The 72089-nt window shown below is 47.5% G+C and overlaps 1 long non-coding RNA gene across 13 annotated transcripts; it reads right to left on the reverse strand.

Annotated features, from left to right (window-relative positions):
- Nucleotides 1-27239: 27239 nt before the first annotated feature.
- LOC123044346 (uncharacterized) lies at nt 27240-32211 on the reverse strand. 13 transcript variants are annotated; one of them, XR_006420017.1, is made up of 7 exons: nt 31757-32208; nt 31573-31691; nt 31256-31390; nt 31053-31152; nt 29670-30556; nt 29173-29318; nt 27240-29069 (listed from the first exon to the last, which is right to left on the reverse strand). It is a non-coding gene; the product is annotated as an uncharacterized lncRNA (long non-coding RNA). The 13 variants fall into 13 exon arrangements; XR_006420019.1 differs by having other exon boundaries at nt 27240-30018; nt 30356-30556; nt 31757-32211; XR_006420020.1 differs by having other exon boundaries at nt 27240-28620; nt 28717-30556; nt 31757-32210.
- Nucleotides 32212-72089: the final 39878 nt, after the last annotated feature.

Genomic DNA, 72089 nt, shown 5'->3' on the forward strand with positions numbered 1-72089 from the left:
ATCATATGAATTGTTGTTAAATCACCTGTTATTGCTATGCAGGCCCCAGGAGCACCAACCTCAATCAAGACATGCTGGTGAAGCTGAAGGCGGTTTACACGCTTGTGGAACAACTTTACACTAGAGCTCAACGTGCTTTAGCTACAGTTGCCCTATCAACTGAAGCCCCCACACTCCTGGTTGATGTGCTGAAGAAGCTCTCTGTGCTGCCCCAGTAGTTCAATGAATTAAATTGGTCATCTGTGAGAGCCGGAGCCGTATATGCCTTAAGCCGGGCCAAAGCATGGCTGCCGGAATTAGACCCGGCCAACATCGCCATTGGGTACCCCAGCCTTAAGGTGGATGGCACTCTGTTTGAACAGACAGACTTTGCTGCTTGCGTGAAGGAGATACGTCCCATGGCCAACATGATTTCTAATGAGACAGACCTTACCAAGTATCATCCGGCTTACAACGCAGCAAATCAGAGGCAGCCAGCCCCGACTTATAAAGTGACAAGCCTGATCCCTCCAATCCGTAAGCACACCTTTACCCCTGAAGTTGACCCGGCCGGGTTAATTGATGATGAAGCTGAATTTGAAGCTTTGAACAGCATTGACTGGTCATCATCAACCTTCCAGGATGCCGGATAGTACAAAGATGCGGAGAGGGTTGACCCGGAAGCATCAGGCCAACAAGAGAATTGATCCGTCGGGCGGCTCATATTAGCAGCCTTCTGAAAAAATAGTTCAACCATTTGGACTCGGGGAGTCATGTAATAGGGTAGAAATGACTTTGATCTGTCATGCCATCGTGCATGTTTTTGGTGCTCAATACTGTTAACTCGCCTCATTTATGTTCACCCTTCTTATACTTATCATCTATGTTCCTTGTGCAAAAGAAAATCCTTAAAATATCCTGCACACAGAGATAGATCACAAGAACCCTTGGCGGTTTACCACAGGGCGGGTCATAATATCCCACATATAATCACTAATGTGTACAAAGGAGTCACAGATAAGCCTTTGTTTATGAATCATATCTTTGAAATATAATTATAATAATATCATACCTTTGATATTGAATTGTCACTGTCGGTTTATGTGACCTGTGCAGTAAGGGTGATAACCCAATCTTTAGAAGTCAAGACTTCCAAATGTTTGATGATTGTCACATGCTGGCGACTTACTATCCAAAGTTAAGCTGGGTTAAATAGAAACCACACATATATATGTCTCAGATATGAACAAAAAAGTCTCAAGATAAACCCAAAAGATTTTTTCAAAGAACTTAAGCCAAACAAAGAGAAAAACGAGGCTTCTACTTCGAATACGATCAGTAAGCCGGACCAAAAGGGGTTAAGCTATGATTCGAATACGATTAGTAAGACCCCTAGTGAGTTTGGCATTGCGCTGATCAAGAGGGTACCGACAGCTATGTTCTCTTTGGTTCGAATACAACCTATGTTTGAACAAGAAGCCCCCAAATGACCTTGAGACTTTTTTAACAACTCTGATTCGAATACGATCAAAGTCGAACCCAAAAGGGGTTAAGCTATGATTCTAATACAATCAAGAAGCCCCCTAGTTGGGCTTTGGCATTGCACCGATCAAGAGGGTACCGACAGCTATGTTCTCTTTGGTTCGAATACAACCTATGTTTGAACAGGAAGCCCCCAAATGACCTTTAGACTTTTTTAACGACTCTGATTCGAATACGATCAGAGTCGGATCAAAAGGGGTTAAGCTAGATTCAAATGCGATCAGCCCCCATTTGGTCTTTAGAGTTATTATGATGAAGACACATGATCATTGAAGATAAAAAGGACAGAGGTCCTGCTTTATTACTTATCATAATATATACATCGTCAAAAGTATGTACATCATAAGAGCCAGTGGCTCAAGTGTAGTAAGGCCGAAGATGAGTGATATTCCACGGCCAGCGGGTCTCCTCCTCCGACTTACGTGAGTCTTTGTGCTCTCGAACATCGATAAGGTAGTATGACCCGTTGTTCAAGTTCTTGCTGACCACAAAGGGCCCTTCTCAAGGTGGGGATAACTTGTGTGCATCAGTTTGATCCTGGATGAGCCGGAGCACCAAATCACCCTCTTGAAATGTTCTGCACTTAACCCGGCGGCTGTGATAACGGCGCAAGTCCTGTTGGTAAATCACCGAACAGGCTGCTGCCAAGTCACGCTTCTCATCTAACAGGTCAAGTGAGTCCTGACGCGTTTGCTCATTATCAGCTTCAATGTAAGCCGCCACACGGGGCGCGTCATGACGGATGTCACTAGGAAGAACCGCCTCTGCTCCATAAACCATGAAGAAAGGGGTGTAACCCGTAGATCTGTTGGGGGTAGTATTGATGCTCCATAACACTGATGGTAACTCCTCCACTCAACAACCCGGCGTCCGTTGCAAGGGAACCAGAAGCCGGGGCTTGATGCCTTTCAAAATTTCCTGATTGGCTCTTTCGGCTTGACCATTGGATTGGGGGTGAGATACTGATGAAACGTCAAGCCGGATATGCTCACATTGACAAAATTCCTCCATGGCGCCCTTGGACAAAGTGCCATTATCAGTTATGATACTATGGGGAAAGCCAAAATAGAAAATCACCTTTTTCATGAATTGAACCACCGTTGCCACATCACACTTACTGACTGGCTCTACTTCAACCCACTTTGTGAATTTTTCAACCGCCACCAAGAGGTGGGTGTTTTTATCCTTAGACCTTTTAAAAGGCCCAACCATGTCAAGTCCCCACACTACAAATGGACAAGTAATTGGAATCATTCTCAATTCTTGAGCCGGCACGTGAGCTTGCAGTGAGAATTTCTGACAACCATCACATTTACTGACCAGATCATCTGCATCAGCGTGAGCCGTCAGCCAATAAAACCCATGACGAAAGGCTTTGGCCACAAGGGACTTTGAACCGGCATGATGGCCACAATCTCCTTCATGTATCTCACTAAGAATCTCTTGATCTTCCTCAGGAGAGACACAATGCTGAAACGCCCTAGTGACACTGTGATGATGCAACTCGCCATTGGCAATTGTCATTGACTTAGACCGCTGGGTTATCTGCCTAGCCAAGGTTTCATCCTCAAGCAACTCACCCCGGGTCATATAAGCCAAGTATGGCACTGTCCAATCTAGGATGACGTGAAGAGCCACCACCAACTGTGCTTTTGGGTTAGGAACAGCCAAGTCTTCCTCTGTAGGCAACTTAACAGAAGGATTATGCAGAATATCCAAGAAATTAAGTGTTCGGTGGCACCGGCTTACACTGAGATCCCAGCCGGCTTAAAGCATCAGCTGCCTCATTGTTTCTGCGATCAATGTGCTCCACTTGATAACCCTTGAAGCGTCCAGCAACAGCATCAACCTCTCGGCGATAAGCCGCCATGAGGGGATCCTTGGAATCCCATTTGCCTCAGACTTGTTGAGCTACCAAATCTAAGTCGCCAAAGCACCTTACCCGGCTTAAGCTCATCTCTTTAGCTATCTGAAGACCATCACTACAAAAAAAAATACACTTCCGTGATGATACGTGTTTGTCCCAGTAGGTCGTGTTTTCTGTCATGCATGTACATCCATGACGATTTTATGACAGAATCAAGATAGTCATACTTGTGCTGTCGTAGAAGTGTTCCATGACATTACCAAAATTATCATCACGGAAGTGTCCGCTTCCATGACGATAAATCGCGTGTCATAGAAGTACTTTCGTCAAGGGTGACCGACACGTGGCATCCACCGTAACGGAACGCCGTTAAGCTCTCTCATCGGGTTTTGGATCCGATAACCCGTTAACAGCCCCGACCAATGGGGATTTTCCATGTGTAAAATCATCATTGGCTGGAGGAAACACGTGTCGGCTCATCGTTGGGACAGATGTCATCCACTCATTGGACAGAAGGCGCCTATGATACGTCGACACATGGCACGGCCCAACAGTGGCCCATTCCTGTGAAAAGCCCGGCCAGTTTGACTTGGTCAAAAGGTGGTGGACCGGCCCATGGAAAGCCTGTTAATGGCATGTTCGCATATAGCCCATTTACAGCCCGCTAACCCAAGGCCCGTTATGCCCTATCCGAATTAGGCCCAGTAGCGTCATCTGGGCCATCCAATATGATTCCACCCCGTTTTCACTTTTAGCCCATATATGGCCCATGACGTCTTTCGGCCCATATGAGTCCCTTTGTAACTCTTGGCCCATTAACGGTCTGTGGTGAAACTGGCTAGTAATGAACAGTGTATCACTTTACACCCATTAACGGCCCGTCGTGAAACTGGCCCGTAATGAATAATGTATCACTTTATACCCGTTAACGGCCCGTTATTCCATTGGGCCGTTTCCAGCCCAATTTATCTTTCGGCCTTCTGAGGGCCAATTTATTCTTGGGTTCATTTCAGCATTCGGTTACTTACGGCCCGTTACTGTCATTTTCTACTTGTGGGCCAAATTCAGCCCGTCGTTACAGTCGGCCTGTTTGTGGACCATTAATTTGTTGGGCCATTTTCATAGCATCACCAAATACAGCCAATTAACGGCCCGTTATGGTCAGCCCATAAAACGTACGATTTCCATTAAAGGCCCGTCTACGGCCCAGTAAAGGCCCGTACAATACCCATAAATGAGTCGGCCCTTACAAGGCCCATGGATCCTATGAGACGTAGAAGGCCCATGGATCCTATGAGACGTAGAAGGCCCATGGATCCTACAAGATGTAGAAGGCTCATAGATCCGATGGCCCTTTGGAGGCCCATGGATCTGACGGCCCATACATGACCCATGGATCGTACGGCCCGTGAAGGGCCATTGTCGGTGTCAAGACCGGCGGATGTCGGGTAGGGGGTCCCGAACTGTGCGTCTAGGCGGATGGTAACAGGAGACAAGGGACACGATGTTTTTACCCAGGTTCGGGCCCTCTCGATGGAGGTAAAACCCTACTCCTGCTTGATTAATATTGATGATATCGGTAGTACAAGAGTAGATCTACCACGAGATTAGAGAGGCTAAACCCTAGAAGCTAGCCTATGGTATGATTGTTGTTCGTCCTACGGACTAAAACCCTCTGGTTTATATAGACACTGGAGAGGGTTAGGGTTACACAGAGTCGGTTACAATGGGAGGAGATCTACATATCGTATCGCCAAGCTTGCCTTCCACGCAAAGGAAAGTCCTATCCGGACACGGGATGAAGTCTTCAATCTTGTATCTTCATAGTCCGGGAGTCCGGCCAAAGGTCATAGTCCGGCCATCCGGACACCCCCTAATCCAGGACTCCCTCAGTAGCCCCTGAACCAGGCTTCAATGACGATGAGTCCGGCGTGCAAATTGTCTTCGGCATTGCAAGGCGGGTTCCGCCTCCGAATACTTCATAGAAGATGTTGAACACAAGGATAGTGTCCGGCTCTGCAAAATAAGTTCCACATACTATTGTAGAGAGAATAATAAACACAAATCTAATCTGCTGACGTATTTTGTAGTGTGACATCAAGCCAAGGCCAAGCCTTTATTCGAATCATTTTACCGTCCCACCTCAGCGCGTTTAGCGAGGCGGTTTCCTTGGCACGTCTTGTCAAAGCAGAGATCGTGTCCCCTTATTCCGGGATTCTCATCAATACGGGCGTGGGTAACCCAACCGCGCCATTAATCGCGGCGCTTGGGAGATAAGCGAGTTTTACTAGGCTGGTGGGGGCACATAGTTTCGGCCGCCCATATAAGGGGATAAGGATCCGTCCTTTCAATCTACGCCTTCTTGCTCCTTTGCTTATCCATTTCCGCACACTCGAGCTCCAGCGCCCAAGTCTGCACTTCCCACCTCAACCTTCTCCAATCATGTCCGGAGCGGGAGGTAGATGGATGGCCTCCACCGTCACGGAGGGGCACATCAAAAAGTTGAGGAAAGTTGGATACTTGTCTGACGACATCGCGCACCGGCTCCCCGACGAGGGGCAACTCATCCCCACCCCTAGGCCCCATGAGAGGGTGGTGTTTCTCACCGGTTTCCTCCGCGGACTAGGCTTCCCACTTCACCCATTTCTCCGGGGGCTCATGTTCTACTACGGCCTGGATTTCCATGATCTGGCCCCGAACTTCATCATCAACATCTCGGCGTTTATCATCGTGTGCGAGGCCTTCCTCCACATCAAGCCTCACTTCGGCCTATGGCTGAAGATCTTCAGCGTCAAGCCGAAGGTCGTGGGCGGCCGGCAAGTGGAGTGCGGAGGCGCCATGGTGGGCAAGATGCCCAATGTCACATGGCTCGAGGGCTCCTTCGTGGAAACCATCAAAGGGTGGCAATCGGGGTGGTTCTACATCACCGAGGCACGTGACCCTGAGTGGGCAGCGGCCCCCGAATTCCGATCTGGCATCCCCACACGGCTCACATCTTGGAAAGAGACAGGCCTGTTGTGGGGTAATCCGGAAGAGGTGACCGGACTCCAAACCTGCATCCAAGACCTGGTGAACAAGAAGGTTAAACTTATCAACGTAGTCCAGGCCATGCTCTTCCGCCGGATCCTCCCGTGTCAACGACGAGCCTTCAACTTGTGGGAGTTTGACCCGGCCCAGCTCCAGACTTTGTCCAGGCTCTTCGACACAAAGCACGAGGACGCCTGGAAGGTGCTATTCAAGAGCTCCGAGGTCTCCCCTCCCGTCACCGAGGATCGCGGATTCTGCGCCAAGCGGCAAGCCACCGAAGTAAGCTTGTTTTTATCCTTTACAGGACACTTGATTTTCATAGTTTGACTCTATGCAGGATCTAAACTCCCGTTCCTTTAACAGGACTAGAAGAGGACGTCCGAACAGTTTGACTGTCCGGCCCCTTTGCCCGAAGTGTTGGAAATATGCCCTAGAGGCAATAATAAAAGCATTATTATTATATTTCCTTGTTCATGATAATTGTCTTTATTCATGCTATAATTGTGTTATCCGGAAATCGTAATACATGTGTGAATAACAGACACCAACATGTCCCTAGTGAGCCTCTAGTTGACTAGCTCGTTGATCAACAGATAGTCATGGTTTCCTGACTATGGACACTGGATGTCATTGATAACGAGATCACATCATTGGGAGAATGATGTGATGGACAAGACCCAATCCTAAACATAGCACAAGATCGTATAGTTCGTTTGCTAGAGTTTTTGAATGTCAAAGTATCTTTTCCTTAGACCATGAGATCGTGTAACTCCCAGATACCATAGGAGTGCTTTGGGTATGCCAAACGTCACAACGTAACTGGGTGACTATAAAGGTAGACTACGGGTATCTCCGAAAGTGTCTGTTGGGTGACATGGATCAAGACTGGGATTTGTCACTCCGTATGACGGAGAGGTATCACTGGGCCCACTCGGTAATGCATCATCATAATGAGCTCAGAGTGACCAAGTGTCTGGTCACGGGATCATGCATTACGGTACGAGTAAAGTGACTTGCCGGTAACGAGATTGAACGAGGTATTGGGATACCGACGATCGAATCTCGGGCAAGTAACATATCGATAGACAAAGGGAATAGCGTACGGGGTTGATAGAATCCTCGACATCGTGGTTCATCCGATGAGATCATCGTGGAGCATGTGGGAGCCAACATGGGTATCCAGATCCCGCTGTTGGTTATTGACCGGAGAGTCATCTCGGTCATGTCTGCTTGTCTCCCGAACCCGTAGGGTCTACACACTTAAGGTTCAGTTACGCTAGGGTTGTAGGGATATGTATATGCAGTAACCCGAATGTTGTTCGGAGTCCCGGATGAGATCCCGGACGTCACGAGGAGTTCCGGAATGGTCCGGAGGTAAAGATTTATATATGGGAAGTCCTGTTTCGGGCATCGGGACAAGTTTCAGGGTTATCGGTATTGTACCGGGGCCACCGGAAGGGTCCCGGGGGTCCACCGGGTGGGTCCACCTGTCCCGGGGGGCCACATGGGCTGTAAGGGGGTGCGCCTTGGCCTAATGGGCCAAGGGCACCAGCCCCACATAGGCCCATGCGCCTAGGGTTTGAGGGGGGAAGAGTCCTAGGAGGGGAAGGCACCTCCTAGGTGCCTTGGGGGGGAGGGAAACCCCCTTGGCCGCCGCACCCCCTAGGAGATTGGATCTCCTAGGGCCGGCCACCCCCCCTTGGCCCTCCTATATATAGTGGGGGAGAGGAGGGACTTCATACCTGAACGCCTTGGCCTTTGGTTGCCTCCTTCTCCCTCCCCAACACCTCCTCCTCCTCCATAGTGCTTAGCGAAGCTCTGCCGGAGTACTGCAGCTCCATCAACACCACGCCGTCGTGCTGCTGCTGGTGCCATCTCCCTCAACCTCTCCTCCCTCCCTTGCTGGATCAAGAAGGAGGAGACGTGGCTGTTCCGTACGTGTGTTGAACGCGGAGGTGTCGTCCGTTCGGCGCTGGTCATCGGTGATTTGGATCACGTCGAGTACGACTACATCATCACCGTTCTTTTGAACACTTCCGTGCGCGATCTACAAGGTACGTAGATGCATCCAATGACTCGTTGCTAGATGAACTCCTAGATGATCTTGGTGAAACGAGTAGGAAAATTTTTGTTTTCTGCAACGTTCCCCAATAGTGGCATCATGAGCTAGGTCTATGCGTAGTTCTTCTTGCGCGAGTAGAACACAATTTGTTGTGGGCGTAGATTTGTCAACTATCTTGCTGTTACTAGTCTTTTCTTGCTTCAGCGGTATTGTGGGATGAAGCGGCCCGGACCAACCTTACACGTACGCTTACGTGAGACCGGTTCCACCGACTAACATGCACTAGTTGCATAAGGTGGCTGGCGGGTGTCTGTCTCTCCTACTTTAGTTGGAGCGGAATCGATGAACAGGGTCCTTATGAAGGGTAAATAGAAGTTGACAAATCATGTTGTGGCTTTAACGTAGGTAAGAAAACGTTCTTGCTAGAACCCTAATTCTGCCACGTAAAACTTGCAACAACAATTAGAGGACGTCTAACTTGTTTTGCAGCAAGTGGTTTGTGATATGATATGGCCAAAGTTGTGATGAATGATGAATGATCTATATGTGATGTATGAGATGATCATGCTATTGTAATAGGATTCACGACTTGCATGTCGATGAGTATGACAACCGGCAGGAGCCATAGGAGTTGTCTCTATTCTTTTATATGACCTGCGTGTCATCAAGAAACGCCATGTAAATTACTTTACTTTATTGCTAAACGCGTTAGCCATAGTAGTAGAAGTAATAGTTGGCGAGCAACTTCATGGAGACACGATGATGGAGATCATGATGATGGAGATCATGGTGTCAAGCCGGTGACAAGATGATCATGGAGCCCCAAGATGGAGATCAAAGGAGCTATGTGATATTGGCCATATCATGTCACGTATATTATTTGATTGCATGTGATGTTTATCATGTTTTGCATCTTGTTTACTTAGAACGACGGTAGTAAATAAGATGATCCCTCACAATAATTTCAAGAAGTGTTCCCCCTAACTGTGCACCGTTGCGACAGTTCGCTGTTTCAAAACATCACGTGATGATCGGGTGTTTTATTCAGACATTCACATACAACGGGTGTAAGACAGATTTACACATGCAAACACTTAGGTTGACTTGACGAGCCTAGCATGTACAGACATGGCCTCGGAACACAGAAGGCCGAAAGGTCGAGCATGAGTCGTATAGAAGATACGATCAATATGAAGATGTTCACCGATGTTGACTAGTCCGTCTCACGTGATGATCGGACACGGTCTAGTTTAACTCGGATCATGTAATACTTAGATGACTAGAGGGATGTCTAATCTAAGTGGGAGTTCACTAATAATTTGATTAGTTGAACTTAATTATCATGAACTTAGTCTAAATATTTTACAATATGTCTTGTAGATCAAATGGCCAACGTAGTCCTCAACTTCAACGCGTTCCTAGAGAAAACTAAGCTGAAAGACGATGGCAGCAACTATACGGACTGGGTCCGGAACCTGAGGATCATCCTCATAGCTGCCAAGAAAGATTATGTCCTACAAGCACCGCTTGGTGATGCACCCGTTCTCCCTGCAGAACAAGATGTTATGAATGCTTGGCAGGCACGTTTCGATGACTACTCCCTCGTTCAGTGCGGCATGCTTTACAGCCTAGAGCCGGGGCTCCAAAAGCGTTTTGAGAGACATGGAGCATATGAGATGTTCGAAGAGCTGAAAATGGTTTTCCAAGCTCATGCCCGGGTCGAGAGATATGAAGTCTCCGACAAATTCTTCAGCTGTAAGATGGAGGAAAACAGTTCTGTCAGTGAGCACATACTCACTATGTCTGGGTTGCATAACCGCTTGACTCAGCTGGGAGTTAATCTCCCGGATGATGCGGTCATTGACAGAATCCTCCAGTCGCTTCCACCAAGCTACAAGAGCTTTGTGATGAACTTCAATATGCAGGGGATGGAAAAGACCATTCCTGAAGTATTTGCTATGCTGAAATCAGCGGAGGTAGAAGTCAGGAAGGAACATCAAGTGTTGATGGTCAATAAAACCACTAAGTTCAAGAAAGGCAAGGGTGAAAAGAACTTCAAGAAGGACGGCAAGGAGGTTGCCGCGCCCGGCAAGCAAGCTGCCGGGAAGAAGCCAAAGAATGGACCCAAGCCCGAGACTGAGTGCTTTTATTGCAAGGGAAGCGGTCACTGGAAGCGGAACTGCCCTAAGTACTTAGCGGATAAGAAGGCCGGCAAAACAAAAGGTATATGTGATATACATGTAATTGATGTGTACCTTACTAGTGCCCGTAGTAGCTCCTGGGTATTTGATACCAGTGCAGTTGCTCACATTTGTAACTCAAAGCAGGGGCTGCGGAATAAGCGGAAACTGGCAAAGGACGAGGTGACGATGCGCGTCGGGAATGGTTCCAAGGTCAATGTGATCGCCGTCGGCACGCTACCTCTGCATCTCCCTTCAGGATTAGTTTTAAACCTTAATAATTGTTATTTAGTGCCAGCTTTGAGCATGAACATTGTATCGGGATCTCGTTTAATTCGAGATGGCTACTCTTTTAAATCTGAGAATAATGGTTGTTCCATTTTTATGAGAGATATGTTTTATGGTCATGCTCCTATGGTGAATGGTTTATTCCTTATGAATCTCGAACGTGATGCTACACATATTCATAATGTGAGTACCAAAAGAAGTAAGGTTAATAATGATAGTCCCACATACCTGTGGCACTGCCGCCTTGGTCACATAGGTGTCAAACGCATGAAGAAGCTCCATGCTGATGGACTTTTAGAGTCTCTTGATTATGAATCATTTGACACATGCGAACCATGCCTTATGGGTAAAATGACCAAGACTCCGTTCTCAGGAACAATGGAGCGAGCAACCGACTTATTGGAAATCATACATACTGATGTGTGCGGTCCAATGAGTGTTGAGGCTCGCGGTGGCTATCGTTATGTTCTCACCCTCACTGATGATTTAAGTAGGTATGGGTATATCTACTTAATGAAACACAAGTCTGAAACCTTTGAAAAGTTCAAGGAATTTCAGAGTGAGGTTGAAAATCAACGTGACAGGAAAATCAAGTTTCTACGATCAGATCGTGGAGGAGAATACTTGAGTCACGAGTTTGGGGCACACTTAAGAAAATGTGGAATAGTTTCACAACTCACGCCGCCTGGAACACCTCAGCGTAATGGTGTGTCCGAACGTCGTAATCGCACTCTGTTAGATATGGTGCGATCTATGATGTCTCTTACCGATTTACCGCTTTCCTTTTGGGGCTATGCTTTAGAGACTGCCGCATTCACTTTAAATAGGGCTCCGTCGAAATCCGTTGAGATGACACCGTATGAATTATGGTTTGGGAAGAAACCTAAGCTGTCGTTTCTAAAAGTTTGGGGATGCGATGCTTATGTCAAGAAACTTCAACCTGAAAAGCTCGAACCCAAATCGGAAAAATGCGTCTTCATAGGGTACCCAAAAGAAATATTGGGTACACCTTCTACCTCAGATCCGAAGGCAAGATCTTTGTTGCCAAGAATGGGTCCTTTCTGGAGAAAGAGTTTCTCTCGAAAGAAGTAAGTGGGAGGAAAGTAGAGCTTGATGAAGTATTACCTCTTGAACCGGAAAATGGTGCAACTCAAGAAAATGTTCCTGAGGTGCCAGCACCGACTAGAGAGGAAGTTAATGATAATGATCAAGATACTTCTGATCAAGCTCCTACTGAAATTCGAAGGTCCACAAGGACACGTTCCGCACCAGAGTGGTACGGCAACCCTGTCTTGGAAATCATGTTGTTAGACAACGGTGAACCTTTGAACTATGAAGAAGCGATGGCGGGACCGGATTCCGACAAATGGCTAGAAGCCATGAAATCCGAGATAGGATCCATGTATGAAAACGAAGTATGGACTTTGACTGACTTGCCCGTTGAACGGCGAGCCATAGAAAATAAATGGATCTTTAAGAAGAAGACAGACGCGGATGGTAATGTGACCATCTATAAAGCTCGGCTTGTCGCTAAGGGTTATCGACAAGTTCAAGGGGTTGACTACGATGAGACTTTCTCACCGGTAGCGAAGCTGAAGTCCGTCCGAATCATGTTAGCAATTGCCGCATTCTATGATTATGAAATATGGCAAATGGACGTCAAAACGGCATTCCTTAATGGTTTCCTTAAGGAAGAATTGTATATGATGCAGCCGGAAGGTTTTGTCGATCCTAAGAATGCTGACAAAGTGTGCAAGCTCCAACGCTCGATTTATGGGCTGGTGCAAGCATCTCGGAGTTGGAACATTCGCTTTGATGAGATGATCAAAGCGTTTGGGTTTACACAGACTTATGGAGAAGCTTGCGTTTACAAGAAAGTGAGTGGGAGCACTGTAGCATTTCTCATATTATATGTAGATGACATACTTTTGATGGGAAATGATATAGAACTCTTGGACAGCATCAAGGCCTACTTGAATAAAAGTTTTTCAATGAAGGACCTTGGAGAAGCTGCTTATATATTAGGCATCAAAATCTATAGAGATAGATCGAGACGCCTCATAGGTCTTTCACTAAGCACATACCTTGATAAGATATTGAAGAAGTTCAATATGGATCAATCCAAGAAGGGGTTCTTGCCTGTGTTACAAGGTGTGAAATTGAGCTCAGCTCAATGTCCGACCACGGCAGAAGATATAGAAGAGATGAGCGTCATCCCCTATGCCTCAGCCATAGGTTCTATTATGTATGCCATGTTGTGTACCAGACCTGATGTAAACCTTGCCGTCAGTTTGGTAGGAAGGTACCAAAGTAATCCCGGCAAGGAACACTGGACAGCGGTCAAGAATATCCTGAAGTACCTGAAAAGGACTAAGGAAATGTTTCTCGTTTATGGAGGTGACGAAGAGCTCGTCGTAAAGGGTTACGTCGACGCTAGCTTCAACACAGATCTGGATGACTCTAAGTCACAAACCGGATACGTGTATATTTTGAATGGTGGGGCAGTAAGCTGGTGCAGTTGCAAGCAAAGCGTCGTGGCGGGATCTACATGTGAAGCGGAGTACATGGCAGCCTCGGAGGCAGCACATGAAGCAATATGGGTGAAGGAGTTCATCACCGACCTAGGAGTCATACCCAATGCGTCGGGGCCGATCAAGCTCTTCTGTGACAACACTGGAGCTATTGCACTTGCCAAGGAGCCCAGGTTTCACAAGAAGACAAGGCACATCAAGCGTCGCTTCAACTCCATTCGTGAAAATGTTCAAGATGGAGACATAGAGATTTGTAAAGTACATACGGACCTGAATGTAGCAGATCCGTTGACTAAACCTCTCCCTAGAGCAAAACATGATCAACACCAGAATTCCATGGGTGTTCGATTCATTACAATGTAACTAGATTATTGACTCTAGTGCAAGTGGGAGACTGTTGGAAATATGCCCTAGAGGCAATAATAAAAGCATTATTATTATATTTCCTTGTTCATGATAATTGTCTTTATTCATGCTATAATTGTGTTATCCGGAAATCGTAATACATGTGTGAATAACAGACACCAACATGTCCCTAGTGAGCCTCTAGTTGACTAGCTCGTTGATCAACAGATAGTCATGGTTTCCTGACTATGGACACTGGATGTCATTGATAACGAGATCACATCATTGGGAGAATGATGTGATGGACAAGACCCAATCCTAAACATAGCACAAGATCGTATAGTTCGTTTGCTAGAGTTTTTGAATGTCAAAGTATCTTTTCCTTAGACCATGAGATCGTGTAACTCCCGGATACCGTAGGAGTGCTTTGGGTATGCCAAACGTCACAACGTAACTGGGTGACTATAAAGGTAGACTACGGGTATCTCCGAAAGTGTCTGTTGGGTGACATGGATCAAGACTGGGATTTGTCACTCCGTATGACAGAGAGGTATCACTGGGCCCACTCGGTAATGCATCATCATAATGAGCTCAGAGTGACCAAGTGTCTGGTCACGGGATCATGCATTACGGTACGAGTAAAGTGACTTGCCGGTAACGAGATTGAATGAGGTATTGGGATACCGACGATCGAATCTCGGGCAAGTAACATATCGATAGACAAAGGGAATAGCGTACGGGGTTGATAGAATCCTCGACATCGTGGTTCATCCGATGAGATCATCGTGGAGCATGTGGTAGCCAACATGGGTATCCAGATCCCGTTGTTGGTTATTGACCGGAGAGTCATCTCGGTCATGTCTGCTTGTCTCCCGAACCCGTAGGGTCTACACACTTAAGGTTCAGTTACGCTAGGGTTGTAGGAATATGTATATGCAGTAACCCGAATGTTGTTCGGAGTCCCGGATGAGATCCCGGACGTCACGAGGAGTTCCGGAATGGTCCGGAGGTAAAGATTTATATATGGGAAGTCCTGTTTCGGGCATCGGGACAAGTTTCGGGGTTATCGGTATTGTACCGGGGCCACTGGAAGGGTCCCGGGGGTCCACCGGGTGGGTCCACCTGTCCCGGGGGGCCACATGGGCTGTAAGGGGGTGCGCCTTGGCCTAATGGGCCAAGGGCACCAGCCCCACATAGGCCCATGCGCCTAGGGTTTGAGGGGGGAAGAGTCCTAGGAGGGGAAGGCACCTCCGAGGTGCCTTGGGGGGGAGGGAAACCCCCTTGGCCGCTGCACCCCCTAGGAGATTGGATCTCCTAGGGCCGTCCACCCCCCCTTGGCCCTCCTATATATAGTGGGGGAGAGGAGGGACTTCATACCTGAACGCCTTGGCCTTTGGTTGCCTCCTTCTCCCTCCCCAACACCTCCTCCTCCTCCATAGTGCTTAGCGAAGCTCTGCCGGAGTACTGCAGCTCCATCAACACCACGCCGTCGTGCTGCTGCTGGTGCCATCTCCCTCAACCTCTCCTCCCTCCCTTGCTGGATCAAGAAGGAGGAGACGTGGCTGTTCCGTACGTGTGTTGAACGCGGAGGTGCCGTCCGTTCGGCGCTGGTCATCGGTGATTTGGATCACGTCGAGTACGACTACATCATCACCATTCTTTTGAACGCTTCCGTGCGCGATCTACAAGGTACGTAGATGCATCCAATGACTCGTTGCTAGATGAACTCCTAGATGATCTTGGTGAAATGAGTAGGAAAATTTTTGTTTTCTGCAACGTTCCCCAACACGAAGGCCCAGCAGATGCACGCTTGACGAACCTGCTGGTTCCGGCACCTCATGTGGTGCAAGAGAAGAAGGCCAAGAAGAAGGCCACGGGGATTCGAAAGAGTTCCCGACGCCTGGTGGTGTCGGATTCATCGCCTGACAACCCCGAAGCACCCTCCGCCTCCAAAGACGAGGAGGAGGAGGAAGAAGCCTCTCCCCCTCCAGCAGGGGGAGGAAAGAAAAGGAAGGCCGCCCCAACTGGGGAGGCCGGAGGGTCCAAGAAGGGGAAGACCCTTCTTCCGGACTACGCCTCCGACGCCGACGACGACGGAGAGGAATGGCCATCCAGGGTCAAGCCCCTGGCAAAATCGTAAGTATCCGGATACCAGAATAACTTATGGCGTTCCTCTATTGTACAGTACCTTCTGACACCGAATTCAACCATGCAGTCCGCCCAAGGCTCAGCTCGGCGATTCGTCGAGTGGCTCCCTGGATTCGTCGGATGTGAATAGCGCTTCACTCCCGACGGCCTCCTCCCCTCGCCCTACGGATGATGCCGAGGTGGAGTACCAAAAGGGGCTAAGCCAGGAGGAGGTTATCCTGGAGGCGCCGCAAGGCGACCTCCCAGACTCCAGGACCAAAGGGGATGAAGCCCAGAGGGATCTAAGTCCGGCCCTGGGCTGGACACCGCTCCGGAACCTTCAGTGATTCCGGAGTCCGGCAGGCGGCCCCCTCGCAAGAAGGGCAAGCCTACGACGTCGGCGGAATCCGTCTAACCGGAGGCACCAGAAAATTTGCTGGAGGTGCTTAACGGCGCCTCCATCAACGAGGAGCACCGCACTGTTATGAGTGCGGTGATTCAGAAGGTTCAGTCCGCCAAGAGCGGGCTGACAGAAGCATGTACCAGCCTTCTAACAGGATTTGAGATATGTATTTAAAACATATAAAAATGTTGCCGCATAGACAGTAGCCGCTGATGCTCAGTTTGGTGTTCGGAAAGAAAAGCCGGACTTAGGATCTAAAAAAGATATACGCAAGAGTCTAACATAAATATGTCGATATGGGAATGCAGGCTGTGCTGCTGACCTCTGCAGCACTAACTGCGAGGTCGATGCATTGAAGCAGAGCCTCGAGCGGTCCGAGAACGAGCTCGTCCGTGCCAAGAAGCAGCTCGAGGACAAGGAAGGTATGTAATACCTTATGTAAGTATATAAAAAATACCTGGTTGGAAATAATGACAGGACCAACGTGAATGTTGCAGGGACCACAACCGAGGTGGCGGCCCTAAAGGAAGCATTGTCCAAGGCCAAAGACAATGCGGCCGTGGAGCGCACTGAGCGAGAAAAGCAAGAGGCTCGGGTGGCGGAGGTGCGGCCAGAGCTCGATGCTCTCGTGAAGAAACACGAGGGTTTAGAGCTTGACTCAAAGACGTGAGAGTCTGAGCTTGCCTCGGCACTTTAAAGTGCCAAGTCTGCCAAGGCCGAAGCCCAAAAGGCCCTTCAGGAAATTGAGGCGATGAAAAAGATAGCGGCGGGTAAGGCGTTCTTTATGCAAAGCAAGCACGTGAAAGTAAAATACTTGTTACTTACCCGAGTCCGGAGCTCTCCAGGAGCATTCGCAGATCAGCCCCGCAGTATATCCTATCCCTTGCATTCTACCAGGCCTAGGAGGGGAGCTCGGCGGAGAAAGTGTTCTGGTCCCAGTATGCTAAGGCCGGACACCCGGTGCCCCTGAGCGACCAGCTGAAGCAGCTGGTCGAGCTCCATAAGGCAGCCGAACAGGCCATGAAGGGCCTTATAGGCCGGCTGTGGCCTGGGGAGGCCATGCCTGGGAGCTACTTTGGGCTGGTGCGGCGGCTGGTGGATGTGTGTCCATGGCTTGAAGTCATCAAGCGCTCTGTATGCATCGAAGGCGCCCGTAGGGCCCTTGCCCGTGCCAAAGTGCACTGGGGCAAGCTGGATGCTGAGAAGCTGGTGAAGGATGGGCCACCGGAGGGGAAGGAGCATCGCAGGCCCGAGATGTATTATGAGGGCATCCTGAAGGGTGCCCGTCTTGTAGCGGACGAATGTACCAGGGATGTAATTTTTGAGTAAACTCGCTCGTGTTTATCCTGTGCGCTGAAAACTTGTTCATATGCGCTAAGCAATGCTTTTTGAATTTAAAATATTACCTTCTGTGCAGCCATTTATTAAATCTGAGAGATGCAAGTCGTCGGCTTCTGCCCCCATGCCACGAGTGCTGGGGTGTTCGGGATAAACCTGAGCGCTCTTGTTCCCATTCTTGGGTCCTTCGAGGGAGGCGCTCATCACAACGAACAAGGCAATCGGACTTATAATGCTTTATCACTCTCACTTAGCCATAGAATTCTATAATTTTAAATTTCGAAACCCCTAGTATTCGGAAGACCGAGTTCGGGGCGCTATCCACGCCTAGGCCGGATAAATCCAGCTCCTCGCTCTAAGCGGCATAATTCTTTAGGGACTCGAAAAACCTCTCGAATAGCGACCGGTCTCTCGCCCTATCATGACGGTCAGTTTTAGCTTTCTCTACTGAGGTGTTAACCCAGCTCAACTGGGGCACAATCGCAGTAGTTCTCCCAGCGCTACCTTAGACGATATAGCGGAACATAAGGTACCAAAACATGGGAGCCGGGCAAACCCAACTATTGACCAAAGTTATGATTCGGAGCCGATGCATATAATGATATAAGTTCGGGGTGCCGCACTCATGAGAGTGTTCGGTCTTCTCACACCGTATTCTGGGGTGCTGAAGCCCCTGGTGTATTGGCCGTACCAAAGTGTATGGTTGCATAATGTCATGACTGAACATATTTATATGAAAAAATGAATGCAATAATAGACAAGAGCTATGTATTGTTTATTTAAAGGGCTGCTATGAAAGCAGAACGATACAAATAGTGCGATAAGCAATGGATGGGATTATTTGACATTCCCCCCCCCCCCCCAGGGGAAAGATGCGAAACTTTAAGTAAGATAGGTATTTAGCTCGTTATAGAGACCACCTGGACTTTCGACGTGGCTTGCTATCTCCCTGGCTGTTGCATCGTGTGTTCGGCGAGCGTTCTGCCGGACGGGCCTTCCTAAGAGTGGAGTCCTGAAAGTAAGAAAATAGAAATGACAAAATCGAGAGCCCCTAGTGCGGTTGAGCCGCATTCTGGGCGTGCCAAGGTTGTGCCCCTCCCCTTGTGCCCAAGGTATTTTCATAGCGTAATTATGTACGCGTGGTACTGGTTTCGCAATCTCGCGAGGGCCGGGGTTGGGGCCGCACTGCTATGCTTGCTCGGAACGTGCCAGACGGTCTTGTTGTAGGTTACTCCGGGTGCGCTTGACGGTGTCCGGCCGTTTAACAGCCGGACTGGAGAATTGCCTTAAAAGGCTACTTTGTACTTCCGCCGCGAGGGCTGCTGTGTGCTCCTCTGTTCGGAGAGAGCGTTTGGTGTTTCCATTGACCGTAATGACTCTGCGAGGTCCTGGCATCTTGAGCTTGAGATATGCGTAGTGCGGCACTGCATTGAACTTTGCAAATGCGGTTCGTCCGAGCAGGGCGTGATAGCCACTGCGGAACTGGACTATGTCGAAGATTAACTCTTTGCTTCAGAAATTATCCGGGGAATCGAAGACCACTTCGAGTGTAACTGAGCCTGTACAACTGGCCTCTACACCTGGTATGACGCCTTTAAAGGTCGTCTTTGTGGGTTTAATCCTTGAGGGATCTATGTCCATTTTCTACACTGTATCCTGATAAAGCAGGTTCAGGCTGTTGCCGCCGTCCATGAGGACTCTAGTGAGGTGAAATCCGTCAATGATTGGGTCTAGGACCAATGCTGCGAATCTGCCATGACGAATGCTAGTGGGGTGGTCCCTTCGATCAAAAGTGATCGGGCAGGAGGACCATGGGTTGAACTTTGGGGCGACTGGCTCCAACGCATATACGTCCCTGAGCGCATGCTTCCGTTCCCTTTTGGGGATGTGGGTTGCGTATATCATGTTCACCGTCCGCACTTGTGGGGGGAAGCCCTTCTGTCCTCTATTGTTCGGCGACCGGGGCTCCTCCTCGTCATCGCTATGCAGCCCCTTGTCTCTGTTTTCGGCACTTAACTTGCCTGCCTGCTTGAACACCCAACAATCCTTATTGGTGTGATTGGCTGGTTGTTAGGGGGTGCCATGTATCTGGCACGAGCGATCAAGTATCCGGTCTAAACTGGACGGGCCTGGAGTATTTCTTTTGAATGGCTTTTTCCCTGACCGGGTTTAGAGCCTCTGAATCCGGCATTAACTGTCGTATCCTCAGTATTGTCGCCGTTAATGCAGCGCTTGTGCTTGTTGCGACGCGACCTGCCATTGTTGTCCTTGGTATCCGAATTACCAGGGCTCTTGGTCATGTTATTGCTACGAGCTAGCCAGCTGTCTTCTCCCACGCAAAAGCGGGTCATGAGTGTTGTGAGAGCTGCCATGGATTTCGGCTTTTCCTGTCCAAGGTGTCGGGCAAGCCATTCGTCATGAATATTATGTTTGAAGGCTGTGAGGGCCTCCGCGTACGGACAGACAACTATTTGATTTTTCTTGGTTAGGAACCGTGTCTAGAATTGTCTGGCCGATTCCTCTGGCTGCTGCATTATGTGGCTTAGGTCATCGGCGTCTGGTGGTTGCACATAAGTGCCCTGGAAGTTGTCAAGGAATGCGGATTCCAGGCCCTCCCAGCAACCAATTTACTCTGCTGGCAAGCTGTTAAGCCAATGCCTAGCTGGTCCTTTAAGCTTGAGTGGGAGGTATTTTATGGCGTGTAGATCATCACCACGGGCCATGTGGATATGAAGGAGATAATCCTCGATCCATACCGCAGGATCTGTTGTGCCATCGTATGATTGGATGTTTACGGGTTTAAACCCTTCGGGGATTTGATGATCCATTACTTCATCTGTGAAGCATAGTGGGTGTGCGGCGCCTCTGTACTGGGCTATATCACGACGTAGCTCATATGAGCTTTGCCTGCCCTGTTCGGCCTGGCCGTATTTGCCATATCCGGTGTGACAGTTATCGTCACGTGTCGTGGGGCGCCCACACGATCCGTAGATCGATCTTGTTTGCCTAGCCTTGTCGTCCAGTATGTCTCGCAGGTATGGCGCGTTTCCCTGTGCCTTGGTACTTTTTGAGCGGCGCCAGGGTGTGGCTTGAGTTGAGGGTCGAAAGGCTTCTCTATCGCGGCCACGGGGTGGCCGATCAGCCGCATCATATGCTGGTGATGTAGGTTTAGTTGCTTCCTCCTCTAATTGGTGTAGCAGCCTGCGCTTTAGGTAGCTCTTGGAGGGGCGTTCGAGTTTGTACTCTTCGACCGCCAGGACTTCAGTCCATCTGTCGGCTAGCAAATCTTGGTCAACTCTAAGCTGTTGCCGTTTTTTCCTGAGGCTGCTTGCCGTGGCCATAAGCCTGCGTTTGAAACGGTCTTGTTCGACGGGATCCTCAGGCATGACAAATTCGTCGTCGTTGAGGCTTGCCTCGTCTTCGGAGGGAGGCATATAATTGTCATCCTCGACCTCTCTGTCTGCCGCTCTCTTATGAGGGCTGGCTTCTCCATCCTCCTGCGTTGAATCCTGCTGGAGGGGGTTGTCTTCGGCACTGTCCGGGGTGTTATTGTCTCTGGTGTCGGACTCGCCATTTTTACTTTGGCGGGGTTTAGAGCGGCGCCGCTGATGCCGGCGCTTAGGCTGTTTCTTGGAGGGGTCATCCTCCGTTGTTCCATTGCCATCCCCTTCTTTTGGGGTGTCCACCATGTATACGTCATATGACGAGGTGGCTTTCCAGTGCCCTATAGGCGCTGGCTCTTGGTCGTCTCCTTCATCGGCGTCCATACCGTCGATGTCTTCGGAGTCGAAGTCGAGCATGTCGGTTAAATCATCGACAGTGGCTACGAAGTGGGCGGTGGGTGGGCTTTGAATTTCTTCGTCGTCCGCATCCCAACCTTGTTGACCATAGTCCAGCCAGGGCTCTCCTGACAAAGAGAGAGACTTTAGGGAGTTCAGGATGTCGCCAAAGGGCGAGTGCTGAAAGACGTCCGCGGCGGTGAACTCCATGATCGGAGCCGATCGGGTTCGATCGGAAGGGGTGCGGAAGATTCGAGTCCGGAACGGAGTCCGGCACCTTGGAGTCATGGGCCTTGCAAAGGACTAGGCTGGTATTCGGCTCTATCACCATAGAGATTGCAGCCCCCGAGGTGGTGTCCAAGCATCCATCCCCGGTTGGCGCAGTCGGCTCCGAGCTAAGGGTCGGAGCGGACACCTGAGCGGCCTTCTGGGCACTATCCGGCGGCAGAGCTAGATCATGCCCATCATGATAGTGCGGTTTGCTCGGCTGTGGCTCGAATCCGTCGAAGATCAAGTCTCCACGGATGTCAGCCGTGTAGTTTAAACTTCCAAATCTGACCTGATGGCAAGGGGCATAGCTTTCGATCTGCTCCAGATGGCCAAGCGAATCGGCCCGCAGTGCGAAGCCGTCGAATACGAAGATCTGTCCGGGGAGAAAAGTCTCACCCTGGACCGCGTCGTGGTTGATGATCGAAGAAGCCATCGGGCCTAAAGGTGACGACACAGAGGAACTCTCAATGAAAGCACCAATGTCGGTGTCAAAATCGGCGGATCTCGGGTACGGGGTCCCGAACTGTGCGTCTAGGCGGATGGTAATAGGAGACAAGGGACACGATGTTTTTACCCAGGTTCGGGCCCTCTCGATGTAGCTAAAACCCTACTCCTGCTTGATTAATATTGATGATATGGGTAGTACAAGAGTAGATCTACCATGAGATCAGAGAGGCTAAACCCTAGAAGCTATCCTATGGTATGATTGTTGTTTGTCCTACGGACTAAAACCCTCCGGTTTATATAGACACCGGAGAGGATTAGGGTTACACAGAGTCGGTTACAATGGGAGGAGATCTACATATCGTATCGCCAAGCTTGCCTTCCATGCCAAGGAAAGTCCTATCCGGACACGGGACAAAGTCTTCAATCTTGTATCTTCATAGTCCGGGAGTCCGGCCAAAGGTCATAGTCCGGCCATCTGGACACCCCCTAATCCAGGACTCCCTCAGCCATGGTCGGGTGAGTTAGCCCCCGTTTGAACGATATAGCATATTCAAAGAATTATCCTACTAAATACTATCACCTCTAAAAAGCATACACTATACAACAAAGAGATCAAGGCATAGAAAGGTAGAATAATCCTACACTATACAATAAAGAAATTACAGCCGATTATACCCACTAGGCATTATGGTTCGGCACAGGTGATAATAAAGCATACACAAACAGCAAATTACATACACTGGGCAAATACAGCTCATACACCATGGACGCGCATCAACTTAACTCCATTTGAACTATAATCGATTGGCCGGATTCAGGTAGCACAAATTTCAGTCTGCAAAATCTCCAATTCCTTCATGGTTACCTCAATGTCTTGTTTCATTGTTTTGACTCCTACATCTAATACCTGCATATCCAGTCTCAACTTGTTGATTAAATGTTGACAATCATGTACACGTTGTCTTGCCACCTCTAGTTGATGCTCGAGAACATCAGCACATTCCAATTCCAATCCATAATCATTCGATAACGGCCATGCTGCACTACTAGCAGATCTTTGTGTTGATGTCACTTCATCCTGAAAAGTTTCTGTAAGTACACATGACTAGGGCAAAAATATAGTTACAACAGTGAAGCGAACAAGACACTATTTTATACTACATGGCAAAACAGGACTAACAATAATGTTACACGTCACTTTCAAAAAAAATGTTACACGTCATGAAGCATAAGCAGGTGATACTTTAAAAATTATAAAAAAGATAGTCTGTGCAGCCTGCATACAGAAATCCCTCTTAGTTCACCAGAGGAGCATGATGTTGGGGCCCAATCGAAAACACAGACCAGTTACAAATTTAGACAGCACGTTGCGTATAAGTAAGCATGCAGTTGGCCATTCTGTATCTCAATTAAAGTCTTAGGGAGCATAATGAATAGCAGAGGGTTTCATACCAACATACTACAACAGGCAAAACTATGCAATCATTAGCGTAGTATAAACTAGATTGTGAGCCTCATGCAATGATAGTTGGTTAATAGACTTCAAAGCTTCAGGCACACTTCGGCAGAGTAATTAAATGGTAAGGCCTTTAATTATGTCAACTAATAGTTATACGAGTACCGAACATTAGGCATGATTATTTGGGCATCTCATTAACTAAGGACAAATAAAGCAATTGAAAAGAGCAAATTAACTATGCCTGAAACATACAAGGAATTGAACTGTTGAGTTGCATATAGTGACTTACCTTAGCAGGTTGAAGAGGCTCAGCGCAGCTCCTAATTCTCTTGCAAGGCTCCTTCCTAACATCTTGTACTTGGAAATCCTCAATCTTATCTTCGTTGCACCCCCTCTGCAAGGTGACACAAACTAGTTACTCGTCTCCTTGGAAGATAAATATGCATACTTTCCAGTCTGTGAACACAAAAGGATGAGATTATAACAAAACAACACCACATAATGAAACATGTCGCATCTCTTGCACTTGCACACAATGAAATGAGCATTTACTATGTCTGCACTATGTAAAAACTAGGAAAACCTTCGAACTGGATCTCCAGGTACTCTTGGAGAGCCTACTGTAGTGTACATCCAAACCTTTATGTCACCTATGAGTTAGACAAGGCCCCACTACAGCAGCCCTTAGTGTTTAAATCGTTGACAAGCTCTGTTAGAGTGTTATGTCAAGAACAGCAAGTAATCAAAGCAAACAGTCCTAGTATGGCTAGCTGATGCAAACAAGTAATTGAACAGATGTGTGAGCAAATCTTACATATCAAGAAAAGAATCAAAGAAGGAGGCTTAAAGACCATCACTTGACTGACCAGATTTAAGGGGCATTTAAACATCATGTGCAACGTATGAACTAACATAAACATTGCATATTCCAGATTCTACAATGGAATGCACATGTATTAGGTTATGCCATGTATGATGATGCCTAAATGTACAGATAGCATGCAGGAGTGATTCATCATTGCACGCACAATTGAATTGCAGGTTAAGGGCCAGTTCGATTCTGCCTTTTCAGGGCATATTGTCAAAATAAGCCATAAAAGATGTAAAGAAGTCATTTTTGAGTTATGGGCTTGGGATTAACTAATTTCGCTCTGGAGGGGGGTGTTTTGGGTAGAACCTCACTAAAAATTGAAGGGAAGGGGAATAGTGAAATGACTCTATTGTCTGCCTATATTACACTCAAAATGCAACTGCAGATGCTCGTGTCACACCTGACCCTCAAGTAAAAACAAACATGCAAGCATTCATTTCCTGCCCACTTGCATATCCTCTCCCCTTTCCCTCTACCTCGATCCCCTGCCTGCAGCACTAGGGTTCCTCCAGCGAGCCGTCGCCATTGGTCCCATCTGACCTGGTCCTCAATGATGCTATGTCTAGGTAGGCTACATGGCCAGCGGGTAGGGGCAAATCTCCCTGGCTGCTCCTCCCTCTGGCACCACCCCTCATTCTCATGGTGTCCAGCAGCTGCTCCACTGTGGTTCGTCCAACGCACTACTCCGGCGGGCGCTGCACAACTACGGCTGATGCCACACTGCGGCAGAAGGCACCTTATTCCCCCTCCCCTCCTCTCAGGCCATGGCCTTGAGGTGCTGTTGAAGGATGAGCTCATCCAACAAGGTGAGGATCTCCTCTGATTTTTATCCAAACTAGTTGACCCGTTGCGCCAAATGGCGCAGAGACCTGCTAAAGCCATGTTGTCGATGAAAATAGTTTCATTTTGCAAGGACATATTCAATACTTGTAGTAGAAATCCCATGTGTTAAACCATGTTACATTGAAAATCTGTTTATTACGCTGCAAAATCCGAGTTTGAAAAAATAATTATATTTGTATAACATGTAGACCAGCTAAGGAAGTATTGTTTTAGTTGAAAATATGGTTATCATGATGAGAAAACAGACTTAAAAAAACATATTTGTATAAGATGTATAGATCAGTTAAGGATGTATTTTTTTACCAGGGTTTGCCACCAAACTTTTATTTTCCATGTGCACAAAAAAGAAACTCTATGTTGTGCATATGAGGCATAGGTATTTGAAAGGCCCGTATGCTACCTAGCCCAGCCCATGAACAAAGTCGTGTGTGACACCTTGCACCAAATGGTGCAGATGCCCGCTGTCTACAATGAGATATACATACACATTTTAATTTTGTAGTACAGAGTCCCATTGCATCCAAATCGAAAGTACACACATAAAACATCGCAGTCGGAGCTCGATGCTTGCTTGGTGGTGCCCTCCTTCCATGTCCTTCGGTGGCTAGTTGGTGTGGGCATAGTGTTGGTCGTCGGCATCGCCGTTAAGTGATTTGGCTTTGGCATTGCCCGTGTGCTGTTCTACATTATGCCATGTACCTTTCTTTCCGCTTTGCCTTTCTTTCGTTTCCATTGTAATGTGGTGTTCATATAATCCTGGCCAGTTGATGGCTTTGTTAATTCAAAATCGAGCTAGGTTCAAGCTCTTCTCGGGCTCGGCCGGCGTCTTTTCTCTAAAAAAATGTCAGGCTGAAAGTAACCATATTATACTATATACCATTAATCCAAGTTCTTGTGTGCTTGATTAACTGTCCTAACCCTATTGGCACTCCAAACTCCTTGTCATGTAGGACAGACAAAATGTGCTTCAAGAAAAAAGACCATGGAACATTTAGACCGTAAGGGCCGACAAGAGATGTAGGTAATCCTAAGCGGGATAGTAATAGGACAGCCGCTGGTATAGTTCTACATAAAGATGGAAATCAAAAATGAAACAATCTTTCATTGCTTTTGGCCCTGAACCATCACAATCTTGATGGAAAAAGATGGTGTTAAAGATGCAAATATAACATGATATAAAGGTAAAGAAGCCACACATGTCCTTCTGTCTTGTTTATCGTTCTAAAGGAAAATCAAACTGGCAGCGGCAACCAACAAACTATGAGAAAGTGAAAGGTACATTCTTTATCCAGTTCCCGCACAAATATGATAACCATTTAATGGATGGTTCATCTAAGAACAACAAAAATAAATATCCTAGAACGATACCTCCAGAATGACTCCACAGTTCACATAGGATACAATCTTGCATGAGAAGTAGAGTATTTTTAGTTTCCTCTGATCAAATGTAGGTTCCGAAATGAAAGAAATGAATCTCTAGGTACTTATGTAGTAGATTTATAACACGAGGTCATGTAACAGGCAGAACATAGCATCATGAGAAATAGGAACGAGATCATATCCCAGGCATCAAATTTTTCATACACACAATCGTACCCAACCAATGGGTTTCGCTAACAGGAGAACATAAGAAAGTGTTAGTTAACTTAACAATCACCTGGAAAGTCAGCGGGGCTAGAAACCCGAGAAACTAAATAAGATGGGCATGACTAAAAGCACAATAGCATGGTGCAGGTTCTTGTAGTCACATAGATTGATGGTTCGGTAAGAAATTCTACAAAAACAATTTAGGGAAAATTTAGAAACATAACACATGCACTGGATTTCTCTTGTAAATTTGCATTTTTGCACGGTCCCATGTGGTGAGAACAGCAAAGACAGTTAATGATCAATGAGCACTCCACCTACTTTTGTTCTCAACTCCCGAGTAACCATTAGTCGAGTTGTTTCCTCATAAAACAAGTAGACAGATAAAATATGCGAGATCTATACATTTCATTTGGGTGTGGGTGTGGGCGTGGATGTGTGTGTGGGGGGGTGGCAATTCCATGAAAGGGTGTCGAAGCTATCACACTACAGCTGGATGTTAAACCAGAACAATTACATGAAAGTGTGTCAAAGCTATCACACTGCAACTGGATGTTAAACCAGGAGGAGAGCATGACTATCTGAAGGGGGAAGCTAGAGCTATAAAATATTCATTCTTCTCCTGGACCACAACTTCATCAGATGTCAGCAAGGAGAGTCTGATATGCAAAAGATCTGGTAAGACAATGAATCTGATTAGAACCACAATTTCTAATTGTTTTTGTAAATTCTAATTGCATGCATGCACGGTGCATGATAGCTACAACTTTGCTTTCTTCCCAAATCCATGTGCTTTTTCACCAGCGCTGGCATAAGCCTACAGAGGCAGCGGTTAGTGAAAAACTGTAAGATTGACAGTCTAGCTGAACACTAATTGTTGTATCTAGGAGTACTACAGAAGTAGCAACTTTTAGCCTTCGTTTTGTTTGAAATGGAAACAAGAACCATATACTTATGTGTAAAAACTTTCTCATGTTTCCCAATAGTTCAAAAAAGCTTCAGGAATGTGGTGCAGCTACTAATTAGCATATGTTCGCATGCAAGGAAATTATTTTCATCCAGTATATAGTACAGACACAAGTATTCTATGGAAGCCGTCCAATATACTTCCATATATACTGAGAAGGAAAGACTGTTTAATGTAAAGAAGCATACCTCATTTTTGGTACTCCCTCCATCCGAAAATACTTGTCGGAGAGATGGTTGTATCTAGACATATTTTAGTTTAAGATACATTCATTTTTATTCGACAAGTATTTTCAGATGGAGGGAGTACTAAATACATGATGCATAAGTGGAGCACTGGCAAAAGAAGAAATGAGTAATAATTTAGGGAATAACATGGCAAGAGTAAGCCTTTAGGGGATAACATGGCAAGGACAATACAATCAGGGGAGAAAGCGGTAATGACACTACACATAGTTGAGCATGCAACCTAAAGTATCATAGTTCAGCCACAATTCACAGAAATTGATGTCTAAAAAATAGGAAATAGCATGCTGAAAGTGTAGTAATATCCACAGATACATAGTTCAGGCCGCGACCCAAAGCATCCTAACCTTTCAGAGCTATACCAATAGAATACATAGTTTACCGAACTCGTGCATGCTCTCCAACTGCGCGATTGTGGGAGCTACCATGTCGGAATCCTCATTCGCTATGTCATCCTTCTCATCTGCATCACACAACACACGCACGCACAACAACTCAGAATTGTATCACACCAATCTGGAGACGGAACCCCCAAAAAATGAACAGGGAGGGAATACACCATTGAATAGGCTCTTCATGGTCTCGGAGCATCCGTCAACCCCTATTGCTGCCACCCGCTACCGTCTGCCTCATTGCGGCCCTCTACACATATCCATTGGCTTGGCTGCAATGAAATCAGATCATATTTGCACGCACAAAAACATTTGGAGAAAAAACTTTAAATGCCGAGTATTTCCATCTAATAAACATTTTCTGAACAAAAAAGCAACATCTTTCTCCCAAGTCCCAACACAGATTAAGAAGAAGGTTCGCATAAAAAATACGGCAGTAAAGCACATTTTACTTGGAAAAAAATTTATCCTCGATCTCTTTAAAAGATTTTCAGCAATGGAGGTTTCTCTTGTTATAGCCCTAAAAAAGCAAAAATAAGCAAATTTATTTTCTGAATAAAACACACCGAGATAAGATAATCAAAATGAGGCATCATGCCTTAATTTTCTGAATAAAAACACACCGAGATAAGAGAATCGAAATGAGGCATCATGCCTTCAGGAGCCGAGCTCATCGTGAAAATACTCCATTTGCAACCATGTCTTCCCAAACTCATCTAACACTTATGTCCATTGTTGCTCTTCAATGTTCAGATCTCACATCTGATCACTAAATAAATAAACATTCATGAGGTAGTTTCTATCAGATGGGAGAATCAACTAATAAATTTCTTCTCCACTTGTTCCAGTCCCCTATTTACCATCCCTTTCTCTCAAACACGCATGCTGTAATTTTCAACGCAACAACTTTATGGCTTAGGTAGCTAGCCTATCATGCCATCACTGAATTATCAGCTCAAAATCGCAGAAAAATGAAGCATTGTTGATTGTTGTTTTGCCTTCTCAGGAAAGCAAGGTTACGTTGCAGTCGCAAGCTAAGTAACTAACCAGGAACATTAAACTCAATAGAGAAAATAACTCCTATAGACAAAGATGTATGATTTTGCTGTCGAAGGATTACCGGTTTTTTCTGGGGGCCAAGGACGCCATTGATGAAGGTGGCACTCATTGTGGAGGCTGCAGCAAATCCAAATCCGAGGGCCCAAAATGCTGATATGCAAGGAGGATAAATTGTACGTTAGACAGAATCAAAGAACATCAAACGGAGAATCACTTAGAGAAATCTCTCTGAGAAAAAGCATAGGGAACAAAAAGAAACTGAGTGGAAAACAAATGCATCCTTGTTTGCCGTCGAAGAACGCTGCATGCTTCTGCGGCGCCATCATGCCGCAGGCACCCGAATCGTTGCCGTACGCTGACGCATGGCTTGCTTTCCAGCAGGAATCAAGAAGAGAACACCATGTGTTGAGCTTGTACATGGATAAAGAAAGAAGGTAAATTTAAAGTCAGGAAGTAATATTTCAGATAACTACAAATAAGAATCATTCAACAGCTAATTGTGTATCTGTAATACTGCACATGCATGTACTATCCTAGTCCCACAAAGCTCACTCATGTGAACCAAATGGCCGTAAAACAATACAGTTTTGCATAGTAGCTTGGATAAAAGAGAAAAAAACATGTTGCACACGCGTTTCAAAAGGTAAAGCACAAATTATTTGCTTGAATGTTTTGTATTGCATACAGGACTAAACTCGTAGCCTTGAAAGATAACAACTGTTAGCCAGGAAAATCATGAACAGTTACTGATAACATGAAGATCACCACAGAGCCCTTCCCAGTTGGATTTGTCGTCGCTCGGTTGACTGGAGAGGCACCCATTTCCCACCAGTAGCAGCCAGACCTCTCCCCTCCACTTTGTGATTTAAAATTGCGCCAAATGAGCAGAATGAAAGGCACCATAAAATTCACTTCCCGGAGACGCGTTGTTCATGGCCTTCCGTTTCACTTCTTGTGGACAAAATATAAAGAGAAGACTTAGTAGTTTACTACCACAAAATCATCAACACGTATATAAAGTATGCATATAGAAATGAGGCAACCATAAACCCACATGTTTGCTTGTAACAAAACATTTACAGAATAGAGCAAAATACATCAGAACAACATGTTGCATCTTGAATAAAATAATTATCTACCAAATGTTCCTAATGGTACTTGAGACGAAAAACATTGGTTACCAAATTAAATGAACATATTAGTGGACAAATGCGCCCATTAATACTATTATAATGTATCTTCCTGTAAATGAACATAAAGATCTGTCTTGAAAGTATTCATATGCATTTTGCTTTATATTATATCTGACTTCATGTCTTCATACATCCATGATTCATGCAAGAAGTGATATATATGTCCCAGTGACAACTATACAGAACAAAGTGATATCACACAGAAGGAGAACAAACAAGGTAATTAGAATTAAAGGTGTCGTTCGGACAACCTATAGGCATAAACAGTTTTTGCTCCTCCTCTTGAATCGCTTCAGATTCATCAATTGATTCGGTGAACCATATGAGATGCTTCCCACACCATGAGCTGGTCTAGTACAGAATTAGTTGAATCAAGAATATAGCAGATATGCAACTATAGTTGGGAGTTGAAGTGAAGCAGGAGTGCATTTGAAAAAAAGAAAGCAAGAAGTACCTTTATACCGAGAGTAAGAAATTGCTGCAGACATGTGGTTGTATCTAAATCAGTGTATCTCAGAGCAGCCTGCAAAACTGACCTGTGTACCATGCAGTGTGATACACCTGAGCATCTTGAATCACCCCAGGATACCTAAAGTGCCATTAAGGGAACACTCAGCGATGGAACAGCAAGTACTAAATGGTCTAATAAGTGACATCCAAATGGAGAGAGAGAGAGAAACATGAGCATGCTTATCGAGCAATGGGAACAAGAAAGGGAACACTTTCTTTAGTAAGTATTTGGCAATGTTTCCCCGATATGCAAGAAGTTACCTATGCGGGGCTGCATCGAGAAGAAGATATAGGGCTGATCGAATATTTTATCCTCGTTGCTCTAATGCTCTTGTTGGCCTGTCCTGCACGACCTCTCCCTTCCACTCCTCGAGGCGCTCCTGCAGTCAGCGCAACCATCCATGAGACAAGAGGGGGAGAAGAGAGTGAGGAGGTGAAGGCAAACCTGAATCACCTCCTGCTGCTCCGGCCGGCGAGCCTCCTTCAACTGCTGACCCCGACCACATCCGCTGCTCGACCAACCCCGTTGCTTCCACCCAGAGGCGCAGGACTCGCCATCACTTTCTACCTTCTCCCTCCGAACTGGCCGTCGTCGTGGAGCGCCTAAGGGTGGGATCATGCCCAAATCCGCCGCTCCATCAACCCATGCCGCGCCCAAAGACACCGGATTCTCCATGGTGTTTTGCCTCCACCCCGACCCGGCCGCCGCCATGGGGTCAGCCGAGAGGGAGGGAGCCGGCGGTGCGGGGGAGCATAGGAGGTGGCTGAGGCGAGCGGGGTGAGGGGAGGCGACGACGTGGGAGAAGAGATGGGGGAGCCGGGAGGAGACGAGGCGGGGAGGAGAGGGTGTGGCGGCTGTGGACTGGGGGGAGGGGAGGGTTCACGCCCACACCCAAGCCACGGGCTGCACGTCGCACACGCGGCGCGCGAGGAGCCGATTGGGCAAACCCTGGAAAGGCTCACCCAGCCAATAGCCATTCGAAGCAAGCCCACCGGTCATCGGGCGTGGAAAGATATTGCACGGTGAAAGCCGCTGATGACCGGCTGGTGAAATCCAACGGCCAAAAAATCAAGTTGACCAAATTCGACGGCTGACAAAGCTCCAATCCGGGGGAGCATTCTGGGTGCAGTTGGCTAGGGTTCTTATAGGTTTAAATTTTCATTCTGATCCACTATATGATGAATTGCTATGAGCTGCTTCTGCTGCTGCTATATGATGCATTGCTATGAGCTCCTCCTGTTGCTGCTATATGATGAATTGCTATGAGCTGCTGCTGCTGTATGATGAGTTGCTATAAGCTGCTGCTGCTGCTATATGATGAACTGCTATGAGCTGATGTTGCTGTTATATGATGAGTTGCTATAAGCTGCTCCTGCTGCTACTATATGATGAATTGCTATGAGTTGCTCCTGCTGCTGCTATATGATGAATTGCTATGAACTGCTCCTGTTGCTGCTATATGATGAATTGTTATGAGCTGCTGCTGGTATATGATGAATTGCAGACTGCCGCTGCTGTAAGATGAGTTGCTATGAGCTGCTGCTGCTATATGATGCTTTCAGGTGGTGCTGCTATATGATAATAACCAGCCACTTGGACCATCAAATTTCAATAAATAATTGGTCTTCATTTAAATGTGGGTCATGCGTTCTTCGTTTAAATTAGGCAATGGGATCTCTATGGAAAACATTGACCAAAGTAGATTGTGCCAAGTAGATGGTATATTTGTATTTGCATTTTGAGCAAATAGTGATGGTCTGTTTTCCTATCATATTAATTACTGCACTGGGTTCAATTTGTGATGTTTATAAGTCAAATTAATTTCCATATGGGCAGCAAAATGAAAAAATATAATGCAATCTAGACTTTCCACTGATCATACCAAAGATAAGCTGAAAACGCAATGAAAATAACTGTTTGGCTTATTACATGGAGCTTATATTCACAGGTGCTTATTTTCTTAGGATAACTCGTAATAATTGTCCCTAAGAAACTTGGCTAATAGAACTGGCATACAAATAACATGTCACAATGATTGCAATGGAGGAGTGACGTACCATAGCACACTGTATAGGCTCATCGCTGCCTTTCCTTTTTTTGCGATGTTCCATGAAATTGCCACATACATCTTGTACTTTTTCATTGTGTAACCCAATCTGCAAGTTGACAAGGCTAATTTCAGACATCTCTACATGATACTACATTGCATATCCCTTGCGCATATTTAAACCACCAATTAATGATTGTGTGCGTACCATAAACTAGCCATGACTTTGTATGTTGGACCAGCAGGCACTCTAAGGGAGCCTAATGTAGTGCACTGGAATTCCTACATGCCACCTACGATTTTGTGTAATGTACTGCCCATGTTCCTAAATATATGTCTTTGTAGAGATTCCAGTATGGACCACATACAGATGTATATAGATGCATTTGCGAGTGTAGATTCACTCATTTTGCTCCGTATGTAGCCTATAGTGGAATCTCTAGAAAGACTTATATTTAGGAACGGAGGTACGAGGTAGTATCATGTATGACATCTACATATCTAATTTAGCAGCCAGTAGTAGAAATCATTGTCTGCACAAAGGGGTTACTGGTCGAAAATCCTAGCAAAGCACGCAGGCAGGCACAGAACAATACAAGAGATAGAGACGCGCTTACAAGAGCATAGCAATGCCTCAGTCCAGGTTCTTGGTTGGGCAAGCTGTTAGATCCAGAAGAAACGTCGTCCTTGCAGTTTTTCCCAGCTGCATAACAGGTAACAGCAACCGGTTAGTATATTTGAAGTACATCGGACAGGTGATGTTGGACGGGTTTAAAGGTGACAAGTACCTAGGCCGTGGCGGGTGCTTGGCATCTCTCCAGACAGTGGGAATCAGGTTAGAAACGTCAAGGGTGATGACACCATGCTGGTTGTTGGGGTCCCGTAAGGAGATCTAGAACCGCGAGTAGGGTGTTTGTGGAGCGGCTCCGGTAGGATGGACTACGGTGTGGGCGAAGCGGATCTGTGGCCGTGGACGAGGGCATAGGTGAAGTTGCTCCGGTGGTTGGGTTAAGGATGGTGTCGACGACGCGGATCTGCGGCCGTGGACGGGGCGTCAAAAGCTGCTCTGATGGTTGGGTTAAGGATGGTGTCGATGATGCGGATCTGCGGCCGTGGACGGGGCGTCAGAAGCTGCTCCGGTGGTTGGGTTAAGGGCGGTGTCGACGATGCAGATCTGCAGCCGTGGACGGGGCGTCAGAAGTTGCTCCGGTAGTTTAGATGAGGGTGCGTGGAAGCGGATCTGAGACCGTGGACTTGTGAGTTGGCAAAGCGGCCCTGGTAGGGTTGAGAATGGTATAGGCGAAGCTACTCCGGTAGGGTTGACGATGGTGTCAGCAAAGCGACTCCGATATGGTTGAGGAAGGTGTCGGCGAAGCGGCTCCGGTAGGGTTGAGGAAGGTGTCGGCGAATAGGATCAGAGGTTGTCGACGGGGGCGTCAGTGGGGCGGCTCCGGGGGGTGTGGACGAAGCGTCTCCGGTGGGAAGTACGAATGAGCTGCTGCAGATGCGCGGCGGTTGACGAGAGTACTGGCAAAGTAGATCCGGTGCAGTGGACAAGGCCGATACTGAATGGGCTGTGGTACAGTGGTGGATGAGCAGTCTACTTGTTTCTAGGGGAGGTGGGAGGGGTAGATGCGGCCACAGAAGCAGATCCAGCGAGGTGGACGCCGCTGGCAGTGAATGGGCTATGGTACTCCAGTGGATGAGCAGTCTAGGGTTTCGAGAGGGGAGGGGAGAAAGGGCGATGAAGTACGGAGGCGTGATGTAAGATGCTCTGGTGCTATGGAGTTAGTCGTTGTTGCGGGACGGGGAGAGGAAATGGGGTTTCCGTGTAGTGGGGGGAACCGGAAGTTATCAAAGGAGCCCCGACCTATCATGTAGATGAGGGCAGTATTGTAACTGTTGGTCTCCGTGCACCAAGGACAAAGGGGGGATTTCGCATGCTAAAGACTAAGGTGGCGGAAATTTTAGAAGGAGGCGGGAGATTTTGCCGCCCGCAGGATCGTTCGTATCCAATTTCAACTAATTTTAGACCGTGCTAGAGGGAAGGTCATGCTAGACTGTGTACACAGGGCATGCGTCAGCAGTTAATAACTGGTGTGAAGTCCACACCCAAAAAAAGACAATAACTCGGGATGATGCACCGATAACTTGGACGTTCACACGGGCGCGGCCAATCATACGGGTGTAGTGGCGCGTTCACAAAAAAATGGATCAAACGCTCAGCCTATGTATTTCTCGTGTAAATAGATAATTTAGTGCCATTGGTTATTTACTTTAAACATAATGCATTGATGTGTTAGTGTAGAGGCGCACAAAAAGAAATGGATATTGTAGTCAGCTACTTAAAAGTGTTACCTCATATAATTACATAGCCTCCATTTCATAAATTGCATACCCGTTGAATTCATATATGAATATTACATATATTACTTCAAAATATAAACTTAAATCATCCAAGACTAATGAATTTGAATGCAAGAGTAACAATGGTGCATGACATGATAGCTACATTGGTTTTTTGAAGAAACATCACTGTAACTTTGGCATGCACAACTGAAAAGGTTTATTTAAATAGAAAAAAATGTGATATGTGAGTGTCCAATCTTTATAGCGTTGAATCGATATTGTACCTTTGGCCACGATACGAAGTAGATATGGACTAATGTTCAAGCGATGCATGTCCACGATCGCTACATAGTGATACGTGAATGAATTATGCAATCTCTCTCACACGCATACATATCTCATTTCCCTGTGGGCATCGGAATCACACACACGCACTTCATGTATTTCTCTCCCTCTGTCAGGGTAAAATTCGTCTTTCTACCCCGTCCTACAAGTCTCTCACACAGAAACACACACGCTCTCTATGTCTAACACGCCCACCCCTTTAATTCCGCCCACCCACATCCACTAATGTCTCAAAGTATAATAATGTCTCTCACACATATGCTATCTACCTATCCCTTAATATAGCTAGATATGTGTCACACAAACTCCTTCTCCCTACTAGCAAGATGCCCATGCGTTGCACGAAAGATCAAGATGCATTTGTATGAGAAGTTTATCTTGTGGGAGAAAAGGATGAACGAGGGAATGCCTTATTTGCAAATATGGAGAGGGGTGTGGGTATCTTTTTGCTAAATGGCCATAGTTTCCTTCCTATCCGTCGGATATAAATCAGATGGCCTATATTGCAGGATGGCAGGAACACCATCATCACCAAGTCTATTTTTTTATAAGAGTAGAGATGTGTGAGTGTCACTGCCCCCCCCCCCCCCACACACACACTTCACAACACCAAAGGAGTAGGGTGACACCTCGATCTTGATACTAATCTATCAAATGGCTTCTCTCTCAAACATACACACACACTACCTGGCACCGAAGGAGTAGGGTGGCACATCGATCTTGATAGTAATCTATCTACTCCTCTTTCAAACACACACACACACACACACACACTCGCTAGTTGTGCCTCTGTGCCTACCGCACACACTCTCGATACGTCTTTCTCCCCCTCCCAAGAATGACAGCAGAAGGGTGACAACTCGATCTGATCATAATCTATCAATTGGTTTCTCTCTCAAACATTGTGTCTCGGTGCCTCGCTCGGTAGCCCCCTCAATATGTAGACTTCTCGCGCGTGCACAACTGTAGTGATGATGATGATGAACCCAGCGTGCCTTGTTTTTACCGGCCTCATGTGATAGTTTTCACCCTGTTTTCTGTTAATTAACAAGGCAACCTTTTCTTTGTTACTACTAGTGAATCTAAAATCATTCGGGGCAGACATAAAATATATCACTTCAACCCAATTATCACAGCAACTATTTTAAAAGAAATTAGCTAGTTGCCCGTGCGTTGCACGGAACATCAAGATGCATTTGTATGAGTAGTTTATCTTGTGAGAGAAAAGGTTGAACGAGGGAAGGCCTTATTTGCGAATGTGGACAGATGTGTGGGTATATTTTTGCAAAATTGCCATAGTTTCTTTCCTATCCGTTAGATATAAATCCAACGGCCTATATTGCAGGATGGCACGCACACCATCATCACCAACTCTGTTTTCTACTCCCTCCGTCCGAAAATACTTGTCATCAAAATGGATAAAAAGAGATGTATCTAAAACTAAAATACGTCTAGATACATTTCCTTTTATCCATTTTGATGACAAGTATTTGCGGACGGAGGGAGTATTTGTCATTTTAGAGATTTCAACAAGTGACTATGACCGGACCTTACCAACATACTCAAAAAAGTAGTCCATAATTTTGATGTTACCCTCTTTTCTTGGCGGTGCAATGCCATCTAGATACCTCATAAATAAATCAAGGACAAATCTGACCCCTTCCTGAAAAGACATACGGAGCAAAATGAGTGAATCTACACTCTAAAATATGTCTACATACACATCCGTATGTGGTAGTCCATTTGAAATCTGAAAAAGACAAATATTTAGGAACGAATGGAGATATATAAGATAGACAGTGATGGAGATATATCTCCAGCATGGTCTACAACAAAAATGTGCTGGGCTGGTTAGCGCCGGATGCTCGCAACGCGATGACATGAGTTCGAATTCTGTCTTTTAACTTTAGATTTTTATATTTTATATTACTCTACTTATTTAATATGTACTTCTTTCGCTACTGTACTGACAGTGGAACCCACATAGTACTTAGAATACAAGATTAAGGATGGACTTGTTTCTTTTTAACTTTCTGTACGAAGTTGTAGCCACCCTGCAAGTCACGTGTACACTATACATGCAATTAACTTTTTATAGAGGGACAATCATACAGGCAATTAACTCAAATGGATTGGATGCCACTCTATTATTTCCAGCATAAAGAGCATCTCCAACGGCAGTCGGCAAATTTCCTCACGCTTCCTTCCGCGGAGGACGACATCAAACGCCAGCGGCATAGATTTTTACAACTCTAACCAACCAGATGAAATTCGTGCAAACACAGACTGATTTCATATAAGAATGAAGGATTTCGTATAAAAAAGTTGGATCTTCATATAAACATGATGGATTTCATTACATTTACATGAACTAAGAGGTGCCAATCCGGCTCTCTTATATAATTAATACTCCCTCCGTCCGAAAATACTTGTCCTAGAAATGGATGTATCTAGAATAATTTTAGTTCTAAATGGCCGCCCGCGGATCCCTTTGTCTTCCTCGTGTCCATTAGACACTTGCGGGGACGACGAAGGTCCTCGGAAGAGACGAAGCATCAAAGAAACCACCTGAATCCGCGGTCGTCACCTCGGCGGTGGCCTTCATGGGTCCCAAGTGGCGGCGGCCTCCCGTGTTCTACTTCTCCTCGATGATGGAGGCGGACACGGAGAAGGTGGCCACCGACTCGTCGCTCTCCACGCACCCGGCTTCTGTCTCTGCCTGCATGGCGCTGCCGCAGGCACGAGAAGCGCGCCCACAGACATGGGAGGCGCGGCCACAGCAGACACTGGTGGCGCGGTACGACGCGGCAGCGACGGCGCCTGTACCGGCATGCTCGCTGCCGTGCCTCCTTGGAGCAACTCGCCACTCCTCATTGACCTGAACTGGAGCGGCGAGTTGCTGAACCACGCGTCTGCTTGGGGCGGCAACTGGCTCCGTCGGTCCAAGCGAGGTTGGTGAAGCACCGAGCGGCCTCGCCCGTATCCATAGGGCTCGGCGGGCCACCCAGCCGGGTAATATGCCGGAGAACGGCTCATCGGAAGCCATCGGAAGAGTGGAGAAAATGCTGAAGGAGGAGATGGGGGAGTGGCGGAGGGGTGCGATTCTTGCTTGCTGTCTGTCTGGCCTCGTGTAAATAGAGGGCAGACGATAGGAGCTTGGCCAGCGTCTGGCCTCGTTTAAACTGAGGGCGGACGGGAGGAGCTCGGCCGGTGTTGTGTTTAATTCCGGCCCGCTCATGAACGGACGTGTGGCCGGAGTAGGCTTCTCGGTTTGCATGCGGGTTTAACAGAGGGGTTTAATGGAGGCGCCGGGCATGCAGCGGGCGGTGCAGTACTATTCGATTTGGCAGCAGTAATGAGCCGTCAAATCACAAAGGCCCTCGCCTCTCATGAAACCGACCGAGCTAGACTGCCCCGCCCTCTAGCCTTTTAAAAAATGTATATACTCCACTTTTATACAGTAGTAGTATCGATGGATGCGCCATGGAGCAAAACTTGAAACAAAAAAAGGTGGTACATATAGAGAGCGCTCGTCGCCAAATTATGCATATAGTACTATTAAAAAGGCTTGTCACAATAATGGTGTCCAGCATAAGTGCACAACCCACCCCTCAAATAAAACTAAGCACCCTGGAATTCTTTGACAAAACTAAGCACCCTGAAATTCTTTGACAACTAAACTGCTGGCTATATGATGTTGGCCATATATATTGTACGTATATAATGTCAAGAAATGAGTGGTAGTACTATACCAACTAAAAGATGAAATGTAAGAAATACTAGTATGTACGTACTGACGAGTTAAAGTAACGAGAAGAAACATAACATAGTTCTGCTGGGGGCTCAGCACAACACACCCCTCAAATTAAATTAACCACACCTGAAATTAAACTTTGCAACTATTCCGGTAGACACTACATTAGAAGTTTAGAACCACCATGAGCATCGACATTGCCACCTTACTCGGAGTCGTCGTCCACGTCATCGACTTCGTCCTTGTCCCTCTTCCTCTTGGCGGATACTTCTTTGCTTGAACTGCACACTTGGCTGTTGCTCTTCATCCAACCCTCATAGATATTGAAGCAAAGGTAGCCATCTATTGCAGCATAGTGGATGTGGTCTATATCTAGTACATTCTGCTGCCATGCATAATGATGAAATGTGTATGGAGGTTTCTCCAGTTTACCGTACGAAGGATGAACCATGGCTCCTGCCAGGGTCATCATTGAAGGCTGACGAGAGGACACCAGCCGATTCTTCTGGAGGTCGAAGGTGTTGCCTACAACGAGGCCTATCCAACCCAGGACTTCTGTGTCATTACCAAAGTCTACAGTAACGAATTTGACTAGGTTGCTCTTGAGGAAGTCCTTAAAATCCAGGCATTCAACGTCGGCATGGCATATGTGGTAGACCAAGCATAAGTCATGCACGCAAACCTAGATCCCGGTGGGCTTCTTCCTCTCTTCGTCCTTTAGATCCTTCTCTCATCCTAGGATTGTGGTGTACTCAACATCTAGCCTAGCGACCCACTCATCATCTGAGTCTTCGAACATGCGTTTGAAGCGAGAAAGACATCCTTTCACCGTCGCAGAAGAACGGGTGTAGATGACGTCGAACTCATCGTCGGTGATGGTTCTAACCTTGTACTCACCGCCAATCATGGAGATTTGGGACGCCATGGATTTGTGAGGAGGGTTAGGATTAGTGGAACTGTCGTAGTGTGAATGGACGGGACGACTAGGAGCAAACCGCTATAGTATTAAAGGACGTGCGAGGACGACTAGGAGCGAACTGCCAGCGTGCGAACGGCAGGGTAGTGGCTTTCCATTCTCCCATGATACGGGCTTCCGAGAGCCCTTGGATATGAGATCGAACGGTTGCATGGCGCGATTCTAGACCTATGGGTGAATATCCTATCCTGGAGGGTTATTCTGCAAATTTTCAGCAACTTAGCATGCGACCGTTTGATCTCAGATCCAAGGGCTGCCAGCAGCCCGTATCATGGTCGCGCCTACCACGACCGTCGCGTTGCTCGCATGGTCGCGCCCTTGGAGATTTAACATGGTGCGTTAGGCTATCTGATGTTGGCATGTCATACATAGTCATCACTTAGTCACTCATACTACAACAAGGTTAGCTATAAGGTTGGCTATAAGTGTATTTTTTTACTCCTCTCTGTCTCTTTATTCATACTCCCTCCGTCCCATAATATAAGAACATTTTTGACACTAGTTTAGTGCCAAAAATGTTCTTATATTATGGGACACAGGGAGTACTAGTATTTATTGCATTTGCCAAGGAGTGACCTCTTCCAATGAAATGGTGTGCTTATTAGTTTTTTGTTGCTAAGTTTGCTTCATTTAATTAGCTATAGACTCAAAATTGTCTTTTCACCTAGGTACATGCAATTAGCACCGTTTCTTCCTTGGGTCACCAAACTAGTCTCTCTCTTCTTGATTAACTTGCCACATCAGACTTTATGCCTATGTAGAAAGCTTAGCACATGTAGGAGCAAGTAAGTACAATAGTGCGCTTTACATGGCATTTTTGCATATGTGGAGGAAAGAGAGGCAAGGAAAAAATGGAGAAGTGGGCTCTTATGCAAGAGCCAGCCTCTACTACATGGTGGAGCATTGGGAGAGGCACCTGTATGAAGGTGGTCAGGAATCGGGAGACTCACGCCGGTCGTAGCGCCGCAGTTAAAATGATAATGGCAAGTCAAATCACGGGGCCCCACCTGTCCAGCAGTAACTCGATGTCAAATCACACAGCCCTACCTTTGCACCAGCCTACTCCCTCGTCTTCTCGCATCTCTGTCGAACCGACTAGGCGGAACTGCCCCGCCTACCGCGTAGGAAAAGCCCACACAGTATACTCCCTCCGTCTAGGTGACCAAGGCGGAGAGGAAAATGAGAGAACTTAATGTTTAGGGAGTATTTGATAAGGCTAGTTGTAATGGTACTCCCTTCTTTCCGGTTTATAAGGCTCAATTTAAAAATCTCACCAACCAAGGTAAATGGTGAGTGGTGGAATACTTTTTGTAGTTTGCAAAAGCACCTAATTAATGCTCCTGTTTTTCTCAAAATATTATGTTTACCAATGCATTAATTGCAATGCATGCATGCATAAAGTACATGCATTGGTCAATTTTCTCTCAATACTTGCATGCAATGATTTAATGCACCTTGGAATCTGAACATGTGATGGGAAACAACCAAATTGAGCCTTATAAAATGGAAAAACTAAAATTTTGAGATAAAAACTATAAACTGGAAAGGAGGGAGTACTAGCCTTAGCAATTTTGATGAGGTGTCATAGAATTAAATGAAGAAAGAGATAGAGTTGAGTACTATGTGTCATACATGGCAATAAATAAAGTACTACATGATACTAATATATGATACATGGCGCAGGAGTACTAAGTATTATTAATACAGTTTTGCTAGAACTCACCTAGATGAGATATAATTTGGTCTCATTCATCTTTTATAGCCATTGGATGTGATGTTATAAGATGCGTGTGTGCTGACGTGGGTTGTATTTGTTCTTGTGCAACGAACTGGCCACTGCATGTCATGTTTGATAGTCTCAAGTCATTAAAAGCATACAAGCCCCACATCTCTTATTGGTTGATTCCTCTATTTATGTCAAAAAATAAGAAACAACGTGAGAGTTAATGCACCACGCCTATGTGTTTACTATTTGGTTTTTGTAAGATGACTTGATACTCACCTAGACGGAGGGAGTATTCGATTTGACAGCGGGCGGCGCAGTTCCCGATACGGCTTTAATGTAGACGAGGGAGGGAGTAGCGGTTCCTGATATGTTGAACGGCCAATGCATCCTCCTTCAATTAATGCATGAGGGAAGTAATGGGAGGATGTCCAGGAAAAGAGGTTGCACGATGTGAATGCAACGCAGTTTGCCCTTATTGCCCTCATATAAAGGCGCCCCTCCATTCCAATGCATCTACCACATCGTACGCACCTAAGCATTTGCCTAAGGCACCTACACTAAGCGCAAAAGAGCTCACTCCAGACCCATGGCGGCGATGCGCGTGAGTGGCCAGCGGCTGCGCCAGATGGTCCACGACACCGGCCTGCGGCATGGCGTCGACGATCGTCTCCACACGGTGTTGGAGACCGGCTGGTGGATGGCCGCCGTTGACGCCAACTACGACTCTCAGTCGGACCAGATGATCGTTGCCACTAGCAACAAGTTCACCATCCTCAAGAAGCTCGCGGACGAAATCGCCGTACTGCTCCAGCCCGCGTGCCCAGGATCCTCATTGCCTGCCACCCTAATTGGCCTCCATGGCCGGAACCTCTTTCAAGCACGGGTGGCCCTGCGACTGCCCGCTAACGCCATGAAGAATGTCCACCTGGAGGTCGCGCTCGCCGCGAGGCGCCTCACCCTGCAAGAATTCGTCGACCTACACATCCATGTGTACGAGCAAATCGTATACATAGGTATCTACAAGGCCAGTGAGGACGCTACGACGTTGGCCTTCCTCAACCGACTGGAAGCCTTGGATGCCTTTGCTGAGAAGCACCTCGACCTCGCCACAAAAGCCGCCGCTCCTTAGCCGCCGGTCGGTGGCTCGGTGCACTAAGTTGAGGAGGAGTAGATCGTACGTTCATGGATCCATCTTTCTTCTTGCCTTCTGTAACCACCACTGCGATCACATCATCGTGGCCTTAATTCTTATTGTGCTATTGCATTCTTGTTCTAGTCAATACCGACATGTGCAATCGTTTTGCTTAATTATATGCATCACTGTAACTAGTACTCCATCCGTCAATTTATAAGTTGTGCTTACCTTTTCCATCAACTTCGTGCAACGCGCGGGCATCTTGCTAGAAACACTAGAATATGTCTATATAATCCGTATGTGATAGTCCATTTGAAATCTCAAAAAAGACAAATATTTAGTTACGGAGGGAGTAATATATTAGGAGTATATCAAAACAATAGTGATTTCTTTCAAGTTTGTGAACAAATACTACTATTCTACTACTTTGGATCCATCGCAACGCACGGGCACATTGCTAGTAAAAGGAAAAGGCCTGCGGCGTTCGCGTCGCACCCCTACACACCCGGGAATCGGGAGTCCTCCACGGCCCGTCCCGCATGACACATAGCTTAGGGAAGGAGTGTTGCCTAGCATTTTCACTTTCATGTGGGACCGCTGTTGAGCAAACCGACACCTCGCCCGCCGCCGGGTTGGGAAACAGAAACGAGGGGAAGATCTAGCTATAGCACGGAAGCCAAGAAATTTGGTGTCAGATGGGGCTCGTTGATAGAGTAGGAGCATTCCGTACTAGTACTACTCGTACTAGTACCAAGTTTGTACTCATAACTATATTACTAGTACTACCACTATACAACTAGTAGGTACGTGCACGGCACAACATCGTAGGAACAAAAAATGGGAAGATCTTGTTTTGGGTGATTTATCTTTTTTTCAATCAACATAGTATGAATAATATGATGTGGGGGCACCCATGAAGCTTATGTGGCTTGGTTGCATGGCTACGAAAGGTTAGAGAAAAATAAATAGATAATGTGTTTAGAGTGCACTCCACTAAATAGATATACTTTGGATCCATTGCAACGGACCGGCACATCTATATCTATACCCCCTAAATAGTGTGTGAAAAACTTTGAAAGTTGGTCGTTGGATGAAGCCAATCCGACGGTACAAAGATGGAAAATCCGAGCACTACTGGCCGTTGGATATCATCCACCAGATTCTGCCACATGTATAATCTAGAAGACTCCATGGTTGAACTTAATTCATGACTAACTTTGCCACAACTAAACTTAGGCAAAGTTATTAGTTCTTCAAAATGAGATCCACAAGTTGGCAAGCCTAAGGGAATCTTGCCACATTTTTTGTGTGTATGTCATGTGGGGCCTTAGTGTGGCTTGCCTAAGGTGTGGCTTGAACCAAACACTCACCTAAGTTAATCAAACTTTCCTAACCTTACATTCCACCAGATTTTGCCACAGGTCGGGGGATGTGTGTTGTCATGGGTTCGAGCGGCGTCGTGGGAATCGCATGTGGTTGTGGTAGAAACTTGATGCTCGCTGCATTTTAGGTGGCCCACATGTCATGCACACAAAGGCAGAGGGGCGGTGCGGCCGAGAGGGGTGAGGCGCATGTCGGGGGGCGTGGTGCCGTGGGTTGGAGAGGCATCGTGGGAATCGCAAGATGAAATGTGATAGTCACCATAGTTGAACTTCCATGGACAAGCTATCATGTCTATGGACACATGCACTGCATACCGATCATTGGAAGGAGTAGCAGAGAAAGCTATATATGCGGATAAATAGTTCCTTATAGTCAAGCGGACCCACGCTACTACTCTGTTCCAAAGACATGCACACCATCGAAATAGTCCATCTATATCATATACATTGAGAGGGAATAATTTTTTTTACAAGAGAGGAAATAGTTCATCCATCCATAATGCCCTCCTACTGGTGCAGCCTTTCTTCTTCTTCTTCTTCTTCTTCTTCTTCTTCTTCTTCTTCTTCTTCTTCTTCTTCTTCTTCTTCTTCTTCTTCTTCTTCTTCTTCTTCTTCTTCTTCTTCTTCTTCTTCTTCTTCTTCTTCTTCTTCTTCTTCTTCTTCTTCTTCTTCTTCTTCTTCTTCTTGTTCTCATTCTCCGTGGGAGACGGCTTCACAACAAGCTCTTTGGACCTTGCAGCTATCTCGAAACTCACACGGGCATCGAGGGCAGCATATTTTATCCGCTCGTGCGTCAAGGGATAATTCTCCCATCTAGACGACCTTAATGCCACCGTCTTGTCACCCTTTTGAAGATTTGTACCGAGCACAAATTTTGTTACGTCGAATAGGGATGGTGTCTGTTTATCACAATCTTCTAGAGGAATTTTGATTCTGGTTTGTAGGTCAGCGATGCTTTTCAAATCAAGGTTGTACGGCTCCAGCTTCTGTTTGTCCCATTCGATGGCTGCCCCACAGAAGTATACGTCCTCCCGATACAAGAAATCGTGAAGCTCACCTGGTATGGAGGGCGAGTGTATGATGTGGTACACCAAAACATCATCTTCGAGGCACAGCTGAAGGATGGCGGCGCGCTGGATCTTCCCAGGGGCACGCTCCGTGTACTCTGCATCAAGACCGATGACCCTCGTCTCTACCTTTTCGAGGGTGTTGGATACATTGTTGATCCACTGCCGAACAACCCTTGGGTGGACGGTGATGGTGGCAACTATGCGCATCGAGCCTTCGACGAGGACATGTTCGACGCTAAAAACCTGCATCTCGATCTCTTTCGCCATTTGGAACCACTGGAACGGAGGGCTATGGTTTGGAGAATTAGGATTAGATGTCTAGTCTAACTAAAGTAGTAGATGATTATTTAAAGAGGTTAAAACAATGTGAATGTAGTGGGGTTTGGATGCAAGTGAAGACGAAGGGGAGGTGAAGAAGCCGAGGAGAATTGGTTCCCGATGGAGAAGTAAATGGGAGAAGTGGCATGCAGGCAGTTGATTAGACGGCTAGGTAGACTAAACAAAAAGGCTATGCGGGTAGACTGATGAGTCGTACCTGTTCGTGTACGTGTCCATCCTTCCTGATAGGTGGAACCTATGCAAACAGATAAAAAATGTGTCCTAGCTTTTTTTTGAGCGCGTGAGTGGGAGACACAACATTCTCTGGTTAAGGAATACTCCCTCCGTTTAGGTGAGTATAAGTCACCTTATGAAAATCAGGTTTTCCCAAAACCTTTAGGCGTGGAGCATTAACTTCCTGCTCGATCCCCTCCCAGCCTCATTAGCCAGCGTTCTCTTCCTCTGCTGTCGCGTTCTACCTTTCCATTTTTCCTCTTGTCAAGTGTGGAACGATCTGCATGCCGTCCTTGATGCACCAGAATGACCACTGCATGCATCGCGGCAGGGCATTGATTGGGTATGCACGAGAATTTGGTTCTGCTTGCAATATGGATGATACCTGAACGATGAAGTGAACAGGCATGCTAGCACGGGAAACCTATTTCGGCTATACAATACTGGAGTACTCATGTTCCTACTAGTAGTAGTAGTAGTAGTACAACTGTGATACACATGATGGTCAAAATACTATTCATCCGATCCTCACAGTGAAGTGACAACACCCTGCGCCTGACACTAGTCCAGGCGGCGTGTTCGGGTTACCAAAGCCAGCCTCACCCTATGCACTGTGCAGTATGTCACCGCCGTTGTACATCACATTGGCGCCTCGCCTCGTCTCCCTCTCCGCTCCCATAGCACCACTCCATATCCATCTCCTTCTCCGTCTCCGCCTCCATCTCACTGTGCCCCATGTACCGTCGCCTCACTCGCTGAGGGAGTCCTACATAAGGGGGTATCCGGACAGCCGTATTATATGTTTTGGCCGGACTGTTGGACTATGAAGATACAAGATTGAAGACTTCGTCCCGTGTCCAGATGGGACTCTCCTTGGCGTGGAAGGCAAGCTTGGCGATTCGGATGTAGATCTCCTTCTCTATAAACCGACTCTGTGTAACCCTAGCCCCTCTGGTGTCTATATAAACCGGAGGGTTTAGTCCGCAGGACACAACAACAACAATCATACCATAGGCTAGCTTCTAGGGTTTAGCCTCTCTGATCTTGTGGTAGATCAACTCTTGTAATACTCATATCGTCAAGATCAATCAAGTAGGAAGTAGGGTATTACCTCCATCGAGAGGGCCCGAACCTGGGTAAACATCGTGTCCCCAGTCTCCTGTTACCATTAGCCTTAGATGCACAGTTCGGGACCCCCTACCCGAGATCTGCCGGTTTTGACACCGACATTGGTGCTTTCATTGAAAGTTCCTCTGTGTCGTCGCTGTAAGGCTCAATGGCTTCGCCAACCTTCAACAACTCCGTCCAGGGTGAGACTTTTCTCCCCGGACAGATTTTTGTGTTCGGCGGCTTCGCACTGCGGGCCAACTCGCTTGGCCATCTAGAGCAGATCGACAGCTACGCCCATGGTCATCAGGTCTGGTTTGGGAACCTAAACTACACTCCTGATATCCATGGAGACTTGATCCTCGACGAATTCGAGCCCATGTCAGGAGCGCCGAACGATCACGACGTGCATGACCTAGATATGCCGTCGAACAGTATTCCGAACATCACGCCTGCTACAGCTCCAGACTTTGTTCCAGAGCAGGTCGTGCCTTCCAAGGACGGGTGGATGGACCCCGCCCCGGAGGCCGCACACTCATCGGCGTTGGAGCCCAACACAGAGTCCTCTCCTAAAGAAATCAGTATCTCTGGACCCCCGGACTTGTCTCCGGCCGTGTGTTCCGGACCGCGCGCATTCGTGCCCATCGAATCTAATTGGGCTCCGGTTATGGAGTTCACCGCCGCGGATATCTTTCAGCACTCACCCTTCGGAGATGTGCTAAATTCATTAAGGTTTCTCTCTCTCTATCAGGAGATTCCTGGCCGAACTATGTTTGGCTTGAGTGGGAAGCAGGTGACGACGAAATTCGTCACCCACCCACCACCCACTTCATAGCAACGGTCGATGACTTGACCGACGTGCTTAACTTCAACTCTGAAGACATCGACGGTATAGACGACGATGCGGGAGAAGAACAGGAACCACCGCCCATAGGGCACTGGACTGCCACCTCTTCATATGATATATACATGGTGGATACTCCCAAAGGAAACAATGGCGATGAGGCAATAGGAGATAACTCCTCGGGGAAGAAATCAAAGCATGGGAGTCATCGGCGCCGCTCCAAGCCCTTCCACACCAATACCGGCACCGAAGAAGAAAATAATCCAGATGGCGCCAAAGAGGGATACAATCCTGATCAGCCTACCATCGAGCAGGCCGAACAGAAACACGGACAGGTCAGCCCAGACGAACAGGTGACGGACGAATACTTGGAGGACAATAACTATATGCCTCCCTCCGAAGACGAGGCAAGCCTCGATGACGATGAATTCAGCGTACCAGAGGATCCCATAGAGTAGGAGCGCTTGAAGTGCCGGCTTATAGCCACTGCAAGAAGACTGAAAAAGAAGCAGCAGCAGCTCCAAGCTCATCAAGATCTGCTCGCAGATAGGCGGACTAAGGCCCGGGCAGCTGAGGAATACGGACTCGAGCGCCGAACAAAATACTACTCGAAGCGCAGGCTACTACCTCAATTCGAGGAGGCGGCACTAAAAACCAAACGCAGGCCTACACCCTGCCGACAGCACACTGCGGCAAGGGGCTACGTGCAAGACCAGCATTACATACCAAACAACAACATAGCAAGCACCCTGGGCACATCAGCAGCCAAAAATAGAGTTCGCAAACCTTGGTGCCACAAATATAAGTGTCACAAGGCAAAGAATGACGCCCAGGAAACGACAGTCAACACAGGAGCCCGTAGTCCTCAACCCGTTCATCGGGAGAAGAGACTTCAAAATCATAATTCGGGCCCCTCCAGCCTGAACCGCATACTTGACCGCCCATGTCAAATTCATGGTAACCCCGGAGCGGCAGCCAATCATACAAATAGAGAATGTTGGGTCTTTAAACAGATCGGCAGGCCGACGCTGGAAATAGCATGAAGAGGTCCCAGGGCAAGAAGCCCGGATTATCAAGCCTAAGGATCGATCACTCGGGGATCAAAACCACTAAAAAACTCATTTTGGAGTGTCATAACTAGGCATGAAGGCCACTTAGGCCCCGCCACTCTGGAGATGGTCTTCGGATCGCCAAAAATTGCCATACCAAAGAACTAACTTTCAGCATTACACCTTTAGGCAGTAGCTATTCAGCACCACCAGGATACACTGCGACTCGACGCATTATCACCCAATGCCCATGACAGTCTTAAAAAACCAGACCCACATGATGTAGTCACAATCGCGGGCAAGACCGAGCTTCACCTCGGCGCCGAAGAGTATTCGGCCATTTTATTAACAGAAGCAACGAGTCACGGTTTTTTTCGAACCTTGATTCGACAGTCGAACTCCCGGACACCGATAAAGGAGTCCAAACTACTTCATCATATCCTAGCCCGATCATGGCTCATATAGATCCTTCGGCATAAGCTGGACGGGCCACATCCCACGGCTCAGCTGCTGCTCACGCATGCCTTTAGCATTATTTGCAGGTTCACCTTTGCGCATAACGGGCCGGCGACTTGGAATCAGCTCGGACGCACACAGGGGGAACCTTCACCCCACCCGAATACAATTCGGATATTACTCCGGACCCACGCACAGCTCCCTACCGCCCGGTCCCAACAGGTTCTGCCGTCATGCCTCTCTTTTATAACATGCACTGTACTCATACGCATAGACGTATTACTTAAATACAACATGTAGAGTCATTTGACACTTATCTTATATTATTTCTCAAAGAGATTTTGTCATAACGGCATCTGAACATCGTGTCATGCCTTATAACGCCAGGGGCTTCATTGCACCCACACTATGGCAACAAAGTCCGACCACCTTCTTGTTGGAGATCGTTGCAGAAAATAAAAAAATTCTACGCATCACCAAGATCAATCTATGGAGTCATCTAGCAACGAGAGAGATAGGAGTGCATCTACATACCCTTGTAGATCGCGAGCGGAAGCTTTCAACAGAACGGGGTTGATGGAGTTGTACTCGTTATGATCCAAATCACTGATGATCCTAGCGCCGAACGGACGGCACCTCCGCGTTCAACACACGTATAGAGCGAAGACGTCTCACCGCCTTGATCCAGCAAGGAGGAGGGAGAGGTTGAGGAAGAAAGCTCCAGCAGCAGCACGACGGCGTGGTGGTGATGGAGAGGCAGCACTCCGGCAGGGCTTCGCCAAGCTTCTGTGGAGGAGGAGAGGTGTTGGGGAGGGCAGGGGCTGCGCCTTGGAGGTGTGTGTGCAGTCCTCCCCTCGCCCCTCTATTTATAGGGGGAGGAGGAAGGGGGCCGTCCCCCTCTAGATGAGATCTAGAGGGGGGGCGGCGGCCAAGGGGGGGGGGACTTGCCCCCCAAGCAAGGGGGGCGCCCCCTTTAGGGTTTCCCCCCCAACCCTAGGCGCATGGGCCCAAGGGGGGGTGCGCCCAGCCCTCTAAGGGCTGGTTCCCTTCCCACTATGGCCCATGTGGGCCTCCATGAGAGGTGGCCCCTCCCGGTGGACCCCCGGAACCCTTCTGATGGCCCCGATACAATACCGGTATGCCCCCGAACTTTTCCGGTGACCGTATTACAACTTCCCATATATAAATCTTCACCTCCGGACCATTCCGGAACTCCTCGTGACATCCGGGATCTCATCCGGGACTCCGAACAACATTCGGTAATCACATACAAGTCTTCCTAATAACCCTAGCGTCATCGAACCTTAAGTGTGTAGACCCTACGGGTTCGGGAATCACGCAGACATGACCGAGACAGCTCTCCGGTCAATAACCAACAGCAGGATCTGGGTACCCATGTTGGCTCCCACATGTTCCACGATGATCTCATCGGATGAACCACGATGTCGAGGATTCAAGTAATCCCGTATACAATTCCCTTTGTCAATCGGTACGTTACTTGCCCAAGATTCGATCGTCGGTATCCCAATACCTCGTTCAATCTCGTTACCGGCAAGTCACTTTACTCGGTACGTAATGCATGATCCCGTGACCAACCACTTGGTCACATTGAGATCATTATGATGATGCATTACCGAGTGGGCCCAGAGATACCTCTCCGTTGTACGGAGTGACAAATCCCAGTCTCGATTCGTGTCAACCCAACAGACACTTTCGGAGATACCTGTAGTGTACCTTTATAGTCACCCAGTTACGTTGTGATGTTTGGTACACCCAAAGCACTCCTACGGTATCCGGGAGTTACACAATCTTATGGTCTAAGAAACTGATACTTGACATTAGAAAAGCTTTAGCAAACGAACTACATGATCTTGTGCTATGCTTAGGATTCGGTCTTGTCCATCACATCATTCTCCTAATGATGTGATCCCATTATCAATGACATCCAATGTCCATAGTCAGGAAACCATGACTATCTATTGATCAACGAGCTAGTTAACTAGAGGCTCACTAGGGACATGTTGTGGTCTATGTATTCACACATGTATCACTATTTCCGGTTAATACAATTATAGCATGAAGAATAGACAATTATCATGAACAAGGAAATATAATAATAATCATTTTATTATTGCCTCTAGGGAATATTTCCAACAGTCTCCCACTTGCACTAGAGTCAATAATCTAGTTACACTTTGATGAATCGAACACCCATAGAGTTCTGGTGTTGATCATGTTTTGCTCACGGAAGAGGTTTAGTCAACGGATCTACGACATTCAGACCCATATGCACTTTGCAAATATCTATGTCTCCATCTTGAACATTTTCATGAATGGAGTTGAAGCGACGCTTGATGTGCCTGGTCTTCTTGTGAAACCTGGGCTCCTTGGCAAGGGCAATAGCTCCAATGTTGTCATGGAAGAGAGTGATCGGCCCCGACGCATTGAGAATAACTGCTAGGTCGGTGATGAACTCCTTCATCCAGATTGCTTCATGCGCTGCCTCTGAGGCTGCCATGTACTCCGCTTCACATGTAGATCCCACCACGACACTCTGCTTGCTGTTGCACCAGCTTACTACCCCACCATTCAGAATATACACGTATCCAGTTTGTGACTTAGAGTCATCCAGATCTGTGTCGAAGCTAGCATCGACGTAACCCTTTACGACGAGCTCTTCGTCACCTCCATAAACGAGGAACATATCCTTAGTCCTTTTCAGGTACTTCAGGATATTCTTGACCGCTGTCTAGTGTTCCATGCCGGGATTACTTTGGTGTCTTGCAACCAAACTTACGGCAAGGTTTACATCAGGTCTGGTACACAGCATGGCATACATAATAGACCCTATGGCCGAGGCATAGGGGATGACACTCATCTTTTCTTTATCTTCTGCCGTGGTCGGGGATTGAGCCGAGCTCAATTTCACACCCTGTAATATAGGTAAGACCCCCTTCTTGGACTGATCCATATTGAACTTCTTCAATATCTTATCAAGGTATGTGCTTTGTGAAAGACCTATGAGGCGTCTCGATCTATCTCTATAGATCTTGATGCCTAATATATAAGCAGCTTCTCCAAGGTCCTTCATTGAAAAACACTTATTCAAGTAGGCCTGTATGTTGTCCAAAAGTTCTATATCATTTCCCATCAAAAGTATGTCATCTACATATAATATGAGAAATGCTACTTAGCTCCCACTCACTTTCTTGTAAACGCACGCTTCTCCATAAGTCTGCATAAACCCAAACGCTTTGATCATCTCATCAAAGCGAATGTTCCAACTCCGAGATGCTTGTACCAGCCCATAAATGGATCGCTGGAGCTTGCATACCTTGTTAGCATTCTTAGGATCAACAAAACCTTCCTGCTGCATCGTATACAGTTCTTCCTTAAGATAGCCGTTAAGGAATGCCGTTTTGACGTCCTTTTGCCATATCATAATCATAGTATGCGGCAATTGCTAACATGATTCGGACGGACTTCAGCTTCGCTACGGGAGAGAAAGTCTCATCATAGTCAACCCCTTGAACTTGTCGATAACCCTTAGCGACAGCTTTATAGATGGTAACATTACCATCCGCGTCCATCTTATTCTTAAAGATCCATTTATTTTCTATCGCTCGCCGATCATCGGGAAAGTCTGTCAAAGTCCATACTTTGTTTTCATACATGGATCCTATCTCGGATTTCATGGCTTCAAGCCATTTGTTGAGATCTGGGCCCGCCATCGCTTCTTCATAGTTCGAAGGTTCACCGTTGTTTAACAACATGATTTCCAGGACAGGGTTGCCATACCACTCTGGTGTGGAACGTGTCCTTGTGGACCTACGAAGTTCAGTAGTAACTTGATCCAAAGTACCTTGATCATCATCATTAATTTTCTCTCTAGTCGGTGTAGGCACCACAGGAACATCTTCCTGAGCTGCGCTACTTACCGGTTCAAGAGGTAGTACTTCATCAAGTTCCACTTTTCTCCCACTTACTTCTTTCGAGAGAAACTCTTTCTCCGGAAAGGACCCGTTCTTGGCAACAAAGATCTTGCCTTCGGATCTCCGGTAGAAGGTATACCCAATGGTTTCCTTACGGTATCCTATGAAGACGCATTTTTCCGACTTGGGTTCGAGCTTTTCAGGTTGAAGTTTCTTGACATAAGCATCGCATCCCCAAACTTTTAGAAACAGAAGCTTAGGTTTCTTTCCAAACCATAATTCATACGGTGTCGTCTCAACGGATTTAGACGGTGCCCTATTTAAAGTGAATGTAGCTGTCTCTAAAGTGTATCCCCAAAATGATAGCGGTAAATTGGTAAGGGACATCATAGACCGCACCATATCCAATAGAGTGCGATTACGACATTCGGACACACCGTTACGCTGAGGTGTTCCAGGCGGCGTGAGTTGTGAAACAATTCCACATTTCCTCAAGTGCGTACCAAACTCGTGACTTAAATATTCTCCCCCACGATCTGATCATAAGAACTTTATTTTTCTGTCAAGTTGATTCTCAACCTCATTCTAAAATTCATTGAACTTTTCAAAGGTCTCAGACTTGTGTTTCATCAAGTAGACATACCCATATCTACTTAAGTCTTCAGTGAGGGTGAGAACATAACGATAGCCACCGCGAGCCTCAACACTCATCGGACCGCACACATCAGTATGTATAATTTGCAACAAGTTGGTTGCTCGCTCCATTGTTCCGGAGAACGGAGTCTTGGTCATTTCGCCCATGAGGCATGGTTCGCACGTGTCAAATGATTCGAAATCAAGAGACTCCAAAAGTCCATCTGTATGGAGCTTCTTCATACGTTTGACACCAATGTGACCAAGGCGGCAGTGCCACAGATATGTGGGACTATCATTATGAATCTTACATCTTTTGGTATTCACACTATGAATATGTGTAACATCACGTTCGAGATTCATTAAGAATAAACCATTGACTAGCGGGGCATGACCATAAAACATATCTCTCATATAAATAGAACAACCATTATTCTTGGATTTAAATGAGTAGCCATCTCGTATTAAACGAGATCCAGATACAATGTTCATGCTCAAAGCTGGCACTAAATAACAATTATTGAGGTTTAAAACTAATCCCATAGGTAAATGTAGAGGTAGCATGCCGATGGTGATCACATCGACCTTAGAACCATTCCCGGCGCGCATCGTCACCTCGTCCTTCGCCAGTCTCCGCTTATTCCGCAGCTCCTATTTTGAGTTACAAATATGAGCAACCGCACCGGTATCAAATACCCAGGAGCTACTACGAGTACTGGTAAGGTACACATCAATAACATGTATATCACATATACCTTTGGTGTTGTCGGCCTTCTTATCCGCTAAGTACTTGGGGCAGTTCCGCTTCTAGTGACCGTTCCCTTTGCAATAAAAGCACTCAGTCTCAGGTTTGGGTCCGTGCTTTGGCTTCTTCCCGGCAACTGGTTCACCGGGTGCGGAAACTCCCTTGCCGTTCTTCTTGAAGTTCTTCTTACCCTTGCCTTTCTTGAAACTAGTGGTTTTTTAACCATCAACACTTGATGTTCCTTTTTGATTTCTACCTTTGCTGATTTCAGCATTGAAAATACCTCAGGAATCCCCTGCATATTTTAGTTCATCACAAAGCTCTTGTAGCTAGGTGGGAGCGACTGAAGGATTCTGGCAATGACCGCCTCATCCGGGAGGTTAATGTCCAGCTGGGACAAGCGGTTGTGCAACCCAGACATTTTGAGTATGTGCTCGCTGACAGAACTATTTTCCTCCATCTTACAACTGTAGAATTTGTCAGAGACTTCATATCTCTCGACCCGGGCATGAGCTTGGAAAACCATTTTCAGCTCTTGGAGCATCTCATATGCTCTGTGCTGCTCAAAACACTTTTGGAGCCTCGGTTATAAGCTGTAAAGCATGCCGCACTGAACGAGGGAGTAATCATCAACACGCGACTGCCAAGCATTCATAACGTCTTGGTTCGCTGGGACGGGTGCTTCACCTAGCGGTGCTTCTAGGACATATGCTTTCTTGGCAGCTATGAGGATGATCCTTAGGTTCCGGACCCAGTCCGTCTAGTTGTTGCCATCATCTTTCAGCTTGGTTTTCTCTAGGAACGGGTTGAAGTTGAGGTTGACATGAGCGTGGGCCATTTGATCTACAAGACATTTTGCAAAAGTTTTTAGACTAAGTTCATGATAATTAAGTTCATCTAATCAAATTGTTTAATGAACTCCCACTCAGATAGACATCCCTCTAGTCATCTAAGTGACACATGATCTGAGTCAACTAGGCCGTGTCCGATCATCACGTGAGGCGGACTAGTCATCATCGGTGAACATCTCCATGTTGATCGTATCTTCTATATGACTCATGCTCGACCTTTCGGTCTCTTGTGTTCCGAGGCCATGTCTGTACATGCTAGGCTCGTCATGTCAACCTAAGTGTTTTGCATGTGTAAATCTGGCTTACACCCGTTGTATGTGAACGTTAGGATCTATCACACCCGATCATCACATGGTGCTTAGAAACAACGAACTTTCGCAATGGCGCACAGTTAGGGGGAACACTTTCTTGAAATTGTTATGAGGGATCATCTTATTTACTACCATCGTTCTAAGCAAATAAGATGCAAAAACATGATAAACATCACATGCAATCAAATAGTGACATGATATGGCCAATATCATTTTGCTCCTTTGATCTCCATCTTCGGGGCGCCATGATCATCATCGTCACCGGCATGACACCATGATCTCCATCATCATGATCTCCATCATCGTGTATCCATGAAGTTGTCTCGCCAACTATTACTTCTACTACTATGGCTAACGGTTTAGCAAAGAAGTAAACTAATTACATGGCGTTATTCAGTGACACGCAGGTCATACAATAAATAAAGACAACTCCTATGGTTCCTGCCGGTTGTCATACTCATCGACATGCAAGTCGTGATTCCTATTACGAGAACATGATCAATCTCATACATCACATATATTTCATTCATCACATCCTTTTGGCCATATCACATCACAAGGCATATGCTGCAAAGACAAGTTAGACGTCCTCTAATTGTTGTTGCAAGTTTTTTACGTGGCTGCTATAGGGTTCTAGCTTCTAGCAAGAACGTTTCTTACCTATGCCAGAACCACAACGTGATATGCCAATTTCTATTTACCCTTCATAAGGACCCTTTTCATCGAATCCGATCCGACTAAAGTGGGAGAGACAGACACCCGCTAGCCACCTTATGCAACTAGTGCATGTCAGTCGGTGGAACCTGTCTCACGTAAGCGTACGTGTAAGGTCGGTCCGGGCCGCTTCATCCCACGATGCTGCCGAAACAAGATAAGACTAGTAGTGGCAGGTAAATTGACAAAATCTACTCCCACAACAAAATTGTGTTCTATTCGTGCATAGAAACTATGCATAGACCTAGCTCATGATGCCACTGTTGGAGATCGTTGCAGAAAATAAAAAAATTCTACACATCACCAAGATCAATCTATGGAGTCATCTAGCAACGAGAGAGATAGGAGTGCATCTACATACCCTTGTATATCGCGAGCGGAAGCGTTCAAGAGAACGGGGTTGATGGAGTCGTACTCGTCCTGATCCAAATCACCGATGATCCTAGCGCCGAACGGACGGCACCTCCGCGTTCAACACATGTATGGAGTGGAGACGTCTCCCTCGCCTTGATCCAGCAAGGAGGAGGGAGAGGTTGAGGAAGAAAGCTCCAGCAGCAGCACGACGGCGTGGTGGTGATGGAGAGGCAGCACTCCGGCAGGGCTTCGCCAAGCTTCTGTGGAGGAGGAGAGGTGTTGGGGAGGGGAGGGGCTGCGCCTTGGAGGTGTGTGTGCAGCCCTCCCCTCGCCCCTCTATTTATAGGGGGAGGAGGAAGGGGGCCATCCCCCTCTAGATGAGATCTAGAGGGGGGGTGGCGGCCAAGGGAGGGGGGTGGCGACCAAGGGGGGGGGACTTGCCCCCCAAGCAAGGGGGGCGCCCCCTTTAGGGTCCCCCCCCAAGCCTAGGCGCATGGGCCCAAGCAGGGTGCCCAGCCCTCTAAGGGCTGGTTCCCTTCCCACTACGGCCCATGTGGCCCTCCGAGAGAGGTGGCCCCTCCCGGTGGACCCCCGGAACCCTTCCCGTGGCCCCGGTACAATACTGGTATGCCCCCGAACTTTTCCGATGACCGTATTACAACTTCCCATATATAAATCTTCACCTCCGGACCATTCCGGAACTCCTCGTGACGTCCGGGATATCATCCGGGACTCCGAACAACATTCAGTAATCACATGCAAGTCTTCCTAATAACCCTAGCGTCATCGAACCTTAAGTGTGTAGACCCTACAGGTTCGGGAATCATGCAGACATGACCGAGACAGCTCTCTGGTCAATAACCAATAGCGGGATCTGGATACCCATGTTGGCCCCCACATGTTCCACGATGAGCTCATCGGATGAACCATGATGTCGAGGATTCAAGTAATCCCGTATACAATTCCCTTTGTCAATCGGTACGTTACTTGCCCGAGATTCGATCGTCGGTATCCCAATACCTCGTTCAATCTCGTTACCGGCAAGTCACTTTACTCACTACATAATGCATGATCTCGTGACCAACCACTTGGTCACATTGAGCTCATTATGATGATGCATTACCGAGTGGGCCCAGAGATACCTCTCCATCGTACGGAGCGACAAATCCCAGTCTCGATTCGTGTCAACCCAACAGACACTTTCGGAGATACCTGTAGTGTACCTTTATAGTCACCCAGTTACGTTGTAACGTTTGGTACACCCAAAGCACTCCAACGGTATCCGGGAGTTACACAATCTCATGGTCTAAGAAACTGATACTTGACATTAGAAAAGCTTTAGCAAACGAACTACACGGTCTTGTGCTATGCTTAGGATTGGGTCTTGTCCATGACATGATTCTCCTAATGATGTGATCCCGTTATCAATGACATCCAATGTCCATAGTCAGAAAACCATGACTATCTGTTGATCAACGAGCTAGTTAACTAGAGGCTCACTAGGGACATGTTGTGGTCTATGTATTCACACATGTATCACTGTTTCCGGTTAATACAATTATAGCATGAACAATAGACAATTATCATGAACAAGGAAATATAATAATAATCATTTTATTATTGCCTCTAGGGCATATTTCCAACACTTCTCGGTCGTTCGGCACCCCGAACTTATAGCATTATATGCATCAGCTCTGAATCATGTCTTGGGTCATTGGTTGGGTTTGCCCGGCTCCCATGTTTTGGTACCTTACGTTCCGCAATATCGGCTAAGGTAGCGTTGGGAGAACTGCTGCGATTGTGTCCCGGTTCTTCCGGATGAACACCTTAGCAGAGAAAGCCGAAAACTGACTGTCATGACAAGGCGAGAGGTGGTCAGCTGTTCGAGAGGTTGTAAAATCTTTAAAGATTTATTCCGCATAATGCCATAATAAAATGCAGAGTGCGAAGGATCGATCTACCGATCAGGCGCTCTTAGAGCCCCTCGTGCGGTCTTCCGAACACCAGGGGCTGTGCCTCCCATACTCGAATTCCTATGGCTAAGTGAGAGTAATAAAGCGTTATAGTCTAATTGCCTGGTTCGCTGTGCTGAACACCTCCTTCATGGACCCAAGAATGGGATAAAGAGTGTTCAGGTGTATCCCGAGAACCCCCATAGTTCCTACGTGGGGGAAGAAGCCGACAAGTGGCCAATTCTCAAGACTAACATATAAAACGGCCGCGCAGGAATAAAATTTACACATAATAGGCACATACATAAAAGTGACTTTGTTCCACCTTACAAAGGACAGTACAACTGCCTTTAGGGAAAAATAATGTCTTTGGCACACTGCTCTGCCACAAGGCGGACCCCTTTCAGGACACCATCATAATATAATTCGGGCTTGTGGTGCTCCTTCCCCTCCGGCGGCCCCTCGGTCATCAGCTTCTCAACATCAAGCTTCCTCGAGTGCACTTTCGCACGGGCAAATGCCATTCGTGCACCTTCTATACAAACCGACTGCTTAATGACGTCCAGCCGAGGGCAAGCACTCACAATTCGCTTCACGAGCCCAAAGAAACTGCTCGGAATGGGCTCGGTGGGCCATAGCCGGATAACCAAATCCTTCATGGCTAGTTCGGCCGCCTGATGCAGTTCGATCAGCTGCTTCAGCTGGTCAGCAAACGGCACCGGATAATTCGGCACCAAATACTGCGACCAGAAGAGCTTCTCGGTAGTTTCCTTCTCCTCAGCTCGGCAGAATTGGGCAGCATCAGATATGCTGCGTGGCAGATCTGCACACGCCCCTGGAAAAATCAAGATTTAGTGGGTCACCATGAATCTTTCCTGCGATGGCATAAAACGCTTTGAATAAGAAAAACCCTTACCAGCAGCAATAATCCGCACCTCCTGAATATCCTTCAGAGCAGCCTGGGCTTCCTCCTGAGCATCATTTGTGGTCTGGAGAGCTTGGGCGAGTTTGGATTCTTTCAGTAATAGACTCTGCTCCAAAGTCTCGCTTTTCTTCACGGCCTCCTGAGGCTCTCGTTCGGCTTCCACGACCCTGGCCTCGGGCTTCTCGCAGAGGGCTAGCTCCGCGGCTACCTTCTTTTCAGCCAAGGCAACAGCCTTCTTGAGCGCCTCAATTTCAGCATTTGCTCCTGGAGTGCGCGATATATATGCTTTAAGTTAGACACAACTCCTTACTTGTGCTAAAAGCTTACTAAATTTTCAAACATACCTTGTTTATCCCCCAGTTGCTTCTTCACTCGGCCGAGTTCCTCTTCGGCCCGCTCCAGACTCTGTTTGAGTCCGGACACCTCTGCAGTATGAGAGGAGGCAGTCGCTGCATACGCGTAATTCATAAAGCAATAGATCTATGTCATTAGCTGAGTCTCCTACGGACAGAATTTGGTCCCCTGTCTGATTCCTGTCCTCTCTGAACAGTGTATCAGGGGCTACTATCTATGCTATGACAATCTTCTAACAACTCCTAAAACATACCTCCAAGCCTTTTATAAGGCTGATGCAGGATTCATTCAGTCTGCTCTCGGCGGCCTAAATCTTTTCTATCATCGCGCCCATAAGGGCGTGATGTTCATCAATGATGGAAGCGCTCTCCAGCGCTGTCGATAGGCTGCCCTGCACCTTTGGTTGGACGGAGGTTGCAGGTGGAGCAGGATCGCTCCATCCCGTCAAGAGGGGCTGCCTGCCTGATCCCGGAGCCTTAAGGGTCTCCGGGACTGTGTCCAGCTGTGGGCCGAATCCAAGATCGCCCCCGCCGTCGATGATCATGGGAACCGCCGCTCCCACGTGTCCGGCCCCCGAGGTACGCCCCCCCGGCTCAGGTCCCTTTGGGACGATACCTCGGTGTCACAGCCAGGCTTTGGGGAAGGGGCCCTGGGAGGTGTCTCGCTCTCCAAGGCGTCAGAACTCAACGAATCCTCTGGTGAGGACTGTTTGGCAAGAGACCTCGCCGTACTGTAAAAAGTACGGTGCAAACCAAAATACTACATTCCAGTAATTCTGGATGCATGAATATGTTCGAATTTCATGCACTTATGAGTTTATCAGGGGCTGGGCCCTGGGATCCCACTCCGGGCTGCTATCGGTAGCCATGGTGGACGCCTCGGGGATGGATGTTCTTACCCTCTTAGGCGAATCTGCCTCTAAGGATGAGGAGGCTGTCCTTTTCTTCCTCCCCCTCGTAGGGGACTCGAGCTCTTCTTCCTCCTCGTCCTCTTCCTCCTCCTCGTCCTCTTCCTCCTCCTCGTCCTCTTCGGAGGAGGGATGGTCACTAGAGTCTTCGGACTTCGTGTCTGAGGCACCGCGACGACGGAGACCGCTCCTGGTCTCCTTGGCCTTTTTGTTGGCCTCTTTCTTCGGCGCCTCGTAAGGCGCCGGGACCAGCATCTTCGTCAGAAGTGGTCCGACTGCCTCTTCCGACAACAGGGCCGGACAATGAATCCGCCCTGCCTTCTCCGTCCATCCCTGAGATAATCATGGAAAAGCACCTTAAAAAGAACATCTCTCCCGGGACATACCAATGAAACATGCGGATGGCCGAGACATAATAATGACTTATCGGACTTGCGGGGTGGGACAGTTGGTACCCATGGTCCGCGGCGGAGTCCGGCCATGGTTTGCCGGACTTGAAGAGCACTTTCCAGATGTCCTTGTGCGAGGAGCCGAAAAGCTCCCACAGGGTCTGGTGCTCGCCCGGGTCATACTCCCACAAATTGCAGCTTCTGTGCTGAGACGGAAGGATCAGGCATACCAGCATCACCTAGACTACGTCAACAAGCTTGATGGCCCTGTCCTCCATACCTTTGATGCGCACCTGGATCACTGACAGTTCGTCGGACGACGACCAGTTCACGCCCTTCTTGGGCCAGGACGTGAGCCGCAAAGGGGCTCTAGATCAAAACTCAGGAGCAGCGGCCCACTTTTTGCCACGCGGCTCAGTGATGTAGAACCACTGCTGGTGCCACTCCTTGATAGAGTCGTTAAAAGTACCCGTCAGCCATGTGACCTTGGGCATTCTGCTCACCATGGCGCCTCCGCACTCAGCATGTTCGCAGTTCACCACCTTGGGCTTCACATTGAAGATCTTCAGCCATAGCCCGAAGTGTGGCGTGATGCGGAGAAAGGCCTCGCACACGACGATAAACGTCGAGATATTGAGGAAGGAATTGGGGGATAGATCGTGAAAATCAATCCCGTAGTAATACATGATACCGCGAACAAAAGGGTGAAGGGGAAACCCAAGCCCGTGGACGAAATGGGGGAGGAAAATGACCCTCTCATGCGGCTCCGGAGTAGGGACAATCTATCCTGCCGTTGGAAGACGGTGGCTGATTTTCTTGGCCAGATACCCGTCCGCCCGCAGCTTTTTAATATCCTTCTCCTGGATGGAGGAGGCCATCCACTTGCCTCCTACTCCAGATCCGGACATTTTCGGAGAACCTTTGTTGGTGGGGAAGTGAATGCTTGGGTGCTAGGGCTCGGGCGAAAGGAAAGGGGCGAGCAGAAGGAGAATAAGGCGTGGGTAGAAAGGAAGAGGCATTTCCCCTTTATAGAGGCGATGAAACTTTATGCCTCCCCGCTTGCCTAATGGAACCTGCTCATTCCCCACTCACCATAATTGGTGGCACGGTTGGGTTACCCACACCTGTATTGAAGAGAACCCCGCGATAAGGGGGCACGATCTCTGCTTTGACAAGACGTGCCAAAGAAACCACCTCGCGATGTGTGCGGGAGCTGGATGTGAAAAGCGGTTCGAATAATGACCGGACCATGGTGTGTTGTCGTGCTACAAAGGACTATCAGCAGATTAGATTCGTGGATTATTGTTCTTTCTACGGCGGTATGTGAAGAGCCGGACATGGTCCTTGTGTTCGGAATTTATCTTGGAGTATTCAGAGATGGAACCCGCCTCGCAATGCCGAAGACAATCTATGCACCGGACTTATCATCATTGGAGCCTGGTTCAGAGACTACTGACGGAGTCCTGGATAAGGGGGTATCTGGACAGCCGGACTATATGCTTTGGCCGGACTATTGGACTATGAAGATACAAGATTGAAGACTTCGTCCCATGTCCAGATGGGACTCTCCTTGGCGTGGAAGGCAAGCTTGGCGATTCGGATGTAGATCTCCTTCTCTGTAAACTGACTCTGTGTAACCCTAGCCCCCTCTGGTGTCTATATAAACCGGAGGGTTTAGTCTGCAGGACACAACAACAACAATCATACCATAGGCTAGCTTCTAGGGTTTAGCCTCTCTGATCTCATGGTAGATCAACTCTTGTAATACTCATATCATCAAGATCAATCAAGCAGGAAGTAGGGTATTACCTCCATCGAGAGGGCCCGAACCTGGGTAAACATCGTGTCCCCAGTCTCCTGTTACCATTAGCCTTAGACGCACAGTTCAGGACCCCCTACCTGAGATCCGTCGGTTTTGACACCGACACTCGCCTCCCCCAATACCACTATTCCCTCGCTAGCTGCTCCAGCACCGACAGCCTTCTCCCCCATAAATCAAGCCCCCCAAAACCCCCACCTTACAAATTCCACCATGGTCGAACGCGAACCGCGCAGCATCCATATGAGCCGCGATTGGAGCAATCTCCCAAGTGACATCCTCGACCTCTGTTGTTCGTGTATGGATATGTTGAGTGCCCTGCGGCTGGTTGCATGCTCGAGGAACATGCACACGGCCATCGTCGAAGCGAGGCCTAAGCTTTTCAAGACACCCTGCTTTCTACTATCTGGTCTTGCGAGATTGTCTCACCTTGATATGAAGGCGTACATGATGCCCCTTGACTTCAATCCGATCTCCATTAGCCGAAACTTCTTTGTAGGTATGTAGTGGGTCACCGTACATCATTTCCCTCGACATCGATCCGATCACCATCGCTCGAAACTTCTTGGCAGGTATGTACTGGGTCAGCATGAACTCCCACTGGATGGCTGCCTTCAGAGAAGATGGTAAAAAGTTGGTGCTCGTGAACTTCCAGACCTCCCATCAGATTATCCTTCCTCCGTTGGATTATATAGAGTATTACCATCGTGGTCCAAGTCATCTAGATTACCACGTCAGTTGGACGGACCTTGTTTTACAGAAGATTGTAATCTGCCAAGTGCCCACACGACATGCGAATTATGCAGAGTTCAAGCTAATTGCCTTGTTCGACCGCGGACTCGCCTATCTTTACGCCGGTGCCTTCTTTAGCTGGAGAGAACCCAACTCGCAGTGGATCATCGTCAAAACTGATACACACTTCTGTGATGCTATTGAACACAATGGCATCATCTACGCGATCGACAAAGCAGATGGCACCACGTATTGCTGGGACGGTGCATGTAAGTTGTTTCTGTCTCATGTTAATGATGACACCATGACACTGTTTGAACTTTTTGTGATGATTGGCATATCCCTGTTTGAGCAGAATTTGAGTAAACTATGGCAATGTATTAGAGACACCGTAAATCAGCTATATTTGGAATGAGTTAATTCATGCGATTGTGACCATGTCATTACAACCATTTTGTACCCTAAATAATCAAACGGTTAGGAATATATGGATATTATCCTTATTTTACAGTAATCTATATACTACTACTAAATATGAGTGTGTATCAATGGCCATGTTAGTTTCCTCATTTTCATGATGTAGAAACATGCACCACACTGTTGGTTTCATTTAACCATACATTAGGGAAGTAAATGCGCATATGGAGAACTCTATATTTGGAAGTAGTGAAATCCTACAATGCTTACCATGTGTACATGCCTATATTCGCCCTTCAGCAATCAATGGGTAGAATAATATCCTCACAATTTTTTTGCCCACAGAACACGAGTATATAATAATGCATGGACTGTTAGTTACCTTGAAGAATTTGTTTGTGAGGACAGAACATGATTACATAACATGCATGACATGGTAGTTTCCTGTGAAGAATCAATTGCGAGATAACATGAGTATAACCATGCATGGCACTTCTATATTTTCGAACCCAGTATACATTTCCCTGTATTTTCCTCCCTGTTCCAACAGGGACATATCAATGATGTTTCTTGCATTATCCTACTCATACTCTGAACAATGTTGATCTTACATTAACAATGCCTGTCCTTTTTGATATGATGCAGTGTCCCTACAGTTACTGCCCTTTGTAATCACACCACCTTTGCCAAAAACAGGGAAGCACAACTGGTTCCTCTCTCGATCAGAGGACGGCAAAAGACTGATGATCATTCGGACACATGAGCCGGAAAAGTTATATTGCAAAAACCCCACTGTATACAAGCACCATGTAATACGTGAGTATCCGGACAGTGGCGGTTACATCTATGAGCAGGATACCAGCTTGTTGGGGCCTTTAGGATTTTTTAATTGGAGGCGAGTAAATAGCCTTGGTTCACACTCTCTGTTTCTCGGACTCAGTTATCCGATTAACTAGGAGATCACCGTTGGCAAGGACCTTGATGGCAGAGACGCTCTGTTTGCTTTGGAAAACTGTGTCTACACGGCGAGTCGTAGGAGTTCGGGAGAAAACTCCCCTGATTGTCAATGATACAGCCTGCAGCCAAAAGAAGGTGAGAATGACAAAGGCATCCGGATTAACTTTGATCCTTGGATGTCTTAATTACGACAGGCAGTGATGTGGTTCAAGCCTTCAGGTTGATAGGTAATTGGGCTGTTGCATTGAAAGGGTGGAGTACTAGTGTCTCCGGATCACTGGTCGCTGAAGCGGGGCTGCAAATTATGATGGTGTTGGATCATCTCTTTGAATGACTTTGCTGTCTTTGCTACTGGTTCTGGATGGGTAGTTCTTTCTTTTGTTATGCATATTCCTTGTCATTTGGTCATCCTCGTCTATGTCACTCTTACTATGTAATAGTTGCTTCTGTTTAGAATGTCATTCTCATCTGGATAACGAGAGTCTAAGCGTTGCAGATGGGTGCGTTTTGGTGGTGTAGCAAGACTTCTTATGAACTATCATGTCTTGTTGTTTATGTCAGTAGTAGTCACTAGTCAGTGTTTGAATGTTGTATATATTGTTGTTTCGAACTGTTTATTTTCTCGAACTACTGGTGGGCTAAATGAGGGCATCACCATTCTCTAGTGTTCAGAGTATATCTCCTTTTTTCAAGTTATATAATTTGATCTCGGTGTCTTTTCGATGATGTACACTTGTTTGGGCCAGTGAGGTGTCGTTGAATATGGGCCGAGTAGTAACGCAATGCCAAACAGGTCAATTATGACTGTCAGGCCGGGCTCTCAAAAGATCCTGGAAAAAAAGGCCAGGCTCTCCAAAAAAGAAAGAATAAGGACTCTTAGGCCGACATGTGGGCGCCACCGGTGTTTTTGTGCGCTTGCGTGCCGAGATCATATTGGTGCGTGCTCGAAATTCATGCTACCTTTTCATCCCTAGTCTCCCGCCCCTCCCCCACCTCTGGAATCTCAATTCCTACTCCAGTTCCCCCAAATCCCCCTCCTGTACTCCCTGTACTCAAGCGCACTATCATGTCGCCGGTCAACGCGTATCTCCGAGCCGGAGATCCTGAGGTCCGTCCTGCCTTCGGTCGCTGCGTGCTGTCGCTCAACAGTGGCATGGCGGCGCTTGACGACCAGTTTGCCGGCAAAGTGCTGATGGTAACCATCAACAGCGACCGGCCTCCCGTCTCGTCGGACGACCTTGTCAAAGCTCTTGGCATTGCGCACGACATCCAAATAAGTGACTTGCTCGTCGAAGTCTGTCCGCCACCGGCTGATTTCTTCATTAGGTTCCGGACAACTTTCGACTGCAGTCATGTGTTCGAATCTTCCCGGCATTTGTTCTGTGATGGCGCGCTAGTGAGCTTTGATCGGTGGCACCCATGATGGGGCTCGGTGCCCTCTAAGCTTGAGTTTTTAACAAAGCTTACCTTCCACGGCATGCCTCGACGTGCTTGGAACAGCGAGTCCATGAACGAGCTTATCAACGACCTTGGAGGTGAGCTCGTAAGTATGTTTGTTCCTCCAGACAGCTGGGCTCTGACGGTTATGGCATGGATGAAGAAGTCGTCCACCATACTTAAGGTGATTGGTGTTGAGATACCGGTGCAAGAACCGGGGTTGTACTATTCGTCGCCACCAAGGCCGCCGCGGACCATGTTAGGGATGTACGTGTAACGAGTGTTCGTGCATGTCGAAGAAGTGGTCAATCCATTAATCGAAGTCCTGCTGCCGCCGCTGGTGCCAGGGTCCGTCGACGACGTCCATTACAGGAGTCAACATCAGACTTTCCCCGTGTTGCTCGGAATGATGGATGGCACAGGGCCTACTCCATCACGTGGCGGAGGCCACTACTTCTTTGGGAGAAGAGGCAAGGCTGGCTACCTGGATGTGCTCTAATTTGAGGTAACAACTGAATCTTGTCAGATACTAGTTAAATCCGAGCTATGGGTGTGAAGCACTGATATGCTAGTACATTTGATTGTGACCTGTTCTAATTTTGTACCTAAACTTTTTTGGAAAGGGTTGTACGTTAACTTAATGTGCTAGCAGAACTTATTGTGTTGTCTGTCTGTTTTCTTTGCACAACATTCAAGATATTTCCCCGTCATTGACAAAGATGATGAACCGTTATGTACGACTTCGTTGGTTTCAACATAGCCCTTCCCGTAGCGATCCACTGCTTCCACCCTGATTGTGCCGCCTGCATGAAATTTTTGTATGCAAGTTCAGTGTGCTATGATGTTCTATATGATTGTGTCAACTATATAAGTTTTTACTGAGCATCAGCAATACATATGGCTGAAAGATGTATTTACGAGCATCGACCGATGGGTCTCTCTCTCTATCTTTATCTCTCTCACACACACACGCACACACACAAGTGCGACCCGTTGAATTATTTATTTGCTCGTGACAGCTTTTAATTAGGTTCCCCTGTAATCTAACTTTTTTCTTAAGTTATTAATTGAGCTCAGTGACTTCAAAAAGTTGTATAGAAGCCTTGTTTGGGCCTTTCTGGCGTCGCTGAATGTGGGCTGAGTAACCATGTTAGGTTGTACTGTACTACACAGGCCTTTTTTTTCAACATCAGCAATGCAACTGGGCCAACAGTTGTACACAATATCCGGGTCAACTTGTTATTCTCCGCCTCGCTGGGCTGCAAACTTTCCTAGGAGGTATGCATTAGGCTTAACAAGAAAATGGACTTTAAGAAATAATAAATGGGATGTAATTATAATAACTAGGCAGTAACTATGCACCAAACACGTAATTAGTTTAAAAAATATATTATTTTTGGAATTTCAAAATTTTAATTTCATTACTTGTTGCGCGCGCAATATTAACGTAATACAACTTTATTTTGAAATTATATTTAACCTGGCTAGAAATTTCAGATAAAAATATTTCGGATCCCATCAAAATGTGGGAATTTTTTTTTGAATTATGTTTTGAGCGGTTGTTTGAAATTATTAATCGTTGTCCTAGCTAGAAGTTGGGATGTACTTTTAACAAACTGTAAATGGGTTGTAGTAAAGTCCATTAGAATTGAAAAATGGGTGTACATTCTTACAAATCGCAAATGGGCTATATGTTCTCTGCCAAATCCGAGCTGTGGGCCTACTAAGTTGATGCGTACCAAGGGCTTTGTCAACTTAGTCAATATAAACGATTCTAGCTGCAGTTACCGTACGATGTCCATCCAACGGTCGTAGTGCTTCTTCAACCTCTGATCTTCTTGCTCCAGCCGCCCAAAGCAGCGCTGGTCGTGCCGCGTGCTCCTACCTTTCGTGGCCGACTGTGATGCCGCGGAGGCCTCACCGCCCCCTACTACTCCCACTGCTGGCCTAGGGCATCCCTCTACTCACCCATACCCCCTCTTATTCTGCGGCCACGGCAGCCTCACGTCGCAGCCGAACTAGTGAACCCTCGTACTCCTCTCCGCGTGGGCATTCACAGCCGCGTCTTCCCCGACTCCGCGTCTTCCCCTTCCTAGGCCTCGCCGTTGTCCATCGCCTTGGTGCTCTCGGCGTGGCGTGGTCAATGTGGTCAATGACTGACTTCCATCGGAAGAGTACTGTACTTGGAGAGGCTGACAGCTGGGTCCACGGCCAAAGCCCAGTTTTTTTGTGATTTACCAAGTAAGTCGCTTTGTCAGGCCTGTTGGGCTGCAAATCTTTCAATCCGAGGAGAGCTTCATTCGGCAGGCCGAGAAAATGGCCTATCAGTAATGAGAAATGGGTTGTACATTTTTAAAACACATCAAACAGACAATTAGTTTCAAATTTCTTTTTTTCATTTCAAGATTTTAAATTGCATTGATTTTTATGCGTGGACAATTTGTTGGATTTTATATTGATATACATTTATTTTTAAAATCAGTTTGAATGTGACTCGAAATTTTGGGATGAAAAACAGTTCGGACCGCACCGAAATATGCAAAAATTCGTATAATTTTTTAACCGTGGCCACAATATGGGCTGTAATGCTAACAAAAAGAATATGGGCTCCAAAAAACCTTAAGAATTAGCAAATGGGCTATAAATTATTAGAAATAATGGCAGATGGGTTGTATGCTGTTTTCCATAGATTTGAGGCTTTCCTAAACAAAAGGTTGACGCACAAGCAGTGACTGTTGGATTTCCATCCAACGGCCGTCGTGCTTCTTCAATCTCTGCTCTTCTTGTTCCTGTCGCTCAAACAAGCGCCGGCGGGACTGCCTGCTCCCTCCTGCCCGCGGCCGGCTGTGCTGTCGCGGAGGCCTCACCGCCCCACCGTACCCCCATCGCTGGCCTAGCCATCCCTCTACTCACCCACACCTGTTGTTATTCTCCGGCGATGGCAGACGAACCAGTAAACCCTCGTACAGTCGTACTCCCCTCCGCGTGGGAAACAACTATCGAGTCTTCCCTGCCTCCGTCTCGTTCCCCTCCTAGGCCTTGTCGCCGTCCACCGCCCTGGTGCTCTCGGCGCGGCCTGGTCAACGTGGTCAACGGCCGACATGCATCTGAAGTGGATTGTACGTGGAGAGGCTGACATCTGGGTCCATGGTCGCAGCAAGGAAGTGCATCCTTATTACGCGTAAAATAATTACTCCTCCATCTGACAGTAGGGACCCACCGGACCGGCCACCGTATTTCGCGAAAAAATGTCCCCCTGACTGCTGGGACCCACCAGCTACATCTTCGCACGCAAGGAAGTGTGTCCGGGCAAAAAAACGATTTGCCTCCTGACTGCTGGGACCCACCAGCTACACCTTTGCACGCAAGGAAGTGCGTCCAGAAAAAAAACGATTCGCCTCCTCGACTGCTGGGACCCACCAGCTACATCTTCGCACGCAAGGAAGTGCCTGACAGTCGTGTAACGCCCCGGATTCGTTGCGCCAGGTGTCCGCCAGTTATTCGCCGTTGTTGCCATGTCGTTTGCTTGCGTGTTGCATATTGTCATGTCATCATGGGCATTTCATTTTGCATACGTGTTCGTCTCATGCATCCGAGCCTTTTCCCCGTTGTCCGTTTCGCGATCCGGCGCTCCTATGCCCTCCGGCGCTCCCCTTTTCATGTCCTATTGTGAGTGGGTGTTAACCTTTCTCGGAATGGCCCGAGGTTTGCCAAGCAGCCTTGGTATAGCACCGGTAGACCGCCTGTCAAGTTACGTGCCATTTGGAGTTCGTTTGGTACTCCAACGGTTAACCGCGCAGCCCGAAACCCCCCTTTCTCTTTGCAGCCCAACACCCCTCCAAAGTGGCCAAAAACCCAGCAAACTCCCCTCTATGCTCTCGGTCGTTCGACCACGATTGCGTGGCCGAAAACCGCTCCTCATTTGGACTCTCCTAGCTCCTTCTACATATAAATATGTGCATCTCCCCCGAAATCCCGGTCTAACCCTAGCCATCTTCATCCTCTCGCCGCCGGACACGTCCGCCCGAGCCGGACATGTCCGCCCGACACCTCACCCCGACCAATCCCCACGCGCCACGTCACCCCGCCGCCGCCCGCAGCCAACCAGCCGCCGCGACCTCACCCGGCCCGCGCCCTCTCTCTCTCCCCAATGCGCCGCGACCCGCGAGGCCCGTGCCAGGCTCGCGGGGCCCGGATCCGCCGCCCGGGGTCGCCCGCGCCCGCGAGCCGCGCGCTCGCCTCGGCCGCCGCCGCCTGCCGGCTGGATCTCCGCCGCCGCGCCTCGCCTCCCGCCGGCGCCGCCGGAGGCCGCGCCTCCTCGGTCGCCATCCGCCGCTGCCGTCCGGCTCCTGTCTCGCCGCCGGCCGGCACGCCGCGCGCCCGAGCTCCCGGATCCGCCCGCGCCCTTCGCCGGCCACCGCCGTTCGTGCCCGGCCGCGCCCCGCCGCCCTTTGCCGGCGCCGCCCTCCGCCATCCCGCCAGCGAGCTCGCCGCCCCTCTGCTCCGGCCACCGCGACCCTCTTCTTCTTCGGCGAGCCCGATCCAGATCCGAGGTT

Source organism: Triticum aestivum, chromosome 2B (genome assembly GCF_018294505.1).
Source record: "Triticum aestivum cultivar Chinese Spring chromosome 2B, IWGSC CS RefSeq v2.1, whole genome shotgun sequence".
NCBI classification, from domain to species: Eukaryota; Viridiplantae; Streptophyta; class Magnoliopsida; order Poales; family Poaceae; genus Triticum; species Triticum aestivum.